Here is a 66,483-nt window from a genome sequence, read left to right as displayed (position 1 = left end):
TCATTACTATTACTATTTTAATATTATTATTATGTTAAAATCTTATTTCAACATAATAATTCAGTATTTGGGCCCAAAGTCAGTTTAAATTTTAATGGTTGTCTGAGTTTTAAAAGGGATCTCATTGGCTGAGCGTGGTGGCGTGTGCCTGTAGTCCCAGCTACACCGGAGGATGAGGAAGGAGGACCACTTAAGGCCAGGAGTTTGAGGTTGCAGTGAGCTATGATGACGCCACTGCACTCCAGCCTGGGTGACAGAGAGAGACCCTGTCTCCAAAAAAAAAAAAAGTATCTCCTAGAGATATGTAAAGTTAAGTGTAAGAAGTATGCCATTAGTGACATTTACTGAGTCACAATACTTGTTTTTCAACTTACATTGTCCACTTTGCACATGAGAAAATGAAAGACCAGGGAGGTTCAGAACTTCACAAAGGCCTCCAGCTAGGTCCAGAGCCCAGGTCTTCTGACACCCAGGACAATAATTCTTCCACATTCCAAGGAAAAGTATTTCCCAACATTGACATGTTGCTTTGCAAATATTCTCATGTCATTTCACGTGTTTGTTTTGGGTTGTGTCTCTTTCTCCAAGTAACCGTAGGATTTTTCAAGGCAAGGACTGTGCCTTTATTTTGTTGTATCTCCCAGTGCCTCGTAGGGACAGCGGGGAGAAAGGCAAGAGAAGGGAATCTGCTTCCACACCTCCAAATGGAGAGGCTCCGCTAGCTGGGAATTACCAGCACATAGGCATTCTCTTCTGGAAAGAAAAGGTTCCTGCCTACACCAAAGAGGCTTTCTTTTCTTCTCAGCTCTTCCCATCTGAACTGTACAGTTATTCCTGGCATTCCGGACCCAGCATAGGGTTATCAGATATTAAACTACCTTTATTTACCTTTTCGGCCATAAACATTGGGACAGTTTTTTCCTTCCTTGTAATGACTTATTTTTTTTGTTTTTTTTTGAGACAGAGTCTCACTATGTTGCCGGGGCTAGAGTGCCGTGGTGTCAGCCTAGCTCACAGCAACCTCAAACTCCTGGGCTCAAGCGATCCTTCTGCCTCAGCCTCCCGAGTAGCTGGGACTACAGGCATGTGCCACCATGCCCGGCTAGTTTTTTCTGTATATTTTTAGTTGTCCAATTAATTTCTTTCTATTTTTAGTAGAGACGGGGGTCTCGCTCTTGCTCAGGCTGGTTTCGAACTCCTGAGCTCAAACAATCCGCCCGCCTCGGCCTCCCAAAGAGCTAGGATTACAGGCGTGAGCCACGGCGCCCGGCCTGTAATGACTTATTAAATTACACAGAGCATGGCTAAAGCTCAGGCAGCAGATTTAAAATCTCAGTAAAAGGATTAACCAGGACTTAGCGTGCTCCTGCAGGGAGCCTATGGAATGGCCCCCCAAAACACTGACATGTGCTGTTTCTCCTATTTCCTGATACTTTTCTCCTTGCTTCTTATGATACGCTGATCCCAAGAGCACATGTAATCACACCTAGATATCTTCCATTGGCCTCCCGAGAGTGAACTTCAGGGAAGGCCAAGGTGTCTCTGGAAACGGAAGAGCATACATATGGGGTCCGGTGCTGCTGGTGGAGCTGGCACTGTTCCAATTCCATTTCAGTCCAACGAAACAGAATTGGAGCCTGGTAGTAGTAGTAGTTTTGTTTGCCTAACACTCTTGTTGATCTCTAGCAAATTCACCTCTCCCACCCTTCAGGGGGACGTGTTCCTCCTCCCAACTCCTAGTCACAACTTCTAGTCATGACTGCCAATCCCAACATTCCAATCTGGTCACACTGGGAGCAGAGACGTGACCTGAGCCATGCCAAAATTTCTTCCCTACCTCTGAGAGACTTTTTAAGATCGGAGGGCTTTGCAGGTGGTAATGACTGAGGCACTGCCGTCTCAGCTGACCCAGTTGGGAAGATACGATAAGGAGCGTTCAGCAGCCGTGGTTCCTCTGTGTGGCACGAGACCATCTGCTTTTGGAGCAAAAAAAAATAAAATAAATAAATAACTTACAAGTACAAAGAAGCAAAAATAAGAGCAGAAGGGCAGTCCTCTTTAGCCACAACCCTGGCCTTTCCTAGTTTCATAAGCCCCTAAATAATGCCTTGTGACTAAACCAGTCTGAATGGATTTTCCATTACTTACAATAAAAACTGCCCTGGTTAAGACACGAGTGCCTGGTCCCACCGCCAGTACTGAGGAGACAAAGATGAATATGGTTCTGTACCTGTTCTCAAGGAACCAGGATCTGTATGGAGAGAAATAGCTCAGCAAATACCCACAAGGCAATGTGATGGCTGAGGTGATGGAGGGGGTGGATACAGTTAGTGGTAACGGTTGGGGGAAAAGGTGGGGAACTGCTAAAACTGAAGATGAAAGTTTGAACCAGGCCCTCAAGGCTCTGGAGTCAAAGCAAATAAGGATCTATCAGGATGAGCCCTTGTAACCAGACCCCTGCTCTTACTAACTGGGCCATTAACTTAACATTTCAGTTCACAGTTCCTTATCTGTAATATGAAGATAATGATAGTACCTATCTCACGGGTTTTGGTGCATATTAAATGATATAATGCTTACAAAATGTTTAGCACAGTAAAATGTTGGTAAATGTTAATGATTGTTATCATCCTTTTTGTCCCAAGGGCAAGGACCAGAACCCTGTACTTTTAGAGTTATAGCTACTAAGTGGAGCCAGTCAGGGCAAAACTGCTGGGGGAGAAAACATCGGACACTTTGCCTTATAAATTCACTGCTCCCCAAAGAGGAATACTCAGATTACCTCCCGTACACACTTGGTCAGGGTCTGTGTTTGGTTTCTGGGGCCCTGTCTTTTGGGAAAGGAGAACCTCACAAGGAAGAAGAGATCTTTGCTTGGAACTTAACGAGCTCAGGGTCACATCTTACAGAATCTGAAGGGAGACAGAAAGATCATTAATTTACAACCCTTTATGTACAATTTTAATAATCTCCTCATTATTATTCTTCACAAAATCCATGCTGGTAGTTTGATTTGTTCAGCTCTGCAAATTAACAAATAATGAATACAAAAGCATAGTGAGGTGCGGTTCCAACTTTGACTCTTTAATGGCCATTCCCCAAATTCTAAAACCAAAGAAATCTTGTTGAATTACCCTGGAAACCGGAGCTTGAAGAGATTCTAATGAACGCTGATGCCGGGTGATTAAGTTTTGCTTACTGTGAAAATTCGGTTCTACAACTTATGTTGCAAACTATTGTAGTTCAGCAGAAAGAGCATAGAACTGGAGGTCTGTCTCTGATGACAAAATAGATTGAGCTGATGTGGATGCTCCTCCCACTACAAACACATAGAAATGCTATATAAAATAAAACCGCCACCTCCTCTAGAGTAAGTACATAGCTGAACTGAGGTGGGGGAGGGAGGAGGTGGAAAGAGAAGAGAAATTTCCAGGTGCCTGAAGCAAGGAAAGTATTTAAATCAGGAGCCATAAATGAAAAAAATATAAAACAATTGTGACAATATGTTAACATTTATTTTATCTGACTGGGTGCACATGGATGTCTGTTATATCATTTTATTTTTTTATCAACTTGAAATGTTTTATAATTTAAAATGGTGATTTTAAAAAGAAGAAGAGAAGAGAAGAAGAGGGATTTGGATTTGGTGCATCTGAGTCTAATGTTAGCTCTGTGCAACTTTGGGCAAATGGTTTAACTCAGTCTCTTCATCTGCAAACTGAGGATAATGACACCTGCTTCAAAGGGTGATTGTGGATATTAGAAAAAAGAGGTGACACAAAATGCCAGCACATGGGCTTAATATCCCAACTTTCCCATTGTCCCTTCCAACCTAACAAACAGCCTTTCGAGGCACGGATCATGTTCCGGCTGAGCCCTCTGGAAGCAGGGTGCTACCAGGCCCACTGTGGACACGTTAACACTGATCTGTAACATTTATGACCATCAGAGTCCATTACAACCTTTCTTCCCTTTTATCATACAAACATTTTTTAATGATGTCAGGCTAGTTTTATAGAATGTCTTTCAGTTTGGTTTGTCTGATTGTTTCCTCATGATTAGATTCAGGTTAACCGTTTTTGGCAAGAATACTACACAGGCGATGCTGCAGTCCTCTCAGTGCTTCCCATCAGGCATTGCGTGAATTCCATTTGCTCCTTTATTGATGCTATTACATCTGATCCCTTGGCTAAGGTGGCAGCCTCTAGATTTCTCCACTGTAAAGGTAGCTCTGTCCTTTCACAATGAATGAAGAATATACATGGTTAAATTTTCAGATTATGTTAATATATTGCCCCCAATAATATTTCATGCAATGGTTTTAACATCAATGGATGATTGTTGTGTGAATTATTACAAAGGTGGTTGTAACATTCTCTGGCTGCTTTTTATCTGATGGCCCGTTCCTCATGCTGTTTTCCAGTTTCCTGTTGGATTTACTTCATTCCTGCAGTGTAAGCACTTTCCAGTCCCTCACTTCTAAAGCTGAGATTTATTTACCATTTTGTCTTCTTGATACACCTGCTCCTCTTGCCTGCAATCCATGATCTCATCTGGTTGGTGGTAGGTCTCCTCCTGCAGAGTTTGGCATTGCTCATCTTACACACCTAATACTTTGACCAGCCTAGGTGACCTGTAGTACTTCTCTCACGAACTGTACCTCCATTTAACCATGGACAGCCCTTCACAGTAAGAATTGGGGTTTGGGGGATCCTGTCTAGCTTCTAAGCTTTCGAAAAATTTTTTTAACCTAAATTCACAGTAAATAATACATACACATACACATACACGCACACACTCACTCACATCTATCCTCCCTACTTGTGATGCATTCTGTTCCTATTCAATTTTATTTTAAAAAATACTAATCAACTCACTTGATTTCACAAGCTGAAATGGCTGGCAACCCTGCACTTTGAAAAACACTGCATTAGAGTTTAATGTGCCGGATGCTCAGAGATCCCTCCTTCTTTTGGTGACTACTCCGTCCCTATCTTATTTGAGTTTGAATTATGGAAGTTTAGGGTTGAAAGGGCCCTTTAAAAGTCATCCAGCCTCACCACCCATTTGGTGCTTGAAGCCCTTCAACAATATTCCTCCTACTTGAAATATTACCAGCTTCTCTTTGAACATCCAGTGATGCAAAATTTGCCACCTTCACAGATAGCCCATTCCTTCTATCAGTAAGTTCCAGACCTTGGCTAAGGTCCTTTCTGTGTTTAGGGTCCTGGAGGCACTGTAGGACAAGTTGACTTCCTCTTCTGCTCAACAGCTGAGTGGGGACAGCCATCAAGACTTCTGAGGCCTCTGTTCTCCGTTTCATTCAGGAAACCCTCCATGGATACTGCATGGTTCCTACTCCTTTTTGCCTTTGTGGTCACCTCCTCAAAGCACTTGGTCAATATCCTTCCCAAACTGACACTCCTGCCTTTGACACATTATCCTAGCTCTTTTCTTATCTTGTTTTACTAACTTTTTCTTATGTTATTATCTAGCTTTTCGTGGTTTTATGGCTTGTCTGCCTTACTAAGTTATACCCCTTATTTATGGTGACTGCATCTTGTTAGGTGTGATTCTAAAGCAAGAACGGCATTATCTCCCAGTCAGGCAAAAGTACATCCAACTGAATGATGTATTTCGGAAGTTATGAGCTCATTCCAATGATGCCTTGATCACTCACATTACCCTTGAGAAACTGTATTCACTTTGGGAGAGAGGAAGGAGAAACATTTGGAGCGAGGCACACAAGAGACTTCCAAGTTCAGGGCTGACTTGGTGAGAGTGCAACCTGTACCCGCATGGGGTCCCACTAAACCTGCACTTGGTTTAATGCTCTCCTGTCACTGTTTGAGATTCTCGGTAACGTTATCCTTGAGCTTGTGTTTTGTAAGCGAAGTCCCATGGGACAATGGAGCAAGTGCATGATCAGAGGAGAAACGTGGAAGAAAGAAGAAGCTTTATATTGTAGTATATTAATAGCACTTTATTCCTGTTTTTTAAACAAGGGGTCCCTCATTTTCATTTTGCACTAGGCTTTGGAATTATGTAGCTGGTCCTAGGTAAGGCTCTATTTCTTAACCTGAGTGATAAGTATACAGGTGTTTGTTTTATCGTTATTATTCCTTAGGCAGTTCATATTTATTTTATATTCTTCTGGATGTGTGATACTTTTTATAAGAAAAAAAGAGAAAAGGAAAAAAGTGAAAAGCTGCTTTCAGAGCCCGAGACTCTCTTTTCTATAATCTCAGTGAGGGCTGGTCTTTCTTTCGGAAATGGATTTTATATTTTTTGGAAGCAGCCAAAATTAGTGATGATTTTGGTTAATAATTTTGATGGAAAATTTCACTTAAATTCACACATGAAATCATTACTAAGCCTGATTTTATCATATGGTTCATAAACTGGTTCTAAGGAAACTCTAAAAAATATTTTCATCATACTTGGTAACATGTAAACATTACTAGATTGCTTAGAAGCTTCCAGGTTGACTCTTTTGATTGTATTAATGATCTTTGAGAGCACGATTCCTCATATGATTGTTTAGATAGTAGGCAAATCACTTTAAACCCATTTCTCCACAGTCCTCGAACACAGTGAAAGCACGATATAACATTCATTTCATAATTTGATCTTCCAAACAACTTAGGGAAAATTTACTATGTAAAGCACATAAATCATCTTTCACTTATGAAAAAAGTGTGTTTATGATTTGGCAATGATTTATGTGGAAAACATGAACATATGATGTAGAGATTGTCTTACCACCACCACCCTCCACCTGTAGATTTGAGATAAGGTTAGAAAATAAAGTGCTTTACCTTTAACTAATCAGCACCTTTTCCTCTGCTGTGCTCGACATTCCGTAGGACTCTAGAATTTATTTTTTTTTTCTGTGACAATTTAATCATTCTTGCTTATTAATTTAGATCAAGATGAACAAACCTCTTCCCATCATGTCTGAATACAAATGTAATCTCAGCCACATTTAACCTGCACGCTGTGCTGTGGGTAATGACTTCTGGGAATGGTAATACAGTGGCTGTAATTACAGTCAGCCCTCCGTATCTGTGGGTTCTGCATCTTGGATTCAACCGATCACGAATTTAAAATACTCAGAAAAAAAAAGGATGGTTGTTTCTGTATTGAACATGTACAGATTTTTTTTCTTGTCATTATTCCCCAAGCAATACAGTGTAACAACTATTTACATAGCATTTACATTGTATTAGGTGTTATAAGTAATCTAGAGATGATTTACGGTATAGGGGAGGATGTGTGTAAGGTTACATGCAAATAACATACCGTTTTATATCAGGGACTTGAACATCCGTGGATTTTAGTATTTGAGGGGGATCTTGGAACCAATCACCCCCATGGATACCAAGGGATGGCTGTGTATGCTAACGACATTCATGGGCCACATTTTTCATGATGTTGGTGTTTTATTTTCTCTGCGGGAGGAGTAGGACAGAAGAATCATTAAAGTGATGAAATAAGGCACTGTGAGATTTGCCATCTGTCTTGAGTGCTTTCCTGCATGGCCAAGTCAGCAATGGGCCTGGCCCCTCCAGGAAGAGAAGGCGTGGAACTCTGGCACAGTCACCAGGGAGCTGGTCTCAAGGGCTAAAGACAGTGGTGTGCTGGAGCCAGCTCATGCCAGCTTGATAGAACCCATATGTGTACATCGCTTCCCAACTCCATGTTCGGTGAGCTCGTGTTTAATATTATAATAGCTTAAATTGGCTGTAGTGGGATTATTTACACTAGGGGAACTAGCAAATGCAAAGCTTTTCTTTTTGGAGAGCCTGTTGTTAAACATTTACCAGCACACCACTGGGTGAAGCCCTGAGAGCTGAGACCACAGACTGTTGGGAGGGGAGCAGTAGCCAGCCCTAGGAAGCCTGGGCTGATGTCCCTTCCATCGTGATCTAGTTGGTCACACTGCAGGAAAAAATCCAGCACGAGGACCAAGCTAGTAGGACTGTTGTAGACAGCACAAACCAGCAGCTTGGCTGACCCTTGCAAGCTAAGGGTGAACTGAATTTATTCAATATTTCTTTCATTTTTGACTCTGGAGAAGGGAAGCATTTGTTCTTCCGTGTGCAGGCCTGGCCTGTCATGAGAGCTACAAAGCTGTCAGTGAGCTCCCCACAGTGAAAATAGATCCCCGTTTTTTATGAAATTTGTATGATCTCTTCTGATATGAGTTATCATTTCTGGTTCTTCTGTGACTCAACATTAAAGAAAAACAGGAAATTAGGTAAAGAACTAAATCTTAATTGAGAAAAGGCCAAAAAGGAAAAGAAAAACTTAACCCGAATTGATATGGAAGAAAAGGGTTGCGTAGCCTTTTTATGTGTCTTTATCATGCTGTGAAGGTGTGTCCTTAATTTTCCACTTGATTTTGCACGTATTTACACATCTTAGTGGAATGTATAAGTGGAAACTATTACCATTGATACAAACGCTATCATCCTCGGTGAATCTGGATGGATGAAATGTATGCTGGGTAAAGATAAATGCTGTTGAATAAATTCAGAGCTAAATGTGTATTGGATGGAGTCTCTCCTGGCTGTTATTACCTCTGCTGATTTGAAGTCTAACTGAGCAGCCTCCATTCCAGCTGACGTTATCTGAACCGAACAGAGGGGATGATGGATTGAATCCACTTAGGAAAATGACACAGCCAAAGTAATATCCAGAAACTCATAGTTTTAAACATTTTTATCTCAGCAGAAATGAAATGATTTCTTTCTCGCCTTTCAAGACTAATAACCAGTTTCCAGTTTCATTAAATTGTCAGTTTTTAAATTCAAAATTTACATTTTTGGTCACATGAATTTTATTCACATTTGTATTTTTTAAAAATGACATAAAATTCTCACTTTGGAAATGTCTAAAGATTTTTTTCTGTGTGAATATATATGGAGAAGAGTTTGGGGTAACAGCTGCAGGAAATGTGAGAAATAGGTAGCATTTAATTAAATGTGTTCTGGATATTTGGGGAAAACATTCCAGGTTTATTCAACATTTAGGCAACCGCGATCTTTGTAGACTACAGCTAATATTGGTCTCAGGAGGAGAAAGTCCCTAATCCTAGAACTTATTAAATGCTAAATACCTTGCTGAGGAAAGATTGAAGCTGAAAATGTCAACTCTAAAATGTCATAAAATTCTGAAGTTATCATAGCAATGTTAATTTGCTCTTCTCGTGAGCCATTTTAAAGTTAGTGAAAATGCCGTTAACAGACTGGGAAAATGCTCCCGCTGAGTGACAGCGAGTAAGTTCATCTTAATTAAGCTACGAAGTTCCTCCATTTCCTGGCTGGACACAGAAAAGACTTTGTGGGCCCTATAGAACAAGAAGAAGGAGGCTCTTTGTGATACCGTTGGGGGAATAATCTATGGCTAGGAAGTGTCGGGAGGAAAGAAATGCTCTTGCATAGCCTCTGAGCTCAACAGTATGAGGTATTGAAGCATGTTATACTTCAATAAGAATTTAACTTAAAAAATACTGATGCCTGGCTTTCATCTTTAGAGGTTCTCACTGAATGGTCTGGGTTCAGTCTGGCCATCAGATTTGTAAAGTCTCCTCAGGGGATTCTCACATGCAACCAAAGTTGAGAACCCCTGACCCAAGAGATTCATTTAGTACATTCTTGCAAACAGCTTGCAGAGAGCTGTGCCAAAGTAGATGTCAGGGCCAGTGTGTTCCATCTTCACACCAGCCCTTGCATGGTGGCTTTTCTGACCAGATCCATCCCTTCAATCTTTTAACTTAGAATCGTTCCCATCACATGGTGACCCAGACCAGGATGGTGTGTCAGCCAATGCTTGTGCTTCCTGTCAATTGCAGATAGGGGAGATGGCACCCGTGGGTCCTCATGTCAGCCCTTGCCAGAAGGAGTGGGCAGGGCTGGTCTATCTACCCATGGAACAGGAAGGTAAATGGCTCTGGTGAGACTGAAGGAATAGCAGGGAAGTTCTCCCCAACACACACACAACTTTTCTCCTAGTAGCTACCCAAAAGTCTTCATCTCCTTTTTTGCACTATTTAAAGTCCTGCCAACAAATAAGAACCACCTTTAAAAGCCAATCGAGGCTGGGCTCAGTGGCTCATGCCTGTAATCCTAGCACTCTGGGAGGTCTAGGTAGGAGGATCACTTGAGCTCAGGACTTTGAGACCAGCCTGAGCAAGAGCGAGACCCTGTCTCTACTAAAAATAGAAAAAATTAGCCAGGCATGGAGGTGCATGCCTGTAGTCCCAGCTACTTGGGAGGCTGAGGCAGGAGGATTGATTGAGCCCGGGGGGTTGAGGTTGCAGTGAGTTATGACACCACTGCACTCTAGCCTGTACAACAGAGTGAGACTCTGACTCAGAAAAAAAAAAAAAAAAGCAAATTGACCCTGGAAGGTTTATACAATCAGCCATTCAAACCATATTGTGAATTAGTTCAAAAAGATGTTTTCAATAATACAGCTGTGATATCAGGACATGAAAGCAGGGTTTTTCAGACTCCACACTGTTGATGTTTTGGGCTGGGTGACTCTTTGATGTGGGGAAATGTCCTGTGCATTGTAGGACACTGAGCAATGTCTCTGGCCTCTACCTGCTAGAGATGCCAGCAGCACTCCACCCTCAGCTATAATCACTAAATATGTCTCCAGACATTGACAAATGTCCCCTTGAGGGCAGAGTCCACCCTCACCTCCGCCCACCTGAGAACCGCCGCACTGAAGGAATGGGAATTTTGATGGAAGAAGCAGGAAGAAGAAAGTTTGCAACATAGAACATTTAGAAGCGGTTAGGCCTGGGAAAGGTTGATACTGCTTTCTTCTCATGACCACTTGTGTCTCAGCCCCAGAAAACTCCCCTTCCGGCTGTGGGGCTGAGAGCCGGGTGCACTGTGGGAGACAGAGAGCACTAAAGACAAAGTCCACCTGTTGTGACACATCGTCTTGTGCCTCCATCAAAGCCGTGTCATTTGGCGCCAATCTCTCTCCTCCCAGCTCCCTTACTGCCTCCAAAATGGGCAGTGTTGTGAGGTTAGGACTGATTATGGGAACCATCCCGCCCCCCCACCCCGTCCGACAAAAATATTGACAGTTTTTCATGGTGACAAAGCTAACTCTTGTGAATACCATAAACGTAGTTTGTTCACTGACACACCTTGTCCTTTATCACGTGTAAGACAATAATGCACGTTCCCAGAGCTCTTTCATTTAAACCTGCCCTAATGCTAAAGGGCTCTGTGCTGCTAAGGTGGTGACATCTTTCAGTGCTGTGCACAGATGGCCGAGGGCTGAGCTCAGCTTCCCACAGGGACCCAGAAACTCCGACCTGGACTCCCAGTCACGCTCCTCCTCTCAGGCCCGTTCCCACGTGGGAGCAAGAACCTCCAAAGCTGCTTTCCAAGGCTCTCTCACTCACAGCCTGTTGGATGCCTTTTCTCCCTTCCGTTCTGTTCTCTCCACCTGAGGCTTCTGCCTCATCAGGGTCATGGGAGCCAAGGTCCCCTCTGTGAGGAATATTCAGCCAACACTCTCTCCTGGCGGCAGGGGGACCGACACACCTGCAGGTGCAGACACCGCCCTGTCGCTTGAGTGTCCTCTGTCGGCCGCCCTACGGCCTAATAGGGCGGCCATTTTGCAATGAAAGACGATGGTAAACAAAGCGCTTGCCCGGGGAGCTTGGCCCAGATTTAACAGAGGATGTGTGCAGGCTTTCAGTGTGGCTCGGCCCACAAGCTTTAACCGCTGTACAAACTGATTTAGAACGCTAAAGCTCAGCTGTTTGTTTAGTGGCTTTATTGACTCAATTCCCGCCTCTCAGGCAGGTGGCCCGGGCGGGCCACTCAGTCATTGTTCCGACTCTCTCCTCGGTGACACCCGGGCCTCCCTGTTGAGAGTTCCTTTCTTTATTTCATTTTCTGGTCCTTGAAAAGTTGGGCAATCAACTCACACTTACAGGTGTAGTGTTTCATTTTTAAAGAGGCATAATCCACTCTAGCCAGTATTTTCAGCTGTCGAATTGGGTTTGTTGTGTAATAGGGACTTTTCCACTTTCCTCTTGGTTAAAGGGAAGGGCTGATTTCCTGGGTGACAGAGAGGAGGGCTGTCACTGCTCTGGGGGATTAACTCTTCGCCTCCCTGGGCCTCATTTGTCAGTGGCTCCCGAAGTGCCCTAGTGTGTGATTAGGATATACATTAAGATAAACTCAAAGCTTTTGCAAACTTCCTGTGGCACTTAGCTCCAGTATTGATTTGGGCCAAAAAGAAAAATATTTTCATAGTGCATTGGAACAATAGTATCATTTATTAAACATATACTTTGTGCAAAGTACTATGCCTAGTGGGTTTTTTTCTTAGAAGGATTGGCTCCTTTGTCTTCACCATAAACCTTTGTGCTGGTATCATTGCTCTCTTGTATCAGACAGGGGAGGGAGGCCCAGAGAGGCAGAGTGGCTCGCGCACAGTCCCGCAGTGTCTGCAGACAGAGCAGGAATTCAAGCCCACGTCTGCCGGACTCCAGGGCCTGCACCGCTCGCCACGCCTTAACTCTCTCCCTGTGCGCTGACCTCTCATGTAGGTGAGAAGGAAATCCCACAGGCTCCGGGCAGGGGCCGCAGTCACATGGAGTGGTCCAGCGAGCGAGGCCTGTAGTGGCGCAAGTGGGTTTACTGCGCTCGTGCCCCTCAGAGTCCACTTGGCAACTTCTCCCAGTGTTACAGACTGACGCCCTCTCTTCTCCACGGCCAGAGCCGTCCTTTGACAACTTCCTTGAGCTTCCTCCTCAGAGGGCAGAGCTCCTGTGTCACCTGATCCTGTTGCTGGTAAAGGAAGTTGGGAGCAGCACGCATGCACACACCCAGTCACACAATACACATCGATTAGCGTTCCACTCACAGGTACATGCACACACGCACACACTCAGGCACACAGACTCGCACACATATATGCACACTGACACGTTCAGACACACTCAGACACATCCACACCCATATCCACTCTCCATATCCTCATACTCGTTCCCACTTTCATTTACACATACTTATTTATGCACATGCATCACTCTCACACCCACCCACAACTACACACAGTCACAACCCCCATGTGCACGAATTCATACCCACACACTCACTCGCATACATCCACTCACACATACTCACATGCACATCTATTCACCCCTGAATTCACACACATGCACACTCACACGTTCACACACACTCATGCACACGTATACCTCTTGCTTAACTTCATACAAGCTGAGTACACTATGGTGCAAGGTCAGAAGGCCAGCGCCCAGCATAATCCACCGCCAGAGGGGCGGGTAGTGCACTGTGGGATTGTGGCTTTCCAAGGCCATTTGAAATCATTGAGGAGCTTACAGGAAGGACCCAGGATTTTTTGTGAGGAGAGTTGATCTCTGTCCTAACTTGAATTGCCCACAGTCTTCATGAATCAGGTTTTTGGCACCAGGCCCTTAGCTCAGAGCATACCCTTTGGAGCCTTATTCAAGGGCTCTGTGACCTTGGGCAAGCAGTTTAACTTCTCTTTGCCTCCATTTCCTCATCTATAAAATGGGAATAATAGTGTGACTTGCCTTAGAGTTATGAGTATTAAACTAGCTAATACCTGTGAAACGGGCAGACCAGGGTAGGGCATAAATGTGCTCAAAAACAGTCGGATCTCAATGGCTTGGGTTTCCCCACCACTATTAACCTGCTACAATGGATACAAAAGCATATATCAATTTGAGATTTGGATACAGAAATGAGGTCCAAGAAGAGATTTACTGAGCTTTAAGAGCATTCTGTCCTGGTGGCTGCAATCTATAAAACCTTACACTTGAAATTCAAGTTTCAGGGCAGGACATGGCTAACTTTTGCCTTCTGAGTCTCGGGGAATGTCGAACTGTCACTTGGATCAGATGGGCGGCATCAGACTGCTAGAAAGGCCAGGATTAGCAATTTGCTGTCCTCTCTCCCCCTCAGTTAAATGAACCTCCGTTTTGTGAGAATTTTGAGAAACCCAGTTGGGGAAGGCACCATGCAACAAATAAGAATTTTACTTTTGTGCTCAGCTGACTTGTAAGTAGGTAGAATCTAAGAATCAATACGTTTAATCTATGATTCAAAAACATCTCCCCTTAAAAGTTATAGAAGAAACTGAAGTTATTTTAATTGAGAGCAGTTAGACCAATGACACTATTTTGTTCTATTCTTCCTTTGATCAGGTCTGGGATCATTTATCAAATCTTCCCAGTCTTCGTTACCCCAGTCACCTTCCTTTTCCTGTTTGTTCATCTGCTCAGGCCTCCCCTGCGGTCACTGCTTTGGCAGTGACCCTGGGCGGTGCCTGCTCTCTCCTTCACTCTGTGAGGTCTACACCCTGATTTGAATTAAGCCGCTCCTTCAGAAAGTCCCCACAACAAACCAACCAGCTAGAAGTGGTTCCTTTCTTTTCCATCCTACCTCCCACCCCTGAGTTTGGCCAATACTTGATCAAAAAGGCACTATTTGCTTTAGAATTCCAACTATTTCCTTATCAGGGCCCTCATCTCATCAAAGGAATGACCAGAAAGAGGCTATTTTTATAGTCTCTGAAAGCACAAGTTCTTCTTTCTCATTCACCCTATAAAAGACTAATGTAGATTACACAAGCAATTTTCCTTTATAATTTGACTTTTGTTTACATTTTCCCCCATGTTTACAAAATAATCCCTATCTAAGCCTAGAGAATTGTTGGAATGATATCCACTGAATGCTAATAATAGTTACTTGAGAAGATGGCATGCAGGGTAATTTTTATTTAATATATTGATTTCTGCTTTTTACTTTTCTGTGTTGATTGATTTAAAAATGAATATGCCTAATTTTTGTAAAAAATAAAGCCATTTAAAAACATTTATTTTTTAAGAGATGGGGTTTCATTATGTTGCCCAGGCTGGCCTCAAACTCCTAGGCTCCAGCGGTCCTCCCGCCTCAGCCTCCTGAGTAGCTGAGACTACAAGCTCATGCCACCACACCACCACACTTGGCTTGAAACAAAGCCATTTTAAGAAAGAATTTTTTAAAACACACACACAGCAATACTGCCATACATTTTTCAAGTGCTTTGGGATGCACCATTTTTTCCCTGTTAGCTTCTTAGCACCTCGCTTGGCAGGCCGGTTAACCTCAAACGCCAGGTCAGCAGCGGTTCTTCCCAAGCTCTGTTCAAGGCATGTTTTGGGTGAAGAGAAAGTTACTCTAGATATGAAGCCAATGCTCTCCTTCATTGCAGAAGGCATAGTTGAATTGTATTACCAACTCGTGAAACTCCTGTAAAATAGACTTATTAGGCATATTTTTTTAACGTATATTTTTGTTGGACTTCTCTAAAGACAACCAAAATGGTCAGTTGGGAAAGAGTGTTAGAGGTTACAGACTGTGGGCTCTTCCCAGCATCTTTAAAAAGAAAGGGAGTCCTTCTGTAAATGAATGCCAGTTTTCCCTTGGTGGGTTTCATCAGCTACACTTTGGATATACATTCTTGGAGTTGATTTCAACTTTTAATTGAAGTATAATAGGCATAGAAAAATGTCGATATCATAAATGTATAACTCAATTAATTTTTATAAACTAAACATTCTTGTATAACCGTAACTCAGATCAAGAAACAAAACACTACCAGCACCCAGAAATTCCCCTTTCAATCATTAATCCCCCCCACACCTGAAGGGTAACCATAATCTTCACTTATTAGTTTTGACAGTTTTATACTTTATGTATTAATAAGAACAGTATACAGCTAGCTTTCATGTCTAGCTCCTTCCTTTCAAACCCATGTTTATGAAATTCATCTAATTTTGCATTTAATTGTAGATAATTCATTTTCCTTTCTGTGTAGTATTCTGTTATGTAAATATATTACAATTTATCCATTCTATTGTGGTCAGTGGATAATTTACAATTGTGAGTTATTATGATCAGTGCTATGAACATTCTAATACATGTCTTCTGGTAAATTATATGTGTGCATATCTGCTGGGCATGTGCATAGGAGTGAAATAGGGTATGCAAATGTTCAGCTTTACTAGATACTACTCAACAGTTTTTCAAAGTGGTTGTACCAATTTACCACCATGTAAGAGAATTCCAGTGGAATTCAGTTTTGACAAGGTTTCGGCTGGGTGGTAGCCCTGGAAATATTTGCCTAAACCCAAAGATGATGATGTACAGGCGTCCTTCTAAAAAGTCCACAGCACCGTTCATTTTTCACATTAATTTTCAGGATAAATCATCTTTGCAAAATAGACGAGGATACCTCTTATGCTGATTTCTCCTGAAGTTGAAAAAATATGACAAAAGAGATCAAAATGCTTTTTTCTAAGAACCCTCCTAAGCCCTGTATCTCCCATTGCAGCCCCAGAGCTTTGATTTTAGGTCCACGTGCCTGTCCATGAATTTGTTTCAGGAATGTCACGCTCAGGCTCTGGCTGGCATTTCTACTATAACGTGGCTAGTTTCAAATAACAAAGTCTATTGCCATGAACCCTCATTGCATTTGCCAGGCAGTCAGCCAGCCAGAGGGCATATTCATAAACTGTCTTGCCTGAGCTGGGAGGGCTTCTGACGGTTTTAAATAGACAGAGAAGCCCGTCCAGGCCTCCTGGCCTAGCTATTCATCGGACGCAGCTGGGCAGCTTCATTCTTTATTTTTAATTGACAAACAATAATTGCACATATGCATAGGGTGCATAATGGTGTTTCAATACATGTAAAGTATAGTGATCAGATCAGAGTAATTAGCATATCCATCATATCAAACATTTATCATTTCTTTGTGCTGGGAACGTTCAATATCCTTCTTTTAGCTATTTGAAACTGTGTAATGTATTATTGCTAACTAACATTGTTAACTATCATCCTATGTAACCATCGTAACATAGGATGCTAGAACTTATTCCTCCTGCCTAGCTGTAATTTTGTATCCTGCAACAAATCTCTCTCTATTCCTCCCTTCCCTTCCCTTTCCCGACCTCTAGCATCCTCTGTTCTATTTTTTACTTCTATGAGATCAACTTTTTTTAGCTTCCACACATGAATGAGAACATGCAGTGTGTGGGATAGTTTTTTAAACTACAGATTTCCCCATTCCCACTTTAAAACAATTGAACTGAATTCCTTGGGATTGGGACTTGGGAATCTGTATTTTATAAGGTTCTCAAGTGGTTCTGATTTGAACAGAGGCTACTCGTAAACCTTTAGAATTGCTGTTGGTCTTAGATAGTTTTAAAAAATGATAACCATCCAATACAAATACTATAGCAAAATCCTGAAAACAAGAAGGAAAAATGAATTAAAGATTAGACTTTTTTCCCTCCTTTAAAATAGTCCATCAAAATACAATGTTTTTTCCACAGACGTAGCCAAAGGAAAAGAAAGAAGAAGGAAAAAAAAGAAAAGAAAAAAAATACAGTGTTTTGCCAAATGAAACACAGATGAGAGTGTTCCATTGAAGACGGTCTGATTCCAGGGGAATAATAGTGGTCAGTAACAATCACATGTTACTTAACAAGTTGCTGAATGTTCTCACATATTTTATTTCACTTCATCACTCAAGACTTCTTTAAGGTAGAAATAACAATTCCCAATCTACGGGAAAGGATGCAGAGGTTTGGGATTAAGTGACATAAACTTTGTGTCCTAGCTCTGCCATTTCATGTGTGTATGTCCTTAGATAACACAAACCCAAGTCTCTTGATTCCAAATGTTACATATTTCTCACTACCCCCCAGTGCTCTGGGAGTCAGAAAGCTACCTAAAGGCCAACAGGAATTAAGCGTTTTGACAGCTCTGAATGAGTTCCGTGAGTCCTTCTGGACTCCCTTCTATCCTCCTTCCTCTCCTCTTCTCCTTTCCTCCAATTTGCTTTTAGTGTCTCCCATGCAATGGGTATCAGCAACGTGCTAGGGCATCAGAGATTAAAGAAAAAGTCTCTAGCTTCAAAAAATTCACAGTGCAGTGGGAAGGTAGAGAAATAATAGTGTGGCGATGCACCAAACGTTGTAGAGTTAGGTCGAATCGAGAAGGGGAGTTATGCTGAGATCACCCGCCCAAGTGGGCATGTGGATTCATACTCTCCACTTAGATGAAAAGTGCAAATTCCTAAAGGTAAGGCGTACTTGCTTTGATGTGTGCTCACTTCAAAGGGGAATTGTTTTATTTTGAAACAATTCCACCGCCTTCAATATCCTTTTAGCACACCCTTCAAAATATGGCTTTAGATCTTTCATTTATGTTCTATAACATGTGTTTACCCTTTCCTGACTAAATTTAGAAGCATGCCATCTTATTAGTAGTTCGTTTATGTACTCTTTAAAGAATTATCAATGTTCGAAAGAGGTATAGAGGCCCCAAATAAGTGTGTTGGGGGGAGGTCAGGGATTCCCTTCTAGGTCTGGTATATAGGAAAAACAACTTCTAATATATTAGGAAACAACTTTGTTTATCCTCAGCCACTGGCAGGAAGAGCAGGTGGGTAGGTGTGTGTGTTCACACGTGTGTGGCAGAGGTCGGTAGCAGATAAATTTCCCAACAAACTATTTCAACAATTGTTTTCATTAGTGGCAATAAACCACTCACTTTGTTTTTTCAAACATCTAAGAATTATTCAACAATAATAAATAGTTGGTAGGTGCCCACTGGGTACCAGCAGCTTCTTAGACACAAGGTCCAAAGTGGAAAAGGAGACAGATACATTTCGGCCCCACTGAGGACCAATTCTAGAAGAGCGAATGTAACTGTTGCTCTTAAATCTAGCACTTTACAACATTGCTTAAACTGCTTGGCATTTCCGAAGCACCGCACGCTGTTGACAGTTCCATTTCTGAGTATTTGATCTCCTTCTCATCATTATGTCCCCTTTGAACAACTGTGACATCCTCTCCCCAGCTCTCTGCTCCAGCCTCCAAATTTTATTCTAGTCCTATCGTTCACTTTTCCATTGAAGTTATCTTTTTTCTCCTTTCCAACTGTAAATAATAATAACTGACAATTGCATGGGCTTTTAAAACATTCACAGAGAAAGCTCCGTCCACCGTCTGCATCAACAAGCACTCATGCTGGGCACAGTGCGTGGCACCAGCCCTCATAGTAAGTGCTGATAACACAGTGTGTGAGAGACTCGAAAAGTCTTCTAATCCTTGATTCTGGTTCTTTGCATCCGTTGCAGGTGGTTCCCTGGGAAGCAGACCTGGAGATGAAGATTAGCGTGCAGGAGCTTTATAAGGAGTACTTTGGGACCAGGGTCCATGGAAGAGAAGGGGAGGATGCAGCACTGGGAAGAGGGGGAGGTCGAGCTGTGGGACCATTTTGAAGGAAGTCTCAGCCGACTCGACTCAGAGTTCTAAAGATGGGATGACTCTCCAGAACTGTCTGCTTGGGAAGTTAGACTGACAGCTGAGGATCATGGGCCAGCAGCACTCTCAGCAGGGGAGAAATGAGTCCTTCAGTTGTGAAGGGGCATCCAGGCAGCAATCACAGCACCCACCACGCCATCCCACACGCATCATGTTCACTGATGCAACCGACCTGCCGTGTTGTCCTGAGCTCATGGGCAGAGAGAGCTGAGCTCCCGAGGCCAGGCCCACTGCCTGTTATAGGGCAGTGCAGGAAGAGGCTGGAATGGGTCTGATCAAATCCCAGCAGATAAATGAGCAAAGACCAAGTCAGGCCAAGGCGGGCAATCCCATTTCCTGCCTCAGGTCTTTCTGTAGAGGTGCCGCCCCTGTGTTCTTCACCCAATCTTCATGTCTCCACTTACACACGATATTCTCTGTTGTCTCCTCTGGCCCCAATCTAAATTAAGATCCTGGTGACCCACTTGCTTAATATCCTGGACTTTGCCTTTGTAATACCTGTTGCTCTATAGCCCACTCGGGAACTATTTATCCATGTTTTCTTTCCTATTTTACTGAAACCCTCATGAAGGCAGGCATTTTCTTTTTACTGTGGTATCCTCCATGCCCAGTGGGGTTCCTTACATATAGTAGGTGCTCAATAAACACTTTTAAAATAACTAAAATTGCAGTAGGGGCTCTGTCAGGGTTCTTTGGTTGCAAGCAACAGAAATGGACTCTGGCATTATTAACTAAGGGAGTTATGGGAACAATGTGGGGGACCCTCAGGACCACAGGGGAAACTGGGAACAGGGGTGAAAACAGGCAGCACCTAGAAGCTCTGGAGTCAAGACACAGGAGCTGCTGGATAAAGGAACCATCTTCAATCTCTGCCATTCAGCTGGGAGTCACTTTCCACAGCAGTGAGAGAATATCTGACTGGTCTGGACTGGGTCATATGCTGTCCCCTTGGCTAGAAGACAGAGAGCTGACAACAGTCTCACCAGAATGTATCCAAAAGGAAACTGAGGGTGGCTGAAAAAAAAGGCGTGGATGAAGGGCAACCAACAAAACGAAATGAAACTAAAAACATTCCCACTGCAGGATCCAGAGAGAGGAAGGAGAGTCCTAACAAGCTGGGTGTATCAGGAAAGAATCCCTGGGGGTAGGTATAGTTTCTATCTTGTTTATCTCTCACCCCAGTGCCAAGCATGATGGCTGCCGCTCTGTAGATGTTTTAAAAATCAGGCAGGTGTGGCAGAAACTATCGGTGCCTGTCCCGTGCGTGCCCTCAGCTCTTACCCTTTGTGTGCTTGCTGATGGCTTTCCCATTGTGAGTATGTGAGACTTTGGCCACTGGACCATGCTTGGCCCATGGGTGGGTGCAGGAAGTACTGGGAGTTTACACCCTATGAGCCGCCTGCAGCCAGTGACAGATGGAAGTGGGTGGGGGAATATCTCAGCTCCCTGGTCCCTGCTCTACACAGTCATCCAGAGATCCCCATGTGATTAAGTCCTTGACACCCACGGCAGGAACCTGCTCTTTAATGCACGTTATAGAGCCCTCCTGCTGCTCCCTGTCTCACCTCTCCACTGCGCTGCTGGGGCTTCCTGGAATTCTTCCAGACGAACTACTTGCAGAGGGGGCAGGAGGGGCGACTGGCTCTCAGGGACTCTAGGGAGATGAGCAGCACCCTGAGGTGGCATCAGAGAATATTTGCTCTCAGGCTGATACGTTCTTATGTCCCACTTATCTCTCCTACCTTCCCTTCAGCTCCGGACCTTCCGTGGTCACATCCACTGGTACCAGTGAGTGTGTGTGCCCAGAATGGTAACTCAGTTTTCAATTAGTCTCAGGAAAACGTAGTTAGGTGGATCAGCTGCTGTCCAGGAAACTCCCTACACACCACGTGGTCGTAACTGGACATGCTCTGGGCGCCTTGCCGCTTGGATGGCCTCCCTGCAGCTCTCCTACTCCCCTTCTTACCTGGGACATGGGATTTGCACAGCTGTTCTCCTGAAAGATCACCCACATCACCCCTAAGATGCACAACCTCATGAATAACATCTCACGTCACTCTCTGGTCAAGGATTGGCCTCAGTCTCAGAGTGATCTTTCTTAAACCTGGATTTAGTCAGATATGCTTCTGCTCAGAAAGTTTCATTGTCTCCCTATTGCTTGTAGCATGACATTCAGATTTCTAAGTGGGCTTTTCCAGCCCCAATCAGCCTCTCTAGCACTACCTCTGGCCACTCCTCCCATGGCCCTGAGGCAGCCACACTGGACTGCTGTTACTCCCATCCTACAAATGGGCAACTTGTTGCCCATCCTGTGGCTTTGCCTTTGCTGATTCTCTCCCTCTCTTCTGCGTCTGGTGACACCTCTCTTCTGCAAAGCGATTGAGAACACCACCTCCATATCCAGGTGGAAGTCATGGCTCTTCCTGCCTGCTTTGTTTATACTGTTATAGTAGCCCTTACCACACTTTGTTGCAGCAAGCTGCATGCAAATCGGATTTCTCTGATAGAATATAAATTCTGAAGGCCACATTTGTGGGTTTGGATCACCCATGTGACCAGAGCTCTATAAATACTTTTATGTTTTAAATAAGTAACAAATAAACTTTTAAAAATCTCTTTCTGTTTTATTGTTAATCAGATCTTTACAGGAAGAATAAGCTAGAGAGAAATTGTTTCTAGTGCAAACTCATTTTAATATAAGGCTCTTTGAGAAGAGGTTCCGAAATAAACAAAATAGCAGGCAGCATCATGAAATCCTAGAAATGTCCCTGGTGTAAACCCGAAGGTTCCATGAGGAGATGAGGTGCCTAGAGCCAGAATCTCGGGTGATTGCCTGTGATGCACTCTCCCTTAGAAAGAAAGGTTTTTTAAAAATGCTTTTGATACACTTCTTTCAAATGATTTTCAAATGAAAAATTCAAATATAATCAATGTACATCAAAAGGAACTTCACAGCATTCATTTTCTCCTGCTGGTGTTACCTAGCCAGGTACTCTGGGCAACTACAATTTCAACATTCTTCACTTTGCTCTAGGAAGTCGGTGCAGTCTGATGAACGACTAAGTTCATTGACACCAGGAGAGACTGGGGCTCTAAGAGGACAAGTGCATTGTGAAGCAATCCCAGCAATCTCTGCCAACAGAAAATGAGGCAGTAACTGCAGCCAGGAATGCTTAGCCCCAGACACTGTTCTTAAGCAGCAGCGACACCACCATGGCAGAGGAGGACAGCTGAGTTCCCTTCATAAAAGCCTTGTTGCTTACGTAGCACCTACCACGTGCCAGACACCATGACCTTGAGCTCTGTGCTTGCATGTCTCGTTAACCTTCACAGGAACCTAGGAGATAAGGACTTTTATGACGTGCATTTTGCAGATGAGGTTTCCAGAAGCTAAGAAACTGCCCAAGGTCACAGGGCCTCTTGGCAGGAAGGCAGAACTAGACCCCAGGTCTGCATAACCCCAAAGCCTGTGCCCTGGCCCTAAACCTGCTCCTTGTGAACTTGGCCACATGTTAGAATTACCCTGGGATCATGGAAAGATGCAAAATAAATCAGACAAATAAACAAGTACAACAAACAAATAAGATCTATACATCCTTATGTGGCGATAGGGTTCTCTAAAAAACAGAGCAGGGAAGAAGGACAGGGTGATGTGTGGAAAAAGGGTAGCTTGCAATTTTAAATATTGTCAGGAAAATAATCAGTGAGACAACATATTAGTAAAGATCTGGGGAAAAAAGAGCCACGTGGTTCTCTAGGAGAAGAGATGTCCAAACAGGGGCTGCGTGGCAGGCACAAGGCCCCATCATAGGACAATGGGCCGGTGCAGCTGGAGTGACTGGCGGCGGTGGTGGTAGCAGAAGATGAGGCCAGATGATCATGTGGGACCTTGTGAACTAGAGTGAGACTTCTCTCCTCTCACTATGTACGTCTACTGGTCAAATTACTCATATTCAACTTTTTACAAACATTTAAAACATGCATGAAAGTAGAATTGGCCTAAGGTGCATTAAAAAATCTGCCTTCAAAGTTGGAGCACCTGAGCAAATGTTTGGGACCAGGATACAGAGAAGGGAGGGGTCAGAGAACCAGGAAAGATGGGAGGGGAGCAGCAGGGCCCAGTGAGGGCTCCAGGGAGTCCCTGACCACCTCGAGGCCATCATCCCTCTGACACTGGAGAGAGTGCAGTCGGGGCCAATTGGAAAATCCAAGCTTTCTCATTAAAAAAATAACAATGGCACCACGGATGCATGAGTGTTGTCCTCCCAATTCATCTCTTTATAAGAAATCAGCATTTTTTTCTATCCTTGCTTAGCTTCTGCCTTGCCACTTCCTACCTCATTTCTTTTATTTTAATTCTGCTGTCTGACCCTGCTATAGACTGTGTCTGTTTAATCAGCCACAGTCCCTTTGTTCACATCCTCAGCGTGACCTCCTCATCCTCACCCCTAGCTCCAGTCGGGCCACTGTCTTGAGTGGTGGCCGGGCTCCTGTGATCGCCTCTGTCCCACCACATCCTCCCACTACATCCCTCTCTCACACTCTCATCCCATCCCTAGTTCCTGGTCTTGGTCCCTTGCTGGCAGACTGTTAGGTTGGTGGCCCCCAATAAACCACACCTTGAAATAGTCAGTGTGTGCAGCACCTCCTGCATTGACTCTGGAACGGGCCATGTGATTTGCTTTGGACAAAGGGACATTAGCAGAAATGCAAGCAGAGGCCCCGTTAGTGCCAACACATCGGCCAGTGTTCCGGAAGTCATCGGCCACGTTGTAAAATCGCTCAGGCTAGACTCTTGAGCATCGACAGGCCATGTGGACTGAGACCCTGAAGGACAAGGCGCCACCGCAGACCATCAGTCCAAACCAAGCTCCAGGTGAGTGTGACCGTGTGATGCCCGTGTGCTGCCGCACGGGGAGCAGGGGGCTGCCCAGCGGAGCCTGTTCACCCTCAGACTCATGAAAAACTGAGAAGTACTGCATTTGCTTTAAGCCACTAATTTTCGTGGTGTTTTATAACACAGCAATAGATAAGCAAAAGCAATCCCCATCTCAGACCAGAAAACCTGTTCATCCCAGGCCTGGCCAGGCCACCTGCACACTGTGATGGCCTCAGTCTCTGTATGTCTATGTGATTTCACCAGGACCTGCTGACTCAGCTCCACCTGAACCTGGGATCGCCACAGCATCTGATCTGGGACTGTTTGGCATTCACCCTTTCTGAGCAGGAAACAAGAGAAAACTGCTACCCAAATATCCATTATTCTCAGGCTATGTTGTGACTGATGCGTGACTCTCCCCATTCAATCGGGGGCCTGTATCTATCTGTCATTGTGCTGAGTCACCGTGGGGCTATGCATTCTATATGCATTGTCTACCAGCCAGGGAGCACAGTCCTCGTTAGGTCCATACACCCACTCTTGCCTCACGTGCTTTAAGGTGGGAGATCGTTGGCAGCTTTATTTATTTTTAGGAAAGCCTAGATGTTTTAAAACAAGACTCAAATTTTTAAAATTTTAGTTCCAGAAATACTTGAGAAAAACTGATATTTTTACACTTCAGGAAGAGAGTTACATCCTCATTTCTTTAAATTTTTTTTTATTTCAGGGTATTATGAGGGTACAAACATTATGGTTACATTTTATGTCTTTGCCTCACCCAAGCGAGGGTTAGAGGCGTGCCCTTCCCCTCTACAACGCTCCCTGTGTCCCTTAGTTGCCGGTTTACCCACCGCCCATCCCCCTAATCCTCATTTTTGAAGGACTACCTGCAAGCTCGTGTTATTATTTCTGGTGCACTGAATGTGTACTAAAGGGCTCCTGAATTTTGGAGGAGGGAGTGGCTTCTGTTTGCGAATTGGCCACAGGATATCCTGAGTGATGCATTGCTAAGTATGACGCATCTGGTAAGAGGGACTCTGGTCTAGTCCCTCACTGTATTTTCAGCCTTTGGCACAGAGCCAGGCACAGAGATGTACTTAATAAATGTTTATTACATGAGTAAATAGATTAGGAGAAATTTGGTGCCTTGGAAATACAGTCAATATCCTATAGGAAACCATATATCTTGATAAGCTAAAAAAAATCAGAATAAAAAAACCACTGCTCCAAATACGGTAAGAAAAATATCTTTCACTTTCAAAATTTTGCCTTTGCTTTCAAATTTCTAATGAGATTCCTAATAAGCACACAAACAATTCGTTTCTTACTGACTTGACCGTAATTCTGTAGAGCTCATTCATTCATATATTAAGCTTGTTTTCACACCAATATTTAACACAGGAATTGAAAAAGAATATGAACTTTTTTTTATATTAAAGATATTATTGTTCACTTTTATTTGAATTACAAATGTAGCAAAACCATTAAAAGAAATTATAAAAAGGGGCAGGAAAATTGAAAACCAAACATCATTCTGGCCCATGGGAGCCCTGCATGGGCACGGCACTGGAGACCAGTAACTAGTGTACAGCTAGCCTAAGAAGGCTTAGTGAGAAATGAATTCAAGTGGCATTAGGTATTCTAAACCTTCCTTAATATAAAATGAAGTGTCATACCTTAGGAGGTGAATAGATAACAAATGTCCTCGGAATAAAAATGAAGGCTGGACTCTGAGCTCAGAATGATCTATAGCATCTACTGTATAAATTCATTACAGCGGACATTATAGTCACAGCATATCACTTCCTACTGAATACATATGCACAGGCCTGAAATGCTCCAAGAGCACCACAAGAATGATTCCCTTTACCTTGTCCTAGATAGATAAAGGCTGAAAAAACATGCTGTTGGAAATAGGAGGGAAAAAACAATTATACTGAAAATTTATTAAAACAGACCAGCTTGAAGTGAGTTTATTATCTGTATAGTCACAAAAGGTATTTCCAATATCCATGAAGTTATCTGTAATCCTGTCTCCTTGCTTTGCTTTGGTAGGAGTACAGTTAACACTAGAGCCATGTTTTGCTCTCAGTAAGGGCCATCAGCAGTTCCAAGCTCAGTGAGATCCTTTTTGCCCTTTTATCTAACTTAGTAAGTACTTCCTCTTTGAAAGCTTTTACTATAGAAGACTCCTTCTCAAAAATATTTTGGAAGATTGTCTCCCTAGAGTGTGAATAAATGTATAGCTTCACTCCATTTAAACCTAATCTCTGACATCAGAACGGGGGTCATGCTCAGCAAATCCAAGAGCAAGGTCATTACTATCCATTGCCCTGACCTCTTCCTAGGGTACTCAGTGCCCCTACGGCCAGCAGAAGGTAGAATGGCTGACTTTTCTCCTAAAGCAACCAGCATACGAGAATCATTGGGCCGAAGCTGGTGGGCCCGTCTGTAATAATAAAGACGGTAAAATGGCATCTTAAGGACTTCATAGGTCTGCCCAAGGCCATACCAAGCTCTGTAGTCCTGTTTGTTGACCTCAATGGCATGTCTATAAGCCTGGATAGCAGCTGAGGTGTTCTTCATTTCCATGTACTCGTGTCCCATCGGCATCCAGGCTCCAAGATACCGAGGATTCAATTTCAGGGCTCTCTGGAAATATAAGGCTACCTTCTCATTCTGAGATTGTGAACTATAATAATTGCCAATTACACAGCACGTTTCTACACGATATTTATCAATCTCACAGAGGTTATGAGCCAAATAACTCAACTCAGATTTCATGCTCCTAATATAAAGAAGGTTGGAGAATGTGTCCATATTTTCAATCCTGTAAGGGTCTTGCTTCCTTAGCTCATTAAAAATGGAGAGGGCTTTGTCAATATCTCTGATATTGTGATAGGCAACTGCAATTTGGGAAACAATGTATGAGCTCTTAGAGAGGCCCACATCAATGAGATTCTGATACTTTTGCAGGGCCTCCTCTATCAACTGCAACTCTGTGTATATATGAGCCAGAAAAAACTTTCATCCAGGTGTCTGGCAAAGACAGGAACTTCAGCATCTCTTTGTCCGTGATCAGGTTATAGAGTTCTAACCAGGCTCCCCAGTGCAAAGGCAAAACATGAGTGGCCTCCACAAACACATCAATGGCCTCTTTTACCAAGTCCAGTTTTCGAAGCAGCACACCACAGAGATAGAGGCCAAATCCATCGGGTTCCCGAGCTTGGTGTTTTTTGCTGAGCTCCACTCTCAGTTCTCTAAGAGCCTCATTTTTCACTTGTCCTTTCTTCAGGGGGCCTAAGCTATCAACTGTTTCATCATCTTTCTTTTTTTCTCCAGACGGATATCTGGAATACATGTATAGGAAATAGGCTTTCTTGCTATTGCAACCATGTAGGAAATGCGCTGCCCGATCATACTCTTTAACATCAAAGTAGGCCTTGGCCAGGGTGTACACATCCATATCCTGAGCATCCTCCTCTGTAACGGGCGGCGGCGGCGGCTGCAGCTCCGCCAGGGCCAAGGTGGGGAGAGAGAAGGCCAACTCTGCCGACCATTTGCTACTGTGCAGTAGGCCCCGCTCCCGGCTAAGGCCTGCAATAAGCAGTAGCTGCTTTTTGATCTCCCGCAAATCTGAGAAATCGCCGTCTGTGGACAGGATTGGTGCCACTCTTGCTATTTCCACCACATCTGTGGTCACTTCCTGAAAATCTTGAACCTCTCAAAGTTGTTCATGAGGGTTGGAATCAACTTCTTCCAAACTCCTGTTAATGTTGATCTTTTGACCTACTCCCACGAATCATGAATGTTCTTAATGGCATCAAGAATGGTGAATCCTTTCCAGAAAGTTTTCAATTCACTTTGCCTAGATGCATCAGAGGAGTCACTATCTGTGGCAGATACAGCCTTACAAAATATATTTCTTAAATAATAAGATTTGGAAGTCAAAATTCCTCCTTGATCCATGGGCTGCAGAATAGATGTTGTGTTAGCAGACATGAAAACAGCATTAATCTCCTTGTATAGCTCCATCAGAGCTCTCGGGTGACTGGGTGCATGGTCAGTGAGCCGTAATGTTTCAAAAGGAATCCTTTTTTTCTCAGTAGTAGGTCTCCACGGTGGACTTAAAATATTCTGTAAACCATGGTATAAACGGATGTGCTGTCATCTAAGCTCTGTTGTTTCATTTATAGGGCACAGGCCAAGTAGACTTAGCAAAATTCTTATGAGCCCTGTGATTTTCAGAATGGTAAATGAGCACTGGCTTCAGCTTAAAGTCACCAGATGCCTTAGCCCCTAACAAAAAAGGCAGCCTTGTCCTTTGAAGCTTTGAAGCCAGGCGTTGACTTCTCCTCTCTAGCTATGAAAGTTCTAGATAGTATCTTCTTCCAATATAAGGTAATTCTGTCTATTTTGAATATCCTTTGTTTAGTGTGGCCACCTTCATGGATGATCTTAGCTAGATCTTCTGGATAACTTGCAGTTGCTTCTCCATCAGCACTTGCTGCTTCACTTTGCACTTTTATGTTATAGAGAGGGCTTCTTTCCTTAGAGCTCATAAACCAACCTCTGCTGGCTTCAAGCTTTTTTTCGTCAATCTCCTCATCTCCCTCAATCTTCATAGAATTGAAGAGAGCTGCTCTGGATTAGACTTTGGCTTAAGGGACTGTTGTGGCTGGTTTGATCTTCTATCGAAACCACTCAAACTTTCTTCATATCAGCAATAAGGCTGTTTTGCTTTCTTCTCATTTTTATGTTCACTGGAGTAGCACTTTTAATTTCCTTGAAAAATTTTTCTTTTGCATTTTCAATTTGGCTGTTTGGCACAAGTGGCCTAGGTTTTTGCCTATCTCAGCTTTTGACGTGCTTTCCTCACTAAGCTTAATCATTTCTAGCTTTTGATTTAAAGTGAGAGATATGCAACGCTTCCTTTCACTTGAACACTTAGAGGCCATTGTAGGGTTATTAATTGGCCTAATTTCAATATTATTGTGTCTCAGGGAATAAGGAGGCTAAGGAGAGGGAGAGAGATGGGGGAACAGCTAGTTGGTGGATCAGTCAGAATACACACATTTTTTGATTAAGTTCATTGTCTTAGAGTGTGGTTCATGGCTCCCCAAAACATCATAATAGTAACATCCAAGATCACTAATCACAGATCACTGTAACAGATATAATGATAATGATAAAGTTTGAAATATTAAAAGAATTATCAAGAGACATGAAGTGAGCGTGTTGCCATTGAGAAAATGGCAGCAGTAGGCTTGCTTGATGCAGGGTTGCCACAAACCTTCAAATTGTAAAAAATGCAGTATCTGTGAAGCACAGTAAAGCAGATCACAATAAAATGAAATATACCTGTACTTTTAAGAGGTAGTATAGGGTTCTCACAACCCAGGATCAACCTAACGCCATCTGAGAGTGTGAAATGATTAGAAACCGTGTTCCATGTGATGGCTTATCTATTCTCACCCACTGTCCACACACAACTCCTCAGGATCCCAAACCAATGTCCTGGGCGTTTACTGGAAGTTTTTCTTTTCACTTATCCTTGCACTCCAATTTTTGTTTCCTTAGCTCCTCCAGGCTCTCAGAAGTGCTGTAGTCTACAGCCTCTCAGCCACCCACTTTGAAACTGGCCAACACCTCTAGGAATAAGGTGTCCCCAAATGCTGGGCTTACCTTGTGTTTATGTCTTCTCTTGATCTCAACCCTGCCATTTTTTACTGGCTTCTTTCTGAGATGCCTTCAAGCAGATGGATTTTATGCTTTTTTCATATTTTCTAATTGTTTTCAGCACGAGACAAGGGTTGATCTGAAATGCCTAGCCTGTCATTACTAGAAGACTAAAGTTCTTTTTAAAACTTTAATTCACTTAAAATTTATTTAATTTTGGGATGAGTTATCTTTTTATTCCCAATATCATTCATTGAGCAATATTTTCATAATAATATGAACCATTACCAGTAGCATACTCTAAATGATGATATAAATATTTGGGTCCCTTTTTTTTTTTTTACTTTCTATTCTCTTCTACCACTCTTTATATTTCTGTACCAGAGCCATGTCATTTACTGGTTATAGTCAATTACTGTAATTTTATAATACATTTTAATATCTGGTGAGAGAAGACCTCCTTAGTTCTCTCTCTTTTTTTTTTTTAACAATTTTTTTATACCTTTGTTCTTTTGGATGAATTTTAGAGTTTTAATAATGTCTATTCCCAAGAATTGCACTGAAAATTTGATGGAAATTTTAGTAAATTTGAATCTTAATTTGAGAATTCGCAATTTTCAATTTTAAGTTTTTTTAGTTTTTGAGCTACTGTGGTACAAGAAAAAGAAAAAGAAGAAGTGAAAAAATAAAATTAAAAAATAAATAAATAAAATTTTAAGTTTTTAATGCAGCAACATAGCATAAATTTCTATTTACACAAGTCTTTTAAACTTTGTCCCAACCTGAGGCAAGGTAGCCAGGCTTTCATAGTCCCAAACCAGTTAATCATGGGATAAGGGTGGCCTGGCCAGTTGTGAAATTCTAGATGCTTCTGGCTCTCTGTATGTGCAGCTAAAGAGTTCCGGTACTGTGAGGGAAGTGTTCCAAAGAAAAGTTCACAGTGGCAGGTCGTTAGAGGTAACAGCACACAAAAGCCAGGGAAAGGACACACAGAAACAGTAAAGGCGCACAAGGGGACCTGGTGGAACCAACAGTGTCTGCTATGACACATGTGTCTATTTTAGGTATGTGTACATTTATCATTCAAAAAATTTCATTAGTTGTGGCCATTATTTTTTCTGGAAATCTCCCAAGCCTACTCAGAGTAGCTTCTTTAGCGCCGTTCGCTGGGTAAACACTAGATTATTTCAGTTTCCTTCTTCCTTAACTTGGGCATTACCTACAAACAAAGTATTGTAAACCCAACCTTGCTGTACTCCAATATCTGTAACTCTTTATATTTTACTACAACTCTGACTCTAGAAGTGCCCCCAAAATCTTTGAAATACAAAATGACCCCCAAAAAGTGACCTCTTCTCACAAAAGACAAAATGTGTTATTGGGAGCACCACACAGCTCTACTTGGGGGCCCCTATAACAAGTGAAAGTAAAGGACTCATCAGAGCACATAGATCTGGACACATCTGTCCACAGTGGGCTTCAGACCATGGCAGGATTCTACTGTCCCTGACTTCTGAAGCATCTGCAGGAAGTGGGTGTCAGAGGCCCCACAAATAGAAGAGGTGGCAACTAACCTCGTGAGGCTTTGGAAAAATCAAAGACCGTGGTGTAGGCATCTCTCCAGGAAGTCAGAGCTAGGTAGGAAGGGAGGAAGAGAGTGGATGCTGTCTAGCCCATGTTCATGAACACATGTGAGACACCCATTGGAAGTAAATGGCAATGGGGTGGAGCTGACTTTAGAGGCTAGAAAGCTGGAGTTTCTTTTGTTAGTTCAGGTTCTCCAAGAAGTAGACACCAAATTAGGATTAGACGAGCAAAGCATTTATTGAGAGCAATGCCCGTGAAGGAGAAAAAGGGAGGAGCCAGCAAAGGTGGAAAAGCCATCAGACCATGGTGCGGGTCTGACCCCTGAGAAAAAGAGTTAAGTGGAAGAATCTCAGACTGCAGCCGAGGTCTAAGAAAGTTGCAGCCAGGCTGCAGGGGAGTTCTTGAGCCAGCATCCCCTGGTTGGGGAATCCCATGTCCTGCAGGAACCCTACCACGCTCAATCGTTGGCTATGAGCAGACCATGGGAAACATGGCTTCGGCATAGATGCGATGGTAGACCCAGAGGGGCAGCCTTGGAGCCGTCAGGCAGTCATGCTCCCACTACGGGAGAGGCAGCATCTCCTCTTCATGCCACCACAGTTCCACACTAGCAGGCTGGACCAGAACAGAAAAATATTTGTTTTAGTGAAGCCGTGTTTTGAACCCTGGGCCTGTGTGATCTACATGAAGAAACTTGGGTTGCAAATGGATACAAATTTTAAAACGTTTTGGAGCTTAAAGAGTTATACTCTCAGTTTTCAGAACTTCTTTATCTGGAACTGTGCCCTTATTCCCCCATGGTACCTATTAACTGAGGCATGTGAGAGTGAATAACATTAGCAGACATCAAAGAGGGCTGGGAATTGCCGACAACTTGGGCAGAGGTGGTCAGAATGATATTTTTCTGGCCCCAGTATACTGAAAGATAGATTGTTTACATTTTTCTAAACACACATAGGGTCGGCTAGGGTGACAAAGGTGAGGCTCTGTGCAAGAACCCAGGTAACAGTGGGGAAGCAACCAACACACCCTACTACAGCTGCTCAAAAATGCCAAGGATTTTTTTTATATTTATTGATGTCTTTTTTTTAATATTTCAGAATATTACAGGGGTACAAATGCTTTGGTTACCTATATTGCCTTTATACCACCCAAGTCAGAGCTACAAGCATGCTCAAGCCCTAGACATCACGCACTGGACCCATTAGGTGTGAGTTTACCCATCCCCTCCTCCCCTTTCCCACCTGCCAAACACCCTGTGATCGTTACTTCCACATGTGCACATAAGTGTTGATCAATTAGTATCAATTTAATGGTGAGTACATGTGGTGCTTGTTTTTCCGTTCTCGTGATACTTCACTTAATAGAATGGGCTCCAGCTCCATCCAGGATAGTACAAGGGGTATTAATTCATCATTGTTCTTTATGGCTGAATAGTACTCCATGGTATACATATACCGAATTTTATTAATTCACTCATGTATTGATGGACACTTGGGTTATTTCCACATCTTTCCAATTGTGAATTGTAATGCCAAGGATTTGAAAGTTGCCCGAGGAGACCTATCTGAAAAACAGAAAAGCTGGTCAGCATGTCCAAGATTTCAGAACATTGGTAACCCCTCCCTCAGAAAGGATTTTAACAGACTGAAACCTGGCCAATATGCATTTGCAATGATGCCATCTGTCAGGACTGTCAATTCAAGAATTATTTGTTCAACTGGTGCTTCAGCCACATCAGGTTGAGTTTGTTTACCAACACATAGCACCTTGGGGTTACCCCTGGAAAGTGAGAGAGGTAAATACCAGGCAGGTAAAACGAAGTGCATGGGTGGTGGCAACTTACCGAACTTGTTATGTCAAGAGGTGATGACAGCCAAAAACACAAACAGCACCTCCGTTAAGAAGTTTAGATAAGTTCATGTCTGACAGATCACTAGCTGTGATTTGGGGGTCTCCTTTAATCTTTCGAGGTTGACATCAGATGTATTGTCCTGTTTGTCCCACAACATGGTCTGCTGGGGCCTCTGTAAAAACCAGTTTGTTGGCCCAGATGTGTAATGGTTCTGATTTAATTATTCTTGAATGAATGAGTGAAGGTGAAGAAATTCTAAGGCAGCTGTTACCTTGTGGTTGTGCTAGGCTTGGATCATCACTCTTTTATTGGTGTTGCAGGGCTCTTCAGCCAAGAAGACAATTTCAGGGGCACTGCCCAGATGTTTTCATCTGCTTAGCTCTAGAGGACCCTGGAGCCCACTTTGCTTGTGAGTTCCCTCTTGTGCAAGGTGTTAAGCCTTGGCACCTGGAAGAGCAGAGGTTGTCTAAACCATTTTAAAGCATATGGCTCCAACTCGGAGAAATGAGCAGCTCTGGTTGAAGGGATGGGGTGTTGGAGGTTGACTGCAGACAGCAGGTGGCCTCTGCCCATCCTCCTTCTCTTTCTCCTCTGAAGTCTCTAAGGCCCCTCTTCAGTGCATGGTTTAAGAACCTCTGTGGCAAAGGAAACCAATGTATTTAGAATTGTGCTGCATGACTGGCATCCTTCCCATCCTAGGTCTGCGTGTTTGGCTGTGTGATTACAGAATGCCATGCCATGTATGGCAGCCAAAGTTCTCTGGTGAACGTAGATGGACTTTTCTAAAAGGCAGCATGGTAACCTGGACAGACCATGTGCTGCGGAGTCAGAAGTCTTGGGCTCCGGTCTTGACTTGACACTTACTAGCTGTGTAACTTTGGCAAATAACGTCTCCAAGTCTCAGTTTCCTGGTCTTTAAAATGGGGAGAACAACATCTACTTCCAAGAACTGTAGAAAAGCTTAAGTGACGTGCCCACGTGGTCTTGACTGAGACAGGACAGACCTGCACACACAAACATTTTCCAGAAAGTCTTGTCTGGTTTTCTGACACCCTTGTATTCCTTGGCTTCCCACATTCCCCTCAGGGCTCCTGTCTTTGGCCACCCTCTTTGTACATACCATTACAGCCTAGTATCAGTGGTTCCTGGGGACACAGTCCTGATAATCACCCTTTGACTCAACCTAGCACAACCATGGGTGAAAGGCAACAGGGCAGTTGTTAGACTGTCTTGCAGGACTGACTGCTGAGGAGGGCTGGCTGGGGGTCCTGGGCCCTAAGGCCTGCTTGGTCTCTGGCCTAGCTCAGAGTCAGCTTCTCTATCAGGACTTGGATTCCGGGCCTTACCCAAGCTGCGAGAACACGCAGTGACTTCACCCTCCACGCTACAAAACCTTCTGCCAGTTGGATCCAGGCAGCCCAATCCTTCATCCCAAATAAGCATCTGTTCTGACCACAAACCACTGGGAGGAATCTCTAGGTCTGGAGAGAATGACTTATACAGAGAAGACTAGAAATTAGCTGGGACCCAAGGATAAGAAGACAGTTTGGGCTCACCCCAAATGAGCTGTGGTTGCATATAACAAAAAGGAAAGGCTCCAAGGAGAATCCACTCCAGCCACAAGTGTAGAAGGCAACAAAGTGGATCAGCAGGAAAGAGCAGTGGCCTGAGAGTCAGGAGAGCTGAACTCCTGCCTTGGCTTGGCTGGAATCCAGCTCTGAGACTCTGGGATGTCACCGTACGTCTTGATTTCCTTATCAGTAAAACGAAGCGGTGAGCTGAAGTGATCCCCATGGACATGGACCTATGAATGCGGGGCCTTGGGTTCCCTGTGCTATTCGTTCCCTAGTGTCCCACCCATAAAACAGACCACTAGCCAAACCTTCTGATCTGGCTTATTTGGGAGAAGAGCCCCTCCGCTCTTGAGAAATCTTGCCAAAATGACACCTCGACCTTATCTCGATGTATGCTAAACGAGACACCACTGCTACCTACAGCACCTGTTTCCCTAATTCCTTAATCCCAGCAGACTGGCCCCTTCTGCTCCTCGTGAAGGAGGTGGCAGACGCGAGAGCGAGGAGGCAGCGTCCCAGGCGGAGCAGGCTTGTCGAGCCATCAGTGGGGAAACTGGCAATTTAATCTGGGGAGTATCAGATAAGTAAACAAATCTGGTAATGGTAGGAAACAGAGTCCAGCTCCCCAAACGAAGACGGAAGACGGGAGATTGGGCCAGATATTAAAGCACCCTTTCCTCATAAGGCGTCTGTCTTATCGCTGACGCAGAAGATGAGAGAGGCGTTTATGTTCTCCCTGGAAGGCGAGGCGGTGGGTAGCCGTGTGTTCTAAATGCCGAGAAGCCTGATAGGAAACCAGGATAACAGAATTTAGCAGAAAGGAGGTGAGAAAACAAGAAGCAAGAACCTGGCGATTCTGAAGCCAAGGGGATCCAAGGAACAGGATACAAGCTGCCTCCTGGGCTCTGCCTAGGGCAGGCGGGGGTGTCTCTGGGGTCATTTTCTACAAGCATCCTGGACCCTGCACTTCACTAACTTATTGGAAAAATTTCATTTGATCGAATCATTTATGCAAAAAATCTTTATATCCTGTGTGCCAAGAATGCATTTTTTTTTTTTTTTTGAGACGGAGTCTCACTCTGTCACCTGGGTTGGAGTGCCGTGGTGTCCGCCTGGCTCACAGCAACCTCAAACTCCTGCGCTTAAGCCATCCTCCCACCTCAGCCTCCAGATTGGCTGGGACTACAGGTGCATGCCACCACACTTGGCTAATTTTTTCTCTTTTTAGTAGAGACGGGGCTTCACTCTTGCTCAGGTTGGTCTTGAACTCCTGACCTCAAGCGATCCTCCAGCCTCCGCCTCCCAGAGTGCTAGGATTACAGGCACGGCCCACCATGACCAGCCAAGAATGCATCTTATAACAGGGTTACTGTGCTGCAGGCTGTCTTCAGAATATTTCTGAGAACAAACAGTATTAGGGAACCAAAACTGGTGCTAGGGAACCAATAAATAATAATGTTGATGATGAGGACGATGATGATAACTAAGTGCTAAAAATTCTCCCAAGCACTACATTTCCTCATTTAGTCCTTGCAACAGCCCCTTAAGGTAACTATAATTATCACTATTTACAGTAGAAAAACTGAAGCTCAAATAGTTGAAGCAATTTACTCATTTACAAGACTACTCAGCAGTGAAGCTGGGACTCTAACCCGGAACCATTTGCACTGAAATCCATGCTCTTCGCTAATCTGCTATATGATGCAGCCAACAGTGAGCAGTGGGCATTTAATGAGCACTTATTAATGCTCAACATCTCTTAAGTACTTTGCCTCTTAAATCTTATTTAAATACTACCAGCAGCCCACAGGTAGGTGCTATTGTTGTTATTGTTATTAGAGCAGAAGACAATAAGGCTTGAGAGGTTTGGCAACCTTTCCAAGGTCACATGGGAATTCAAGCAGTGGATTTTGGTGCAACCCTGGGCAGCTCGCCATGGAGTTAAACTTAGATAGTAACCTTCTGGCTCTCACTGACTCAGCAGCATACATATTGTGTGTTGTCAATAATCTGAATTTACAGGACAAATCCTGTTTGGCAAGTTCAGTTTTATATTTTAACTGCTTAAGGCCCTTCTCATAGGAGTAATATTTGGCACCTAGTGAATCGCCAACAATGTGGACCTTGGAAGTTTCATCTCTCCCCTATTTATGCTTGAGTTTGAAATATTTGTTATGCACCACCAATAAGTTCCCAGGCAAAAGATCCTTCCTGTGGAAATTGGAGGATGGTGAGCTTTACCTCTCACGTGAGACTTTGTTTAAACCTTTCTAAAACTGATATGGCACAAACTCAACATTTCTTTTGCTCCTGCTTAACATCTTGCCTGGATCTGAGGCCTGTCGTTAGCAAGGGCCAAGCTCTCTGACAAAGCTTGCTATTCTAAGTCAAGGCTTCGTGCCACAAAGGGCTTTCGGATTTTCTAACACTAGACCTCCGTCTGACTGGAAGTTCCAACCTATTCCAGGCTTCCTGTCCCCAGACGTAGCATTGCGTCATCCTTCCAGGCCTGTGCTTTTGAAAAGACCCACTAAAGCATTGCTAATGTCCGCCTCCATTTCCTTCACTGAATTTGGTTGTAGGTTTCCTGGAGTCTTATCAGTATGAAGAATCTCGAGCCATTTCTCATGTAATCTGTCCACTTCCCAAATCCTCCTCATCAACCCATTGTAATTTGATTCCAGATTAAGAAAATAATCAGTTCTTCCGCACAAATGAATGTGTGCTACTCTGTGGGTTTCATAATGTCTCTGTCCTTATCTCTTGCATTAAACATTATCCTTTGGCATTTGAGGAAGAAATGACTTTTGCATCCTCAATCTTTGTTTACTGTTAATTGTTTTTGTCCCTTCGGATGCTTCAAAATGGCCATTTGCATCTTTCTTCCTATTAACTTTGTCTTCATGAACCAGGACCTTGGCCAAGTCAGTTTACTCTGAGTTTTAATTTTCTCATCTGTCAAGCAGTTGGACTAGATCAGGGGCCAGCAACCTTTTATAGTAAAGGGTCAGAGAGTAAGTATTTTAAGCTTATAAGCCATACGGTCTCCATGGCAACTACTCAACACCGCCATTGTAGTGCAAAAGCAGTTGTAGACAATAAACAAACAAGTGAGCATAGCTGTGTTCTAATTCAACTTTATTTATGGAACTGAAATATAAATTTCATGTAATTTTCATGTTTCATGAAATACTATTTTTTTCCCAACCATTTAAAAATGTAGGCCAGGCCGGGCACAGTAGCTCACGCCTGCAATCCTAGCACTCTGGGAGGCCGAGGTGGATGGATCATTTGAGCTCAGGAGCTCGAGACCAGCTTGAGCAAGAGCGAGACCCCGTCTCTCCTAAAAATAGAAAGAAATTAGCTGGACAGTTAAAATATATATAGAGGAAAAAAAATTATACCGGGCATGGTGGCGCGTGCCTGTAGTCCCAGCTACTCGGGAGGCTGAGGCAGGAGGATCCCTTGAGCCCAGGAGTTTGAGGTTGCTGTGAGCTAGGCTGATGCCATGGCACTCTAGCCCAGGCAACAGAGTGAGACTCTGTCTCGAAAAAAATAAATAAATAAAAAGTAAAAATGTAGGCCAGGCATGGTGGTTCATGACTATAGTCTCAGCTACTCAGGAGACTGAGGCAGGAGGATCTCTCGAGCTCAGGAGTTGGAGGTTACGGTGAGCTACTATCCTGCTTTTGCACTTCAACCTGGGCAACAGAGTGATACCCTGTTCCTAAAAAAAAAAAAAAAAAAAAAAAAAAAAAAAAATTTAAAAAAGGGAATAGCCAAAGATTCCTGAAAATGGGATCATACTTTAAAAATACACACACACACACACCCACACACACATATATAAAATGCTAAAGCCATTCCTAATTTGTGAGATACACAAAATCAGGTAGTGGGCCAGATTTGGCCCTGGATGAGATGCTGTTAAATGTTCTCCTTATGTGGAGTATCACGGCACTTCAGAACTAAAGGGGGCCTTAGAAGCTGGCATGTGCAGTCACCCTATGTGCCACAGAAGGAAACAGCTACCCAGAAAGGTGAAATGACCGACCCATACTCATGCCACTAGTAGGTCAATGGAAGCTGAATTCAGGACAAGAGCATGACAATAGCATGAGTCTACGACTGCACATGCCTCCAGCATGTAAACACATATGCTGGGTCCCCTTTATTAACAGAATGAGATAATTTTAAAGAGTTTCAAATTTGGGAATGACTCTTTTTCTTCCTTCCTGGAAATAGCAATTCATAGCCTTGATCATGAACACTTTATTTGAATGAAGATATAAATGACTCACTTCTGTAAAACACTAAAGAATTTTTGTTGTATATGTATTTTTTGTTGCTGTGATTAAAGCCAAATTAGAAAACAGCTTAAATCCACTCAGTGCAATTTATGGAAGCCCCAAATTTTTTTTAGGCTAGTCAAGTGATAAAGAAGCCCAACATTGGTGACATTTGAACTAAAAACAAAAAAAGTAAGTAAATTTATCTTGAAAATTTTCTTGGATGCCTTGGACTAAAGTACTAAATAAAAGAATAATCCCCCCAACACACACACACATATACACAAAAAAGGAGAAATTTTGGTTTATTCTCCCCAAGGACTGGTAAAACTAGCAAAACTAGCACAAATAAATTGAAACTACAGCACACGCCACCTCTACTCTCCAAGAAGTCCTACAAGGTATTAATGACAAAAACTTTGTTTTTGCAACAAGATTGAGTCAGTCACAGTGCAGGCAGCTTAAACTATGAGGCTCTATTTCAAAATCTATCAGTCACCATCCAAATGAATTGACCAGCAATAAGATAGATCATTACAAAAATCTGCTTTTTCTTTTCCCTCTTTGTCTGCTAAAAATGGATAAAGTGTTTTGGGGTGCGTGTGTGTGTGTGTGTGTGTGTGTGTGTGTGTGTTATGGTGGGGGCCTGACAGTTGCTTTAAAAATTCAGTGCTCTTCCTCCCACTTTTGGCAACCAGGAGGATGGCAAGCAGAAGTTTGGGACGAGAAGGAATTTCATAAAAGCAGCCCGTTAAAACAAGTTTTAGAATGGCAGTGGAAGGAGGAAGAGATGGCCCAGAAAAAGACTGTTCCAGCAATTCCCATCTGGAACTCGGTTTATCCTTCCTGAATACTCACACTGTTTCCGCATTTTCTTAACTTCGGAGAGTCCCTGTGTTCACAGCCAACTCTGGCAAGCACCGTCTAGCGATCCGGGGAGAGAGATTTATTGCAAAGAGAGAGAGATGAGAGATGCCTCACATAGCTTTTCAGGAGGACCTCATCTACCGTGTCACCCTGCTGTGAAGGGCAGCCTCACAATCCTTGCTGAACCCTGCCTCAGCACTCACACCTGGGAAGAAGAAGGAGTAGAAGTTCCAGCAGAAACAGCTCCAAATAATGCATGTTAAACCTCTACCTACCAGACATGAAGGTGGCATCATTACTAGCCAGGTCTTTGTGATTCAGGGATTCAGCAAGATGCGCTACATTTCCCAGCCAAGAGTCTGGGATCCGCACTTACGTGTGAATGGGCTGGTTGCTAAGCCATCTTCCCCTTGCTACCCAGACTTTTTAGGCGCTTAAGGCTTCATCACACAACAGAAAGGGATCCCAGCGTTATACCTTGCAGAGCAGGAAATAAATGGCTTAGCTTTCCTTCTAGAATAAAGAGGCTCTTGGACTTGATCAGTCATCTGTACTATGGTTGCCTGCCTTCCCTGTTCCTTTAACTACACACACCACCAGTCAATACCTGAAAAGGAGAGTCCGGGCATCCTGCACCCACTGGTACAAAAGTCCTTGACTTTCTCACTTTCCTCTCTCCTGGCTCCATTCTTGGATATATTTAACTCCTAACCTCTCAGTGTTGTCTTCCTTTCTCTCTCCACATCCAGGTCTTTGGACCTTTATTCATGTTTGTTTATTCCTTTATTATTTATTTCTGCCACCAATATTGGTTGCCATCCTGTGCGAGCTCTGTACCGAGGGTGTATGTGACGGCGAACAAAATAAAGGAGGCTCCTGTGCTCTTAGGATTTGCCGTCTGGCAAGGAAGAGGGTAGTGAAGAAATAATTACCTAAGTACTTACCCCCTTACGATGTGGCGAGTGCTGTGAAGGGAATTAGCTAACTAAATGTTTATAGAGAGCCTGCTAGTTAGTGCTGGGCAGAGGACACAATGGTGAACATAAAGAGAAGCCCCTCTCCCCATCCCTGTTTTCACGGAAACAGACCATTAACCAAGCAATGGTGCAATTATCACCTGAGTATATAACAGGGGAGCTTAACACAGTCCTGAGAGTCAAGGGTGGTTTCTGGGAGGAAACAGCGCTCAAGCAGAGACCTGCAGGTGGGTAAGGGGCAATGCGGCCCAGCTAACTCCTTTGGCTTCTCTGCAGGTACCCACCAGTAGGTGTGACCCCGGGCACCCATCCACGTATGTGATTTCTGTACCTGCCTTTTGCCTTTATCTGGACTTGCGAGGAAACCACACAGGCCAGTCCAAACCTTCCCTTGGGACTATACCAAGGCATCAGCCTACCTGACCAGCATCCCTGGTCCCTGGCAGTGGGTATCTGACACATGGGACATCTGACCACCTTGGCTTTGCTCACCACCTAGCACGGGGCCTGTACTAAATACGAAGTAATTTCCATTTCTTTGATAACTAGCTCCAGTCCTCTGCAGGTGGGGTTCTCCACTCACGTTATTCTCACATTCCTTCGCTCTCTAGGAAGAACTTCCTGCTAGCATGCTTCTATCTGCCTTAGCTAATTACTATCCACACACACAAAGCCAATAGTTAATTTCTATTTTAGCCTCTGGAGTAGGTGTCTGATTGGTTTGATGAACCTGAACCCCAGAGCAGTTCGTTCTTCCTTGGCCTCTATTTCAGCTGGAGGAGTGTGCAGGGCTCCATGGGTTTGTAACACCAGGAAGCTCTGGGAGCGAGCGGGTGCAGGGAAGCATGACTGCTCTCTCAGGGCAGAGCTTGGGTGACAAATCCTCCCCCCACTCTCCAGACATCGGCCAGGCTCAGTGAGCTAAGAAAAGTTCTGAGGCACAGGAACACAAAGTTCCTGTTCCAATTGTGCCAGCGGGTCTCTGAGCGAGCCACTTAATGCCCTGTTGCACCTCCCTATGAAAGAAGAGTCTCAGGACAGCCTTTAAACTGACCTCCCTGGGGGGCAAAGGGAATCCTCATTAAATTAATTTGGGAGAATTTAGCAAAGATGAAGTTCAGGGTCAGTGCTCAGTGTGGTTCCTAATAAAACCCTTGGAGCTTTCAGGAGCTGATGCTGAGGGAGGCCCAGGGAACAGGCGTGAGAGGGGGCCGGGGGCGGGGCAGTGCCGGTCGGAGGAATCAGCCACATGTGCCCATCTGGAGGACGCAGCGAGCCTTTTCTTCCAGTTCACAGCTATTTCAGGGCAGTATCCTACGATGGGAACAGGCCGAGAGATCCGATTGTGCTCTGGTAGCCACCCAGTTCTTGTCTTGGGTTATGCTGAGGGACTGTAATTCATGTCCCCGGGCAGGAGGTCCATGTCCCCTTTGATTCAAACAACCTCTTCCTCTGATGGCCTTTTCTGGCCCCACTTCTTGAGTGACTCTTTCCTTCCTTATAGCCATATGATCTGTGATGGCTTGGGGGCCCTCTGGAAACCACCCGAACTCCCAGGTCTGAGCATTAGGAGGAAGAGTTATTTTAAATTGTCTACATAATATAGCCACATTTTATAATTAAAATAGCAAAAATTAAGGGGAAACACACATGTTCCCACTAACCTAACACATGACTACTATTACCACTTTGGTGTATTTTGCCCACCTTTTTCCCAAATGCATTTTTTTTGCAATGCTATAATGGGCATTAAAATCAACGTCCTATTTTGCTTTATGTTTCTAGCTAGTCCTCAAAGAATTCATGTGAGTGGCTAGATACTATTCATTGAAGAATAGATTATATATATCTTAATTATTCCGTAGGTTTTACATTTTCTTGCATCCAGTCTTTTTATTAGTGGAATGGCACTAGAAGGAACATGTACGAAATCCATGGTACAGTTCTAGGAAAGGGCCTGAGCCACGTGGCAGGGCAGCTCTCTCTGCTGTAGCCGGCCCCTATCAACAGTGTCTTCTGGGTGTCTGGCCGGACGCTAATTGCGTGTCAATCAGGCAATGCTCCATATCATAGATAAGATTCTCCTTGCAAAAATCAGTATCTCAGTGGAGCTAAATTTAGCAAGAAGGGGACATTTGTAGGAAAGACAAAGGGGTGTTTGGTGGCATATAAGAGGTCTACAGGCAGGCCTCAGGGAGGGGTTGGACTTGCAAAGTCACAGGAAGCCTGTCTCATTTCTCTTCTCTGCACACATCTACTTCGTGTTCTCTCCACTTCCCTCAATACATTATGGGTGGAAAGCAGCCAGTCGTTAGCGCCTGGGTTCAAATCACCATTCAACAGGCATTTCTAGACCTACCTCTGTTACTTAATCCCTGCTACAATTCCAGGGACAGAGAATCTGACGGCCCCCTTTGGGATTGATATATCTCTCTCCTCTTTTGTCACATATGGGCAGGGAGGTAAAGTCATCTCCCTGAAGGCCAACACTGTCACTATTCTGGATGGTGTACCCCTCCCTCTATCCAAGGCCAGCCCCTCCAATCTTGCCCTGCACCCTAGTCCTTCTCAGCTCCTCAAGGACATGACTCCTCCAACAACCCCCTCCCTCTCTTGCATCTCAATCTTCCCCATCATTCATGTCATTTTGTTTGTCAGCAAACAAACACGCTGTAGTATCTTCCAACTTAGAACAAATAACAAACCTCCCTTCACCCCACATCTCTCTCCACTTAACATCCAATCTCTCTGCTCCTCTTGACTGATAAAAATCTCCCAACAATTGTCTGTATTGCTGTTTCCATTTCTCATCTTCCATTGTCTTCTAGGTCTCTTCCTTTGGCTTTGTGTCCTTCCAGTTCCACTGAAATTGCTCTGGTTGAGATCACCGATGTCCTTCATCTGCCATATCAGTATCTTTCTCTAACCCCACCTTTCAGAAATATTCCATACAGTTGGCCACTCCTTCTTGAAACATTCTCACCTCTTGAATTTGAGGATATCGTATATAATAGACGCTCTGACGTGCTACCCAGATTCCTCCCACAGGACCAAGGACCTCACGGTTCCAGCTACCAGGAGCATTGGTAGCAGACAGCTCAGGGCATAGCCCATCTCTGGGAGTTGCCCTCAGATGGAGGAAGCTGACCTGACCAAACTTATGCCCCCTCCCACGGACAGCCCGCGTCCAAGGGCTGGTAGATGTGGGGATACAGAGTCCAGCCCCCATCTCAGTTTGGGAACACTATAAAGGACCATCCCAGCTGCAGAGCTGCCCATTGTATGGCCTGAGGCTCTGCTGCAACAACATCACAATTCACTTCCTCTCTCTACCCCATCCTGTTCTTTATTTCCCTAAAGGTGCTGTGCCCAGGGCCTCCCAAAATCTCTCTGGGAATTTGGTTCCAGGGGTCCTAACCTAACATACTGAAGTCTTCTGGTTTCCCTATTACCTTGTTTTCTGTCACCTGGATTTCTAAAGTACATTTAACTGATTTCTTTTCTGACTCAACTTTAAAATATCTTTTTTAAAAAAAAATTATTAAATTTTATATTTTAGACCAATTTTAGGTTCACAGAAACATTGAACAGAAGAAACAGAAATATCCCACATACCCCCTACCCCCACACAGGCACAGCCCCCCATTATCAACACCCACCACCAGAGGGGCACATTAGTTATGATCCACGAACCTACATTGATAGCGTCATTATCACTCAAAGTCCATAGTTTACATTAGGGCTTACTCTTGATGAACATTCTATGGGTTTGGACAAATGTACAGTGACACGTATCCACCATTATAATAACACGCAGAGCAGTTTCGCTGCCCTAAAATCCTCTGTGTTCTGCCCAGTCATACCCCTAACCTTTGGCAACCACTGACCCTTTCACCGTCTGCATAGTTTGGTCTTTACCAAAATGTCATATAGTTGGAATCGCACAATATGGAGCCTTTCCACATTGGCTTCTTTCTCTTAGTAATATGCATTTAAGTTTCCTCCATGTCTTTTCATGAAAATATTTTCTTCTCTCTTCCCCTCACTGCTTCCTGCTCCACCTTGTTTTGTTTATATTATCTGGCTGTTACACACGTGCTAAATAGAGAACTGATAAGATAGTCCTACGCTAATCGTTTTCCTTAGAAATAAGCACACTTCCCAATGTCCATATTCCACTTTACTGAAATCTAAGAAAGAAAGAAATTGCAAGATGGATTTTATCCACTGAGTCAAATGAAATTAATGCAGCAACAACTAATACATTTATTCTTCCATTATTAAGTAGATAGAATTAACTCCTGGGTCAAGCCTAAAAGAATTAACTCCTGAGTCAAGCCTAAAAACTGAATATACAAGTCAAACCAGTGATGGTGAAATTATATACATACTTTGCTGTTATTTTCTTGTAAGTGCATTTCATTCTTTCTTTTAATTCAGCTCTAAAATAAAGAGAAAAAGACCAAACATTTGGACTTGCCCTAGCTATAAGCCTCTCATTGGGGAAGGAGGAAGTAGAATACTTTTTCACAAAGAGCTTCATAATCTAAGACATCAAGAGGAAATTGGCTTCTAGACTATTACATGCAAATGAGATCACCTAGAAAATCGGAAAATAGCTATTACATAATGTAGTGTCCATGTCCTATAGCATATTAAAAGTATGTATACAACCAGTGTTGATCTCTTAGTCTGGGCAAATGTACCTACCGTGGTTACATAAGATGTTAACATTAGGAAGACTATAGGGGACCTCTCTGCACTATCTTTGCACCTTTTCCGCAAACCTCAAATTCAGAATTTAAATGATATACAGTTTAATATGTAAGCCCAATTTGATCAGTAAGCTGTTGAGAGAAAGTACCTCTGTGATGCTGAAATTAGGTGTTTGGTGACTCCAGCTCTTTAGAGGATAGCTGTGAATGCTAAAGTCAGAGAAGAGGTCTTTGAGCAGTTAAAAGCTTCATGAACTTCTCATAGGAAAGGCAGTTATCCTCAGGCCTGTTCACAGCAGCCGTGTATGAAAATACTGAAAAACCTGGAAGCTGCTGAGAAATACAGACTACGGCAAGCTGTACTGGAAGGAAAACTACCAGTAAATGCACAGCTATTTGGAGACATTTGGTCCAGGGGCAGACAGTCCTACATACTTCAAGGAGTGTGGCTGAAATGGAACACATATTTCAATGGAGGGCATTCGTACTGATGTTCTTGGGTGACAAAGAAAGGCTAAGGCTATTTTTGGCTTAGGTAGGAAATGCTTCTTAAAAGTACCGGTTCTGGGGGTCATGCGTGGTGGCTCATGCCTGCAATCCTAGCACTCTGTGAGGCTGAGATGGGAGGATCTCTTGAGCTCAGGAGTTCAAGACCAGCCTTAGCAAGAGCAGGACCCCGCCTCTACTAAACATAGAAAAATTAGTTGGGTGCGGTGGCATGCGTCTGTAGTCCCAGCTACTTGGGAGGCTGAGGCAGGATGATCACTTGAGCCCAGGAGTTTGAGGTTGCTGTGAGCTAGGATGATGCCACTGCACTCTAGCCAGGGTGACAGAGGGAGACTGCCCACCCCTCCAACCCCCCTGCCAAAAAAAGAGAGAGTTCTGGCTCTTCTCTGCCCACACACCCTCGGAAACACGGTGAAGAAGGGAGAACACGGGCTTTGGAGCAGACATTCTACACCATCTGACCTGGGGCAAATTTCTTAATCTTTTCAGTCTTAATTTCTCCATCTATTAAATGAAAATGATGAAACATATCCTGCATGGGTGGCTGTGGAGATTCCGTATTAGAATGTTCATAGAAAACAGCGACCAGGCATGAAGGACACAGGGAGAGAAAAAATGCACATCTGACCGTCTGAGGTTGAGCCCTGCTGCTCATGTTACCTCCGGCTGCAGCACTTCGAGGTTCTCTCTCTATTCTGTCTCCGAGGACAAGATGGACCAATATGAGTCAGGTCAATGACTTTCTCAGGTCACCGTGATTGGCATGAAACTCATGGGGTGAAGAGCCAAGAGGTTGAAGCTCTGGCCTCTTTTGGTCCTGCCTTTTCGACTTGACTTTGGGTCATCTGTCTGCGTTTTCTTCTGCTGGGAGTCCGCATGGTGGACTTGGAGGCTGGTAGGGTAGATGGGCCTGCGGCTGCCACTGGCCTCCAGCTCCTCCATGCTGGTGGGCTGCGCGGGGCAGCTCTGCTCTGAGCCTGAGGGAAGAGGACTTTTTCTGTAGATAAACTTTTCTTTGGAGTAATCTAACCTTTTTTTGCCATAAAAGTAATAAAATCTAGAGGGCCAAGATGAGGGGCTAGGGAGCCCTTAGCCTGGCTTTAACCTAGGCTGATTGGGCCTGCCTGTCTGGGAACCAGTGCTGCCTGCTCCGTGAGGTCCGTCCTCTGCATGTGTGCAGCTCCCTCAGGACTCTCGGTGCTGGCAGCCAGTGGAGGGTTCTCTAACAACTGACACGGTCCCTTGAGCCCCTCCAATCTGCAGACATTACTTGACTCCCTAGATGGATGATGCTTTGCCTGCTCTGGCTTGCAGGACCAGTCCATATCCCTGGTCTGGGATGAACCCTGGTGTACCAGTGTCCCCATGCTATCCTCTAAGCCTTGCCTCAAGGGACCTGGTCACAGCTGATTACTTTGTGTTTGTGGTCCCGTGCCCTGGTAAGAAAAGTACGCCCTATGCCATAGAAAGGTATCTGTTCAAAATAACTCAATAGAAAAAAATTGATGCCCAAAAAGGAAAGTAGCAGATAACAGAAAAAATCATAAGTGTGAGCTATCAAATGAATCTAGACATAAATGAGGTCACAGTAGTCCAGTATATTTTCCCTGACTGTCCTCGAGTGAGTTGGAAATTTAGAAAATAGAGCCTCTTGGGTTTGGCCTGTTACCCTTGAAAGCACCCATCTCTTTCTGCCTCTCCCGTTGCTGTTGATTTCCGGAAGCCCTGCTCACCTGTCCCCACTGTCCTGACCTCTCTTTGGGAATTAGAACTGAGGGCATCAGCCACTTCCCAATGTATGTAGAACTAATTCTCAGCTGCTGGGCTCTAATTTCTGATCACAAATTGACCGTGTCTTTTCAAGTCTAAAATTATGATAATAATAACTCATACGATTTTGTTGACAGCAACTGTCCTGGTTTGAACTACTTAAAAAAGAAAGAAGGCAACATCCAAACAAACCAAGTCACGAAGTTGTGAGTCTCGTTCTCCTTTGGAACTGGTGACATTCAGCCCATCTCCTTTTTTAGGAGGAGGGCCAGGTTCCCTGTGCTGTCACCTGCTCGGCCTTGCTGTCAGGTCTGCCCTCGCCAGGCCCCGCAGGCCTCTCCCTGTAGGTGGCAGCTTCCTTACTCCCGACAGCCCCTTCCATCTGCCCCTTTAATCGGGCTCACCCTTGATGGTGTGACCCCCTCTTCCCTCCAAGCACAGTGTGAGCCCGTTGGCTCCCAAAGACCCTCTTGCGAACACCCAACTCCCTTGACCAGAGGGTGCCATGGCAACTAGTCTGGAAGGGGTGAGTAAATGACTGTTTTTAAAATTCTTTCTTAGAGCCAGCGTGGATAACGATGCGGGGAAACGAAATTCTATTTCGGCCAAGCAGAGTGCAGTTGTCAGTGCACATTGAAAGGTGAACCTGGTGAGAGTCGTGGTATTCCAAAAACACCAAGCCCCACGGGTGTGAAATGAATCTGTGGGAGAAAGTAACCAGGAACATGAAGAAATCATTGTGTGTTGTTCAGATGCTAAAAGTAGGGCAAAACTGAGAGGAGAACACAGTCGTCTTTCACATCCCTTCCTTGCCTTCCCGCATCCCTTCTTTACCAGGCTGAGAGCTCTCCCCGGGCTCCGCTCTGCCTGCCTGAAAGCTGGCCCCAAAGCTCATTCTCACCGTGGGGACAGAGAACCCCAAACACTGGCTAGTGCTTGAAACACAAGACCAAAATACTAATGGAGAATTTAAAAGATCCTAAGTGTTTATTTGTTTGAGTTAAATATGGACCAGGGAGGCGTGGAGCAGGCCTTCCCAGCCTTGCTTAGTTACTGCGTGCTGCCTGCTGTTGGCGTCTTCCATACATTAAGTTGGCCCAGAGAAAGGGAACAGCTTGAACACTTGCAGAGACATTCTCGGCTGCCAAGTCATCAGGGAGAGACTTTCTGAATCCTTACCCATTTTCATCCTGTTTCCCCAATCTTCAGATGCTTGGATGACTGAATAAAGGCAAGGTTCCGGGTGCAGAAGATACAAACATGGCTAAGACACTTCTCTGTCCTCGAGGATTTCATGATCTAGCAGGAAATCAGGTTCATTTTCATGTGAACATGAATCAGGACAAACAGGTTCATTTCCATGTGGACAATTTTTTTTTTTTTTAATTATTGCAGACAGGGATTTGAAGGCTGGATTTGAACTCCTGGGCTCAAGCTATCCTCCTGCCTTGGCCTCCCAAGTACTACTTGCCACTGTGCCCGGCATGTGAACAGTTTCAGCAGGAAGAGCTCGAGATAGGACAACCATGGGAAGAGTAGAAAGGAGGATAATCAGGCGGAAAGGGCTACAGCAGGATCCTCTTCTCCAAGCCAACCCGAGCCTGGCTCAGTGAGTCTTTGGTCCTGCTCACCAGGTGAGCCTCCAGGGTTCCACTGGGATGAGAAGGTCTGCATAGGGTAGAATCCCAGCTTGTCCCCTCCACTCTTCTGGGGGAAGCAGTCTCTCAGGAAGGACACCTGCAAGCCCCTCCCATTTTATTACATGAATCCTTAGGCCTGCTGGTCCCTGCAGCCTGCTGTGATTTAACCTGAGGCCCACTGACCCTGTCCTTAACACCTGAACTACAGCTCTACAGGGAGACACCAGGACACTTTTCCAAGCATGTTCTATATGAAAGCTGAGCAATGATGGTACTCTGCTAACTTTATCAGGCTGCCAGCACCAGCAGAATGCTTGGTCTCTGCTGGCCAGAATCTGGAAGATGGATGTTTCCAACATGCCTCCCCTCTGCCAAGGCCCTAGTCAAAATGCAAGATCCTGCAGCTTCTTGGAACCAGGATGTGCCATGCTTTCTTCTTCCTCATTCTTCTTTTCACTACTGACCTTACTTCAAATTTATGTTCCTGTGCCCTCTGGAACCTTTATTTATCGGGATCAAACTCTTCTGCATCCCCCACTTTGTTTGCATGAAACTTTCTTTCCTTTCTTAATTAAAACCAGGCTCTGCCCCAGGGGCCACCTTATTTGTAGTCCTTTTAAGGGAAGGTGGTTCCTCTGCCTCCCCCGTGTGCTGCCTCAGATCCCTCCTCAGCATTCTCCTGCAGAAACCCTTCCTCCTGTGAGATCAAGCCATTTGAGCAAAGTGCTGTCTGGGATTCACTGCTGTCAGCTATAGACTGTCCCCTCAATCCCTTCAGTCATTGAGGACCTTGTCTTCTGGCTCACACTTTTCCTTTCACCCTAAATCCTGCCATCATCTTGGGGACCATAAATGGCTTTGTGGACAACCCACTCGGCATCCTAGCCTCAAGGTTCCTGACACCTCAGTCCAGCAGTATTTCCCATACAGCTTTAGCAGCCTACCTGCAGGATGCACCCTAGAACTCATGATCCTCCCTGCTTCCTTGCCTCCCTGCTGTCCTTCCTTTCCTCCTTCCCACAAACATTTATTGAACGTCTCTGCCAAGCACTGCAATCGGTGCCAGACTTTACTAATAGGAGACAAAAATGCAAACTAACAGGTGTGTCCAAGCATCCGGGGTCTGTGAGAGCAGTCTCCTTGGTGATGCTCCCTCCTCTTCTGTGTGGAGATGTGGACAGCCGCCCCAGCCCAAGGCTTGTTCTGCCTTGCCCTCTGTGTTATGCTCACTTCCTGGTGCTAATCGCACCTTTATACTGATATGGCCCAAATTTGCCTCTCGAGCCTGGACCTCCCCTGTAAACCCCCATCTCATACGCCCAACTGACAGCTTGGCGTCACCACTTAACTTCTCTCCAAACAAACTCTTCATGCCCAACTTTCCCCTTCTCCTCCCTATGCCTCCAGGCTGTTCCTGCTCCAGGCTTCATCTCGGTAAAGTGGCAACTCCATCCTTCCAGCTGCTCAGGAGAAAACCTTGGGGTCATTCTTGGCTCCTCTCCTATCACGCCCACTTTCAGTCTCTCAGAAATCACTTGGTTCTGCCTCCAAAATACATCCCGACTGTGACCCCTCACTCCATGGATTTACTACCGACACCTCACCCAAGTCACCCTCATCTCCCATGGGGGTGTGTGCAGAGCTGCTGACCCAGCTCCCATGCTTGCCTTTCTGCGATCCATTCTCAACACGGCATCGCTTCAGGGATCCTGGTGCAATCAGGTCAGAGCCTGCCGCTCTTTGCTGCAAATGCCCCTGCGCGGTCCTGTGTCACTCAGAGCAGCAGTGCACCACCGTGGCCCAGCCCCATTTAGTGTTCAGACTGATTATCCAGAGGAGCTGAAATATTAGCTTATATCCCTTATCCTCATTTTTAAGACCGAGAGGAGAGGAACTAGGAGGGAGAAAGGAAATAAGAAGGAAGAAAAGGATAAAACTATGCTCTAGAAAAATTTTCCACAAGGTAGAGAAAATCCACTTAATCAAAGCATGCCGCTCCCAAAGAATTTCAGCCAATCAAGGAGTCACAGCACCAATTAAAGCTGTATCTTATTGCTTTGACTATTTAGATAAGAAACTAGAAAATAGTGTTTATATTTACTATATTTTTCTTGGTTTTAAAAACCACTTTCCTTTTTTAATAAAGAAAATTCTGGAGTGGTTTTTATAAATATTGTTTTGATTTTAAGTATATATCATTCTGAAACCTAGTTCCTTCTGGATTTAGAAATGACACCCTCATCATCTATGGTCTTTATATAACTGGAAATAAATATGTCTGCAACATTACACATTTGTAAAAATTACAATGTATTTTAGATCAAAGTGATCTCATTTATCAAATTGATTTACATTATTACTGACTTTGAAAAGAGCTCTGGGTACAATTTGGTTCATATCAAGTGCTTTGATTTTTCTGGATTGGCTAATAAGAGGCAGATGCATCCTTCTCAGAGTGAATCCAATTATGCTGAATGTGACCCAGGCAGGCCCCATGTGATTTTGATGCTATTTCCTTCCCATCCATAAATACAGCTTTTAAAGTCAGGGGGTAAAGGACACAAGCCTGAGCTTGCAGTGAAATTGAGAATTTCCAAATTTCTCAAAACTGAGAATTTTCAAATTTCCAATATGACAAATTTCTGTCATATTGGAGTTCATGGAGAATACCAAGTGCTTGGTCAGAATAGAGGCACTCTGAAATGTTCCTGGGTGTGGTGGAAGCAGTGTAGGCAGATATAAAATCAGAACAGTGTAACCAGTAAGACTTGGAGTTTTACAAAGTAGTTTCAGTGGAGACAAATGATGGTTAAGGGTTCATTCCTTCTTCCACAATCAGACACCCACATAATAATGGTTAACTTTCGAATGCTGTTATATTCATTAGCTCGTGCAGCAACCCTGTTAGGTGTGTACCATTGTTATACCCATTTTGCAGATGCAGAAACTGAGGCTTCATTGGATAATTTGAGCAATCACACATACTAGTATTACTAGTTGGTGGAGTGAGGTTTCCAACTGATGTGACCAGCTCTAGAGGCTGCATTCACAGACACCACACCATAAAGAACTCCACTTTGATCTCATTATATGTTGGCATTTCTTATAAATTTTGTTAAAGGAAAAAAGACAGATTATATTGTTAAAACACACAACCCCCTCCCCAAATCACGTTTGAAGACCACCCACTTGGAGCAATCACAACACTTTTACCTAGTGCAGCTGTACCTTGTAATAGGAGTAAACTGTTATCTCCATACAGAGGCTAAGCCTTTGTCATGGGGAAGGGGCTTAGAGCCAGAGGAGACAAGGGCAATAATTAATAAAAATGCCTATCATATATAAGTGCTTGCTGTGTGCTAGGCATTAAGACATTATGCTTAGTAAGTTATATGGATTGCCTCAATGTATCCTTCCTCAAACTTATTGTTACTTTGACTGTTAAGATGAGGAAACTCAGATTTAAGCCCTGTGTCTTGCCCAAGGTCATGTAGGACTCCCAAGTGACACATATTTGAACCTTCATCTATCTGATTGCAGAGCCTGAGCCCTCAATCACTAACCTCTACACAGTCCAAGGTCAGACCAAGCTAAGTGTCATGAGCAGTTGAGATCAGGTTAACTCTAAGTGTCAGAAACAGAAAGATTAGGATCTGCTAAGAAGAAGGCAGACTAAGAGTACAGCAGTTTAAATGTACTCATTGATCCACTGGCGATCATTTTTGCATGCTCACTATTTCTTCAGCTAAGCTAGCTCCATTCACGAGCTCTTTAATTCGTTCAGCAAACAGTTACTGAGCGCTTCATCCTGAGGATATAAAGATAAGTAAGTCCCTGTCCCTGGAAGCTCCAGCCTAGCAGAGAAGTTAGTTGTGTTGACAAATCTTAAGGGAAATAATCACTAACCCAAGCAAACAAACAAAGGAACCAAACCTCCCCAACCCTGGGGGCTTCCTCTCTGGACTGTGCCAGAGCCGGCCCTTGCCCGTGCGTGCGGGAAGCTGCCCTCCGAGCTCGTGCTGTGGGTGTGTGCTGCCCAACGTGCAGATCTGCGGGCGTCGGCATTTTATTACTGAGTAGTGAGTTTGGGATATTCAAAGACAGACCCTTAGTTAGGGGAAGGAATGAGGACTGGAACTGCTGCTCACAAGGACTTAATAGGAGACGGGTGGGCGAGTGGAAGGCCAATGGGATGTGTGGCCGGGCTTTCCCGTGACAGCGCAGACATCTAAGGAGGCTCTCAGAGGGATAGAGCCGAGGGCAGGGAATGCTTGGTAGAATTTTAGGACGCTGTTATCCAACACACAGCTTAAAGTTGCTGCCTTTATTATGTTTGACTGCAATCTAAGCCTTTTCCTCCCAAATCTTCAGTAAATGCCTGACATGCTGGGGTTATTGAGGAAAGGAGAGGGAAGACCTGCTGTGAGGACCTAGGAGGCAGCAGGGACCTGCAGCCCTATGTAGTCTCAGAAACCTTGAGGAGGGAGCTCAACTTGCCAGGCTACAAAAGATGCATGAGTGTGCTCAGTCAGCCAGAGCTGGGATGGTGGAGTGACCTGCTGACGCAGAAGAACTTCTGAAAGCTGGTTGACTGGGGTTACTCTGCACACCCTAGACCTGGGGACAGGGGAGGGCAGTTTGAGCTGTAAAGCAGGAATTTGGTTCAGTAACTATCAGGGAAGCATCTAGAATGTGCCTGGCACCATCAATCACAGCCAAGTCAGAGAGACAAACCCAGAGACAGACCATGTCGGGCGGGGGGGGGTCCAATAAACACGGAGGCCACGGAGCACAAAGGGGCTCCCTGCTTGAGGCTTTGCCTGGGTGGGGCCTTGAAGGATGAGTCAGAACAGTCTAGCAGAGAAAGGGGCGTGAGCATTTCGGCAAATGGAAGAGAGAAACAAAGGAACAGCAAAATCTGTGGGAGCAGCCTGTGCCGCTGATTCTTGGCAGGGCTGGGTGAGAAGTGGGAGGAGGGTGGGGCAGAGGCCAGGTCACGGAAGGGTGGGTGCACCCTGGGGAGGTGGCTTATCCCTCCATGGGCTCAGGGTCCCCAGTCTTCCATGATGGGGATTTTACAGGCCCTGCCCAAATGAGAAAAATAAGAACATCTGTCTAACTTAAAAGACTTTGTTTTTCTAAAACTACATCCATGTTTTTTACTGTTTGGTTACAATGACCTTTCTTTTATGAAAAGATAGTGATCATTAAATGGTCATTGTTGGTTTTGAACGTCTTATTTGGCAAAAGAAAAAGTTGGCAGCTCTGCCTGCCTCTCCAATAGAATTTTATTTTACTTTGCTTTCTTTTAAATTGCCCTTTGGAATCCAGGTGCCTGGACCAGGGTTGAGGGTGACTGAGAGCACTTCAGCCAGGGAGCAGTACAGATTTGCATTTTAAAATAAAAACCGGTTAGGGCATGAGGAGGACTTCAGGAGGGTGGGGCTGGTGGCCCAGAGTTAAGTAAGGAAGCAAGAGCCACCCCTGAGATGCAGAGGAGGTCTCAGCCAGGCAGTGACAGCCAGGGTGGGACCAAGAGGGCAAATGCAAGAAATATTTGAGGGGTAACAGTTCCAGGAGCTCAAGACTGTTCACCTCTGGCTTCCTGGTGTCTAAGCTGGTTGATGACCTATACATGCGTGTTGATGAGTGAATGAACCTGAAGATTGATTGGATGTGGGAAGCAAGGGAGCCGTCCAGTGTGATTGCTGGGTGGAAGGTGATGTCCACAGCTGAGATAGAGGAAAATAAGGAGAGAGGCAGGTTTAGGACAGATGACAACTGTTTGGAAGGTGTTGGGTGTGAGGGGCTTATGGGACATCAGGTGGAACGGCACAGCAGGTGGGCCCACTGCTGCAGGTCTAGGGAGAGGTCCGGCCTGGAGCTGAATTTCAGAATGCTCCATGACGCCCCTGAAGCGCAGCCAGCTAGGGGGAGAAAGAGGGTGCTACCAGAGGATGCTTAACGAGCTCTCTGATGTGATTACAACCCAGCAAACCAAATTTTATTGACTGTTCCAAAACATATCAGTATAAGAAACACCTGACACACTCATATTAAAAGGTTGAGACTGTTCTTTCTTCCCCATTCCAGACAGACCCTGCAGGTTGATATGCTCTAGCTTGATGTGAAATTCATTCTAATTTGGCTTTATTACAAACATTACAGGCAGAAAAGTTGATGAATAAATAAGCGTTTGGGATGGAGATGAGGAAAGACGTCCTTTTTGCAGCACTTGATATTTGGTGGGTATCGTGCCGGGCACTTGCATACTCCTCTGCCTTGGCCACGAAAAGACCTTTGCTGGGTAGCTGCTGCCCCCTTGGCCTTGGCCCCAGAGTGAACACGCAGATGCAAACCCAACCCACGGAGAAGAGCCCAGGCCAGTTGGAGCTGAGCTCCCTGCAGTCACCAGCGCCTCCAAAGTAGACATGCAGACTTGTAAGCATAAGAATAAATACCTGCTGTTGTAAAGCATGACTTTTAGGGTGGTTCTTTGCACAACATTATGTGGCAATAGCTTACTGATACAGCCAATGACAGTACCCAGACGCAGGTGGGGGTGTTAGCCCCTTCTTACTCAAGCCACCCCAAAACAAACTATCTAAGTAAAAAACAATGAGTGTACTATGCAAATGCAGCATCCAAAAAAAAAAAAAAATCCCTTCCCATATTACGGAGTCTCAGCTCCCACAGGAATTCTGGAGCAGCCACGTCGAACGCAGCTTCTGCCCCGAGAGTAAGTGCTGCTGCGTGGACACAGCCGTGTCCAGCGGCGCGGTGACTCTTCGCGCCGGTCCTCAGCGGCGCGGTGGCTCTGACCTACAGTTACAGGCAGACGCTTTCATTTCCACTGTGTCTTGATGTGTGGGAATCTCTATGGGGTAGAGGCCATGGCAAGCCGTGTCCTTCCGCCGTCTCACCTGCTCCGTCGACTGACAGCTCCGGGAGGAGAGCGAGGCGGAGCACATGGTCGGAGACGCGCGGAGCCCCACGACGGCAGCCCGCACGCAAGGAGAGAAAGGGGGTGCGTGTCGGGGCTTGCGGTCGGAAGGGGCTGTCACCTCCCGCCAGAGTGGACATGCCGCTGACTTCCTCCCCTCGCGCTCTGTTCCTGAGCTTCATGTGAGACAGTCAGAGCAGACCTGGAAATCTGCTGCCTGGAACACTGGGGACGATCTCTCTGCCTCTCTCTCGGGTTCTCTGTAAGTGGCCGTTCCATCCCTCTCTCCCAGTACCTGCTTTCTCTGGCGTGCACCGCATGCAGGGGTGGAAGATGCCGACCGAATCCCTGCCCTTTACCTTGGTTTCACGATCCAGCCATCTCTCCTCTCTGTCTTCTCCTTTCCCTCCTCCTGTTCCTCTTCTTCCTTTCTTCTCCCTTCTCCTCTTTCTCCTCCTTCTCCTCCCCTTCTTCCTGTCTTTCTCTCCTCTGTGTCTCACTCTCCCTCCTTTCCTGGCCCCACCCCACCAGCACAATTGCTGGGAATAGGTCTGACGGGTTCTCTGCTGGTCAAATGGACATCTAGGCCCAGTGTGCAGCATCACGTTGAGAAGCACTAACACGACCCCAGGGGCCACTTCCTGTGAGCGCGTGCGGGGCAGAGAGTTAAGAGGATATCACACGCTGGGCAAACTCCCGGGGCCGTGTGTTCCGGGCTGGGCCATCTCCGTTACTCCTTTGCATCCACACAACACTTCATACAGTGCTCAGCACACGTATGTGATTCTCAGAAGCCCCCACTGACTGATCAGTAGACTAGCATGTTTATACCAGGAAGGAAAACCTGCCTTAGCAGTGACAGTAAAACCACTTACCAGGTGGTATTCAGGGACCAAGATTTCTCAGCATCCTCTGGTAGCCCTGGGCAAATAGCTAGTTAATCAGTGAACAGTCTCCACATTGCAGCCCCGTGTTTTCTTCTCTCTTCCTCACTCCTCCTTTGTTCCTTCCCTTCTGCTTTCTACAATTCAGAGTCCAAACCTTCATTCTTCATTAGCACTTCTGCTCTGTCCCTTCCAATCCCCCCATGTCAGGGTCATCAAGGGAAAAACAAAAGCAAACGGTGGGCAGGGTACTGACACCTTCATCTAGTTTTGACCTTAGCATAATCTAGCTGTGTGATCTTGGGCCAGTTTTTCACTTTCTCAGGGAAAGAGGACATGGTGGTCTGCAAAATATACTCCAGGAGCCTAAGGATCTGCAGAAGTGCTTCATGGGCAGCTGCAGGGTCGGAGGGTTCATGGGGGCCCCATTCCAGCTTCAACCAACAGAGCACCTAAGGTGTATAACAGCAGGTAAAGATTGAGAGTTCTGCTGCTAAATGGCACTAGTTGATCTCTAAGCTCTTTTCCATATTAGTTAAAAATTTTGTTAGGTAGCAAGGAAAGTGTGTACAGAAGCTTTAAAGAGAGAGTGGTCTACATTTCTGTCACGCAGAAGAAACCTGGAGATCAGGGTCAGGGTGGCTGCTCCACAATATCAGCAATGACCCTGGATCCACCATTGCCGGCACTGGCCGCTGGCTCCCATCCTCACAGTTGCATATTCCCTGAGCACCTGTCCACACGTGCTTCAATGCCCACGTATACAGATATCCAGACACCTCCAGGAATTTTTCCAGGTACCCCATCTGTGAAGTTTTCTACAGGCACAGTCAGCGACTCCCACCTCTGGGCACCCGTGCTACTTTGTTCATATGTGTTGAGTATAGTGTTTAGCACATTGTATTGTATGTCACCCAGATCTGGGCTCCTTGACAATGGGGGCTATGTCCCACTCCTCTTCTGGTTCCTGGTGCCTAACCCTGTACTCTGCATCCAGAAGTGTGGGGCGGAGGAAGGATGAAGGGGAGGGGGAGTTAGTGAATCATTCTGTCCCTACCTCCCATAGCCCACCTCTAACAAGTGAGAATAGACGGTCGCATTTATTCCCAGGCAGAACAGGACACAGCTGATTATCTCCAAGTCTGGAGCTACAGGAAAGATCTGAGCCTGGGGTAAACTTGGGAGTCCCTGGCAGGTATGTGGAAGTTAACTGTATGCACTAGACTGAGTTCACAGAGTGGGCCAAGGAGGAAAGGAAGGCGAAGGGACTCTAGGAAGCAACTACATTTAGGAAGTGGGTAACAAGAGGACACAGCGAAGGAGACAGAGAAGGGATGCAGAGATGGGAGGAGAACTGAGGCAGAAGAGGGCTTCGGAGGAAGACATGGTCAACAGCGTCAGAGGTTCTGATCAGGTCATAGGGCCACCTGCTCAGCCCTGTCCCCTGACCCAGAGTTAAAGGGCACGAGCTGAACTCGGACCCTGCTCCTCATGCTCAGAACCCTCTGGAAGGAGCACATTTTCCAGAAGCCCAGAGGAATCTATTCCCCACATGCAGCCATCCAACCATCACAACCATACCTCCTCCCCCATAAGGTAATTTCGCCTATAGCAAAACCAGTTACAATTAAAATGTATAAATATATTTAAGGAAGGGAAGGTGCTCTTGCTACTGAGGTTCTGTGGCTGAGAGGGTCAAAGCTTAGGTTTGCCCTGGGGTAATACAGCCAAAATCAAGCTGTGAGTCAAGGCAGCAATCAGAATTCAAGTCAGAGCTCCAGGTAGGACTTACGAGTATAGAAGTGTTAACCAAAGTATATGCCAAGAAGCACTGGTGATAGGGACTGTTAGTAGACATGCTAAGAAAAACAAAGCAAAACAAGCATCTCGTGGCTAATCAAGAGTCAGAATCAGCTGGCTGAACTGGAGTCTGGAAGATAGAAGCTCAGAATCAAGGGCAAAAGAAGAAACTCTAAAGTTTGGCTTCAGAGCATGGAGTAGAAAGATGGCCCAGCAGTACAAAAACTGTAATAGAGACAGAAACAAAATGCTAAGAGAACCTTAGCAGGGGAAAGATGATTTACACCAGGGAGACCTAAGAGAGTTCCTGGGGCGGGAAGTGTGCCTAGCATGCAGTAGATGCTAGTGTAGCACAAATGATTTAGAGGGGATTTGAGCAGCCCTGGCAGGATGGCAGATATGCAGGTGGGAAGGCTCTTTTGGGCAGAGGAAGATGTTTGAACAGTAGCCTGGAGTGTGGGGTTAGTTCTGGCTGCAGGTGGTTGGCAAGGAGAGTTTAGTTTCGTGCACTCTCAGTATCTCCCCGGGGAAGGAGGAGCTACTTTTAGCCTTGTGCTGTTTCAGGGTGCAGCCCTGGAATGAAACTTGACCCTCTGTCCCTATCAATGCCATCTTTGACTGAGAGTGGTCCCAGCCCTGGGCCATGCAGCCCAAATTCCCACCTGGACAAAGCTGACACTCAAATCTCCTGGCCTGGGCCACCTGTGCGCGGCCTGCTCAGCAGAGCTCAGAAACTCTGTCTCCATGACTCTAAGCTCGGGAAGTTTCCATTACGCTAAGCTGTGGGCTCCCAGGCAGGGCCCTGGCTGCTTTATTCGTGGCTGCTCCTTTGAGCCGAGGAGGACAGTGATGCTGGTATCTCCTCCCCAGCCGAGGTGCTCGCTTCGTTCTGAAGGATAGCCCCACTGCTGTGCACTCTGCCACCTGTCCTGAGGTCTTTCTCTCAGTCCACTCTGCCAGGCCAAGGGAGCAGGAGATACTGTGTCTTTGGTTTATAAGGCTTGAGAGTTCTTGGCTAGGAGGGTGGGTGCAGAAAAAAGATATAGAGTGAGAATGTCTGCGGAGATTGCAGAAGCCCAGCACTGAGCTTTCTGGAAAGATTTCAAATGAATCTACACATTTGGCCTACAAAGCAAAACAAAAAAAGGTTTTCTTCAGTTCAATAGTCACCTATGAGACTGAAGAAGGCCAGGGGACATTCAACAAAAAGTAAGAATCATTTTCTGGCCTTCTCCAGAGGCTGATCTTTAATTTCTTCACAGTTCTCTTAAGTTTCCTAACAGTTTTTTGTGCCTGTAAAATGGGCCACCTGAATCCACACGTCCCCATGCAGCTATTGTGACATACAATGAAAGCATTGATGAGGATGCTCAGAGGAGATGAGCACATCCAGTGGAAACTGGGGGAATAGATTGGCAAATTCCTCCATCCCCGGTCCTCCTCCCTGTGAACGAATAATACTGCTCACGAGAGTGAAAAGATACTTCAGCAGCAAGACAAGGGGATTTAGGCCGGGCCCGGTGGCTCACGCCCTGTAATCCTAGCTCTCTGGAGGTCGAGGCGGGCGGATTGTTTGAGCTCAGGAGTTCGAAACCAGCCTGAGCAAGAGCGAGACCCCGTCTCTACTAAAAATAGAAAGAAATTAATTGGACAACTAGAAATACATAGAAAAAAATTAGCCGAGCATGGTGGACCATGCCTGTAGTCCCAGCTACTCAGAAGACTGAGGCAGAAGGATTGCTTGAGCCCAGGAGTTTGAGGTTGCTGTGAGCTAGGATGATGCCACGGCACTCTAGCCCAGGCAACACAGTGAGACTCTGTCTCAAAAAAAAAAAAAAAAGACAAGGGGATTTGCTGGGCTGCAAGTTTGGCTCTGTTATCTCTGTGCTGGTCACACTAGGTCAAGCTATTTAATTTGCTCTCCTCATCTATTCAATGGAGATAAGCATATCTACCTTAAGAGTAGTTGTGAAGATTCAGTGAAAAGCATATAGCACAATGCCTGGCACAATTTACAACTCAACGACAAAAAGATAACCTAATTTAAAAAATTTTTTAAATTAACCAGGCAACTAAAAATAGAAAAAATTAGGGGGTCATGGTGGTGCGTGCCTATAGTCCCACCAACTTGGGAGGCTGAGGCAGGAGGATTGGAGCCCAGGAGTCTGAGGTTGCTGTGAGCTAGGCTGACGCCACGGCACTCTAGCCCAGGCAACAGAGTGAGACTCTGTCTCAAAACAAAACAAAACATTTTTAAATTTTACTTTAATTTCTGAGGTAAAATACTTTTTTCTTTCAATGTCCATAATAAAATACAGAGCTATCAGATGCCCTTGGAAAAAAGTATGTATATTATGCATATATTTCTATAATATTACATCTCATATATAAAATATATATACATGCAAAAATCTGAAGACTTTATAGAAAGCAGAACATCTAAAAGGCACTGCACGATGAAGTTAAGATTACTTGCGCTTTGTGTACATACATGCACTTTATTCTGCTTAAGCAGATAACTAGCGAATGTTCCTTCGCATGTGAATGTTTCATTCACAAATCCCCACATCACAGTTTTATAACTCAAAGAATGACTAAATATTTCAAAACAAATTAACTGGTAACTTTTTTTTCTCCTAAGAAGAAACCAAAAATGGAACAGTTCTTGAAAGATTGAATCAAAGTTTTCTTTTTAAACAAAAAAGTATGTTCCATTACTGTTTTCCAAAGGAAAAGCACAAACCTGATTGTGAAATAAATAAAAAAAAACAAGGGACAAAGAGCCACTGACGCTACCTGCCTGGTGAGAAGTGATATACTTTCAACTATTTTTTTAATGCTTCTGAAAGTTTCTTGGCCCAGAAAGGACTAGGTGCAATAATTCCTGTGTCAGTGAGCTGGGTTTAATGCAGGGCAGCCTGAGAATTAGGGTGAAGGGACTTGGTGAATTGTTGACATTTGGCTCCTACCCATTCTTCAGAAAAAAAGGTGAGCTCAGTGAGGCTGGATGCCCTTAAGAGACCTCTACTGTTTTCTTTTTCTGTTGCTAAAAAAACCAACTGTTTACATGAACAAGTTTTTGATTAATGAAATTTCAGTAGATGTATATTTGCAAAGTTTTAAACATTTGGCAGAGTAAAATTTGGGGAAAAAAAACAGGGGAGAGAAAATAGGTCTGGTTTCTGCCCCCTTTTTCCCACCTGCTGATGGACAGTGGCAAGATGCTCACAAAAGAGAAGGGCCTGTCTTTCTGCCGGGCTGGGGACAGATGCTGCCAGGAGTAGGCTGGGGAGAGAAGACCTATCTCCCACTCCTTTGCCCCAGGAAATATCAACGAGCTCCGCGTTCGCTGGTCCACTTCCTGAGCAAGCCCCACCCTCAACTCCACCCCAGTGCGCAGCGCCAGTCAGCCAAGAATTCACTGGTGGATGGCAATCCAAGGAAGCAGTTAAACACCAAACAGTTTCTTCAAGCCAAAAAACATTTTCCACAGAGTTGAACATTTTTCCAAGTGTAAAAGCGCGACTTTTTGTTCACAACAAAGCAGCATCTAGAAATCCATTCTAGCACTTGGGTTCTAGGTTACAGGTACGCATTATGGACTTTTCTCCCTCTCTTATTTTGAAGCCCTCATCAAACAACTTAATTTAAAAATGGCAAAAGATCTGAATAGACGTTTCACCAAGAAAATACACAAAAGGCTAAAAGGTGTATGAAAAGATGTGAAACATCATTAGTTATTAGGGAAATGCAAATTGAAATACCACTCCCCACTCACTATAAAGGCTGTAATCATGAAAATAGACAGTAACAAGTGTTGGTAAGGACGTAGGGAAATTGAAACCTTCATACGTTGTTGGTGGAACGTAAAACACTACAGCCACCTTGAAGAACAATTTAGTAGTTCCTTTTCAAAAGTTAAACCAAGTGACCATGTGACTCAACATTTCTACTCTGGCCATCTGGTCTCGAGAAGTGAAAGCATGTATCCACACAAAGACATAGGTTCGTGGCAGCATTATTCATAATAGCCCCAAATTGGAAACAATCCAAATGTCCATCGCCTGGTGACTGGATAAACAAAATGCAGCAATCCAGATAACGAGTATTATTCAGCAAGAAAAAGGAGCAGATACCGGGACGCACCACAACATAGATAGAACGTCAAAAACATTTTGCTAAGTGAAATAAGCCAGACATTAATTTATATAAAATTTCTAGGAAATACAAATCCATAACACAGAAAGCAGACCAGTGTTTGCCCGGGGCAAGGATGCGAGTCTGGGAATTGCAAATGGGCACTAGGTGATTTTTGGGCTGATGGAAATGTTCTAAAACCGGACTTTAGTGCTGGTTGCACAACTCTAGAATTCACTAGAAGTCATGAATTATATGCTAAGATATGCAATTTCTATGGCATATAAATTATATTTCAACATAATACTTTTATAATTGTTAGTAGCAAGGTGAACAAATTGTACAATACGTTAAGTGAAAACTGAGAAGCTGGTCAGGCATGGTGACCCATGCCTATAATCCCAGCACTTTGGGAGGCCGAGGTGAGAGGATTGCTTGAGTTCAGGAGTTTGAGATCAGCTTGGGAAAAAAGTGAGACCCTCATCTCTACAAAAAATACAAAAATTAGCTGGGCATGGTGGTGTGTACCTGTAGTTCTAGCTACTCCAGAGGCTGAGGCAGAAGGATTAGGGGGATTGTTTGAGCCAGGGAGTTGGAAGTTCTTGCAACTGCACTCCAGCCTGGTGACTGAGAGAGACCCTGTCTCTAAAAAAAAACAAACAAAAAAAACAAAACTAAACTAAAAAGCTAAGGCAAAATTAATACAAAGCTTATAAATGAGTACAACCATGGATGAATCAGAATAAAAAGGAAGGAAGTATGGAGCAATAAAAGTTGTAGTATCAGTTAAATAGAGGATTTTTTTGGTCTTTTAACAAAATATTATTTAATCGTTTTTTGTTATATTAAAAAAGATAAAAAGCTGATGTAGATTTCTTGTGTTCTGTTTTTGAACTTTGCAAGGGAAGGCAGGGAGATAATGTACCTCCTATTTTTTTTTTAGTTTTCCATTTGTTTTCTTCTCCATTGCTAGCGAGCTTTCCAGAAATTTACTCATTAATCCTCAACAATCCTCGAAGCAGGCAGAGAACAATATTACCTTCCCCACCTTGCTTATTCTGGTTCATTTAAAGGCATCCTTTTTCTGAATTGATGATGAGAGTTTCATGTGAAGCCAGTTATAACCATATTTTTGTGTATTATAAATTTCCACATATATACATACCAGAATAAATGGATTATATTTTGACGACCTCCTCTGAACTAGGTTATTTCTTGTCCACTCCCATTGTCTTCTTATCCATTCTGAGCTCAAGCTGAGGGATCATGTTACCTTAGCCTCCCAACAAAAAGCACTAAGCTTGCTAAATGTTTCTGGTGGGCCGACACGGGAATTTCTCTTTTTGTTCCATCCTTGTGGTATCTGGACAGTAGAAATAAATGTTCAGGCACCAGTTTATCCAGCTCATTAGTGGCATTTCACTGGGCTGTGGTTGGGATTTACCTTCTCTCCATCACATCCACGTTACAGAACAAATGATTCCTAAACATTAAATCCAGAAGAATGTCCTTGTCGCACATGAATTCCACTGTATGTGCTGACATCTTGCCTGAAATGCCCTGTCCCACCTTATCTACCAAGTGACCCTCCTTGATTTTTCCAGACCTAATATTTTTTATAACCTTTTATCTTTTTTCCTTTACTTCTCTTGGAGCACTCCCCTTCCTGGAGCATTCCCTCTCTTAATGGCGCTGACTTCTATTTTTGTCCTTATCCCCCTGTATGGTAAAGGACATCTGCCTTGTCTCCTCCTGTTAGATCATGAGTTCACTGAAGATGAGTTAATGTCATACTCATCTTTGAATCTCAGCACATAAATGATGATAATTGCTTTCCAGGGCCGTCATAACAAATGCACAGACTGGGTGGTTTAAACAACAAAAATTTATTTTTTCACAGTTCTGGAGGCCAGATGTCCAAGATCAAGGTGTTACCAGGATTGATTTCAGTCTGAGACCCCTCTCCTTGGCTTGTAGATGCCCATCCTTCCCAATTATCTTCACATGATCTTCCCTCTGTGACTGTCTATGTCCTAATCCCCTCTTTTTATATGGACACCAGTCAGATTGGATTAGGGTCCACCCATGTGACCTCATTTTACCTTAATTACCTCTATAAAGGCTCTATCTCCAAATCTCCAAATACAGCTACATTCTAGGGTAATGGGGATTAGGACTTTCCATATATAAATTGGGGGGAGGGGTGCACAATTCAGCTCATAATGAGATGACAAAGAGGATGATAGTGGCCACTGTTTATTGAGTACTTACTATGTTCTGGGCGCTTACCTTTCCATCTTTCTACCTGCTACCTCTTTCATTTTCAATAACCCTATAATTATGATCAATACCATTGTCATTTTTAGCTTTTATATATAAAAGAACCAACTCTTAAGGAGGTTAAGTCACTTCCCCAAGGTCATAGAGCTGATGTGTAGTGGAAATGCGATTCGATTCCAAACTACTTTGCTTCAAGAGCTACACTCTAAATCACTGTGCTCCACTACCTGGTCCATAAGAGGTATACAGTGCATGTTTGAAGAAAGAATAACCAAGTAAAGGAATGAAATAATGAACAGCGTGGCCACATTCAAATTCTGTTGTACCACAAAGTGTATCATGGTTCTGGAAACTTACAAAAATTACACCTGTAAAGTTGATAGAAGATTATCCTAAAAGGTAACTTAATTCTTATCTTCTAATGCAGACAGGTTAGAAGGGATTCTATCAAATTTAAAATTTAGCATTTTTTGTTAAAAAAATAGAAGTTGAGATCATGCAATCAAAGAACATTAGAGCTGGGAGCAGTTTCGCAAACCATTTGGTTCAGGTGGGTACAGGGTGCCATGATTGAGCCTGTGAAAGCCAGTGCACTCTAGTCTGAGCAACTTAGCAAGCCCTTGCTTCTAAAAATGAAAGAAAGAAAGAAAGAAAGAAAGAAAGAAAGAAAGAAAGAAAGAAAGAAAGAAAGAAAG

The 66,483-nt window shown here is 44.3% G+C and overlaps 1 pseudogene across 1 annotated transcript; it reads right to left on the bottom strand.

The window, feature by feature from the left end:
- Positions 1–22,415: 22,415 nt before the first annotated feature.
- Positions 22,416–47,276, bottom strand: LOC105809683 (annotated as a pseudogene). Its single transcript, XR_001137456.1, has 3 exons — positions 47,156–47,276; positions 26,623–27,962; positions 22,416–22,497 (listed from the first exon to the last, which is right to left on the bottom strand). The product of XR_001137456.1 is annotated as a cell division cycle protein 23 homolog pseudogene (transcript).
- Positions 47,277–66,483: the final 19,207 nt, after the last annotated feature.

Source organism: Propithecus coquereli, unplaced genomic scaffold, assembly GCF_000956105.1.
Source record: "Propithecus coquereli isolate 6110/MARCELLA unplaced genomic scaffold, Pcoq_1.0 Scaffold2, whole genome shotgun sequence".
NCBI classification, from domain to species: Eukaryota; Metazoa; Chordata; class Mammalia; order Primates; family Indriidae; genus Propithecus; species Propithecus coquereli.
Note: the sequence above shows the minus strand (reverse complement) of the source record. Positions and strands in the feature narration are given on the sequence as shown.